Here is a 71,857-nt window from a genome sequence, read left to right on the forward strand (position 1 = left end):
GCCAGTGGCAGAGATGAATGTCTTTCCCTGACTTGTTAGCCCTAAGCCGTGCACACCGCAGTCATTCAAACATTCTAGTATTATCTTCTTTAGTAAATCTTTCGATAGGTTATACAACAGGTTAATGCAACACAGGAGGAATGCACCTTGTGAGGGGACTGGAGGTAATACGTCAGGGCATGGTTACCAGTGTCCTGTTGACCGGGGCCATAGGTCGAGGGGCTAAGCTTCAGGGCCTGGGACGGGCGGTACATGTCTTTCTGCCTTGTAAGAAGTTGTTATGGATGTTCCGCTGTGTGTTGTCAAAGTGTTGGGTGTCCTGATTGCACAGGGCCATAAGTCTGAGATGGTTCGGTGGGTTGTAAGGTTTACGAGGGGGCGCGTGTGTTCAGGCAGAGGTTTACTGCCGTGCTGTAAATAATGCAGGTGGCGGGTGGTGGCCTTGGGTGCTACAGAGGGGGTTTCAAGTCTTTGAAGCGGCTCCAGTCTGGTTGGGGGAGGTAACGCAGCGCGGCGCGGTCTCTGCTCTCATGCCTTGGCAGCCTTCGCAGGGTGGGAGGGGGAATGGCCTTGTACGTATTTCACAAAGGTATCTCTCTCGTGTGTTGCCGATTTAGGTAAAAACATCACAAACATTTGAACACTCTATAATACTTATTCAAAACAATACAAAACATGCATTTAACCTTTGCTGGATGTGTCTCGATTATACCCAGTCTGAGCACCTTATTCATACATTATGTTTTAACAAGTACAGTATTTAGTTATATGCATATATATTTTGCAGTAAGTGAGGTAGAGTTAGGATTGGTGGAGAACATAGAAAGTAACCCGCCACTTGTTCGTGACGGTGGTGGCACATGTGGGGCCTAGACATGCACACATGACATGCGCCTTTCCGTGCATCCTTCACATGGGCCCTCTGTATGGTTACATTCGTTTTCTTGTGTCCTCTAGCAGCATTAGTTCAGTTATGGCGCGAGCCCATGGGGTGTAAGTTTCCCAGTAATACACGTAACAAACAGATTCCTGGTGCGTTCCTTTATCATTAGCACCCAACTGCAATGGTATAGGCTCACCATCGCTTATATCATGGAAGCATGATTTCTTGTAATTATACATTCTACAGGCTTTTGTAATATAAGGGATTTTGTGGAAGAAAAGCATCCTTTGCAAGTAGTCTCAACATTAATATACAAAGATTGTCTGTCATCTAATGACTATTTTACTGTTCTTTTCATTGCCTAGGCCTGCTGGCCGGGTCATGCTGGGAGCAATGATACACTGCGGGAGGTGAACTGTTACAATGTTAGTGTATTACACTAGCTCATGTCCGTCTTGTTCGTGGGAACGTGCTCGCAGCGGATCTGCCAGGGTGCTGCGGCAACAAGGATGACTGAAACCCTCCAAGGGTGGGGGCCACGCTACAGTGCGCTGAGCTCACACCATCTTTACCAGACAAAATGGTTTCTAGGCCTAGCTAAATTTTAATACGTGTGGGCAATTAATACGTGCGGGCAATGTCTCCAGTGGGTGAGCCCTCCACCACCTGGGCCCGGGTGGCATGAGGGGACGCCCAAGAGAGCCATAGTCCTCACCTGGGGAGAAAGTGCAGGCGAGGGGGGTCGTCTTGGACCAGTCCTCCCCTACAATGGGCCAATGAGAAGCTGGCAGGCTTAGCCGGCCCTCCTTCGAAGGCCCAATCGTGGCCCTGGACAAAATGCTCCTCTCTTCACTATCCCGCGCATCTGCAAGGCTGCAGTCCCTGAAATGGCACTACGCCCTCTCCCTACCACAGGAGGTTGCAGGTACAGCTCCAACACGGCTTGACGATAAGGTAAGACCCTCCCTGGGCCCTTTCAGGCACACGCACATTGTCGCTGCCATGGCATTGAATTGCTTCCCTGCCCTGAAGATCGTGGCACTCTACAGCTCTGTTGTGGACTGTGGATGTTACTGCTTGCTAGGCTGCATTTTCGACGGCTACTGCCATTCTGCAATATATTCGAAATGCGAGCTGCCATACCAAGATGGTGGCCCGCACACTGTTGTTGTGTGCTTGGTGCAGTTGATGCTCTGCCCCCATTGGCTTTGACTCCTTTGTAATGGGCCAATGAGAAGCTGGCAGGCTTGGCCAGCCCTCCTCCGAAGGCCCGATCCTGGTCCCGGACAAAATGCTCCTCTCTTCACTATCCCGCACATCGGCAAGGCAGCAGTCACTGGAATGGCACTACGCCCTCTCCCTACCACGGGAGGTTGCCAGGTGCAGCTCCATCACGGCTTGATGATAAGGTAAGACCCTCCCTGGGCCCTCTTCAGGCACACGCACATCGTCGCTGCCATGACATTGAATTGCTTCCCTGCCCTGAAGATCGTGGCACTCTACAGCTCTGTTGTGGACTATGGATGTTACTGCTTACTAGACTGCATTTTTCAACGGCTACTGCCCTTCTGCAATATATTCGAATTGCTATACCAAGATGGCAGCCCGCACACTGTGTGGTTGTGTGCTTGGTGCAGTTGATGCTCTGCCACCATTGGCTCTGGCTCATTTGTAATGGGCCAATGAGAAGCTGTCAGGCTTGGCTGGCCCGATCCTGGCCCCGGACAAAATGCTCCTCTCTTCACTATCCCGAGCATCGGGAAGGCAGCAGTCCCTGGAATGGCACTGCTCCCTCTGCATACCACGGCTTGGCGATAAGGTAAACCCCTCCCTGGGTCCTTTCAGGCACACACACATCGTCCCTGCCCTGAAGATCGTGGCACTCTACAGCTCTGTTGTGGACTATGGATGTTACTGCTTGGTAGGCTGCATTTTCGACGGCTAATGCCCTTCTGCAATATATTCGAACCGCGAGCTGCCATACCAAGATGGCGGACCGCACACGGTGTTGTTGAGTGCTTGGTGCAGTTGAGGCTCTGCCCCCATTGGCTCTAGCTCCTTTGTAATGGGCCAATGAGAAGGCGGCAGGCTTGGCCGGCCCTCCTCCAAAGGCCAGATCCTGGCCCTGGACAAAATGCTTGTCTCTTTACTATCCCACGCATCGGCAAGGCAGCAGTCACTGGAATGGAACTGTGCCCTCTCCCTACCACGGGAGGTGGCCAGTTGCAGCTCCATCACGTCTTGACGATAAGGTAAGACCCTCCCTGGGCCCTTTCATGCACGTGCCCGTCGGCGGTACCATGACTTTGAATTGCTTCCCTGCCCTGAAGATCGTGGCACTCTACAGCTCTGTTGTGGACTGTGGATGTTACTGTTTGCTTGGCTGCATTTTCGACAGCTACTTCCCTTATGCAATATATTCAAACTGCGAGCTGCCATACCAAGATGGCGGCCTGCACACTGTGTTGTTGTGTGCTTGGTGCAGTTGATGCTCTGCCCCCATTGGCTCTGGCTCCTTTGTAATGGGCCAATGTGAAGCCGGCAGGCTTGGTCGGCCCGATCCTGGCCCTGGACAAAATGCTCCTCTCATCACTATCCCGAGAATTGGGAAGGCAGCAGTTCCTGGAATGGCACTGTGCCCTCTGCATATCACGGGAAGTTGCCAGGTGCAGCTCCAACACTGCTTGACAATAAGGTAAGACCCTCCGTGGGCCCTTTCAGGCACACGCACATCGTTGCTGCCGTGAAATTAAATTGCTTCCCTGCCCTGAAGATCGTGGCTCTCTACAGCTCTTTTGTGGACTGTGGATGTTACTGCTTGCTAGGCTGCATTTTCAATGGCTACCACCCTTCTGCAATATATTCGAACTTTGAGCTGCGATAGTAAGATGGTGGCCCGCACACTGTGTTGTTGTGTGCTTGGTGCAGTTGATGCTCTGCCCCCATTGGCTTTAGCTCCTTTGTAATGGGCCAGTGAGAAGCCGGCAGGCTTGGCCAGCCCTCCTCCAAAGGCCCGATCCTGGCCCTGTACAAAATGCTTGTCTCTTAACTATCCCACGCATCGGCAAGACAGCAGTCACTGGAATGGAACTGTGCCCTCTCCCTACCACGAGAGGTGGCCAGTTGCAACTCCAACACGGCTTGATGATAAGGTAAGACCCTCTCTGGGCCCTTTCATGCACGTGCACGTCAGCGGTACCATGACTTTAAATTGCTTCCCTGCCCTGAAGATCGTGGCACTCTACAGCTCTGTTGTGGACTATGGCTGTTACTGCTTGGTAGGCTGCATTTTCGACGGCTAATGCCCTTCTGCAATATATTCGAACTGCGAGCTGCCATACCAAGATGGCGGACCGCACACTGTGTTCTTGTGTGCTTGGTGCTTTTGATGCTCTGTCCCCATTGACTCTGGCTCATTTGTAATTGGCCAGTGAGAAGCTAGCAGGCTTGGCTGGCCCTCCTCCAAAGGCCTGATCCTGACCCTTGACAAAATGCTCCTCTCTTCACTATCCCGCGCATCGGCAAGGGAGCAGTCTCTGGAATGGCACTGCGCCCTCTCACTACCACGGGAGGTGGCCAGGTGCAGCTCCAACACGGCTTGACGATAAGGGAAGACCCTCCCTGGGCCCTTTCATGCACGTGCACGTCAGCGGTACCATGACTTTAAATTGCTTCCCTGCCCTGAAGATCGTGGCACTCTACAGCTCTGTTGTGGACTATGGCTGTTACTGCTTGGTAGGCTGCATTTTCGACGGCTAATGCCCTTCTGCAATATATTCGAACCGCGAGCTGCCATACCAAGATGGCGGACCGCATACTGTGTTGTTGTGTGCTTGGTGCAATTGATGCTCTGCCCCCATTGGTTTTGGCTCCTTTGTAATGGGCCAATGAGAAGCCGGCAGGCTTGGCCAGCCCTCCTCCAAAGGCCCGATCCTGGCCCTGTACAAAATGCTTGTCTCTTAACTATCCCACACATCGGCAAGGCAGCAGTCACTGGAATGGAACTGTGCCCTCTCCCTACCACGAGAGGTGGCCAGTTGCAACTCCAACACGGCTTGATGATAAGGTAAGACCCTCCCTGGGCCCTTTCATGCACGTGCACTGTGTTGTGTGCTTGGTGCAGTTGATGCTCTGCCCCCATTGGCTCTAGCTCCTTTGTAATGGGCCAATGAGAAGCCGGCAGGCTTGTCCGGCCCTCCTCCAAAGGCCCGATCCTGGCCCTGGACAAAATGCTTGTCTCTTAACTATCCCATGCATCGGAAAGGCAGCAGTCACTGGAATGGAACTGTGCCCTCTCCCTACCACGGGAGGTGGGCAGTTGCAGCTCCAACACGGCTTGACGATAAGGTAAGACCCTCCCTGGGCCCTTTCATGCTCGTGCATGTCGCCGCTACCATGACTTTGAATTGCTTCCCTGCCCTGAAGATCCTGGCACTCTACAGCTCTGTTGTGGACAATGGATGTTACTGCTTGGTAGGCTGCATTCTCGACGGCTAATGCCCTTTTGCAATATATTCGAACTGCGAGCTGCCATACCAAGATGGCAGCCCGCACACTGTGTGGTTGTGTGCTTGGTGCAGTTGATGCTCTGCCACCATTGGCTCTGGCTCATTTGTAATGGGCCAATGAGAAGCTGTCAGGCTTGGCTGGCCCGATCCTGGCCCCGGACAAAATGCTCCTCTCTTCACTATCCCGAGCATCGGGAAGGCAGCAGTCCCTGGAATGGCACTGCTCCCTCTGCATACCACGGCTTGGCGATAAGGTAAACCCCTCCCTGGGTCCTTTCAGGCACACACACATCGTCCCTGCCCTGAAGATCGTGGCACTCTACAGCTCTGTTGTGGACTATGGATGTTACTGCTTGGTAGGCTGCATTTTCGACGGCTAATGCCCTTCTGCAATATATTCGAACCGCGAGCTGCCATACCAAGATGGCGGACCGCACACGGTGTTGTTGAGTGCTTGGTGCAGTTGAGGCTCTGCCCCCATTGGCTCTAGCTCCTTTGTAATGGGCCAATGAGAAGGCGGCAGGCTTGGCCGGCCCTCCTCCAAAGGCCAGATCCTGGCCCTGGACAAAATGCTTGTCTCTTTACTATCCCACGCATCGGCAAGGCAGCAGTCACTGGAATGGAACTGTGCCCTCTCCCTACCACGGGAGGTGGCCAGTTGCAGCTCCATCACGTCTTGACGATAAGGTAAGACCCTCCCTGGGCCCTTTCATGCACGTGCCCGTCGGCGGTACCATGACTTTGAATTGCTTCCCTGCCCTGAAGATCGTGGCACTCTACAGCTCTGTTGTGGACTGTGGATGTTACTGTTTGCTTGGCTGCATTTTCGACAGCTACTTCCCTTATGCAATATATTCAAACTGCGAGCTGCCATACCAAGATGGCGGCCTGCACACTGTGTTGTTGTGTGCTTGGTGCAGTTGATGCTCTGCCCCCATTGGCTCTGGCTCCTTTGTAATGGGCCAATGTGAAGCCGGCAGGCTTGGTCGGCCCGATCCTGGCCCTGGACAAAATGCTCCTCTCATCACTATCCCGAGAATTGGGAAGGCAGCAGTTCCTGGAATGGCACTGTGCCCTCTGCATATCACGGGAAGTTGCCAGGTGCAGCTCCAACACTGCTTGACAATAAGGTAAGACCCTCCGTGGGCCCTTTCAGGCACACGCACATCGTTGCTGCCGTGAAATTAAATTGCTTCCCTGCCCTGAAGATCGTGGCTCTCTACAGCTCTTTTGTGGACTGTGGATGTTACTGCTTGCTAGGCTGCATTTTCAATGGCTACCACCCTTCTGCAATATATTCGAACTTTGAGCTGCGATAGTAAGATGGTGGCCCGCACACTGTGTTGTTGTGTGCTTGGTGCAGTTGATGCTCTGCCCCCATTGGCTTTAGCTCCTTTGTAATGGGCCAGTGAGAAGCCGGCAGGCTTGGCCAGCCCTCCTCCAAAGGCCCGATCCTGGCCCTGTACAAAATGCTTGTCTCTTAACTATCCCACGCATCGGCAAGACAGCAGTCACTGGAATGGAACTGTGCCCTCTCCCTACCACGAGAGGTGGCCAGTTGCAACTCCAACACGGCTTGATGATAAGGTAAGACCCTCTCTGGGCCCTTTCATGCACGTGCACGTCAGCGGTACCATGACTTTAAATTGCTTCCCTGCCCTGAAGATCGTGGCACTCTACAGCTCTGTTGTGGACTATGGCTGTTACTGCTTGGTAGGCTGCATTTTCGACGGCTAATGCCCTTCTGCAATATATTCGAACTGCGAGCTGCCATACCAAGATGGCGGACCGCACACTGTGTTCTTGTGTGCTTGGTGCTTTTGATGCTCTGTCCCCATTGACTCTGGCTCATTTGTAATTGGCCAGTGAGAAGCTAGCAGGCTTGGCTGGCCCTCCTCCAAAGGCCTGATCCTGACCCTTGACAAAATGCTCCTCTCTTCACTATCCCGCGCATCGGCAAGGGAGCAGTCTCTGGAATGGCACTGCGCCCTCTCACTACCACGGGAGTTGGCCAGGTGCAGCTCCAACACGGCTTGACGATAAGGGAAGACCCTCCCTGGGCCCTTTCATGCACGTGCACGTCAGCGGTACCATGACTTTAAATTGCTTCCCTGCCCTGAAGATCGTGGCACTCTACAGCTCTGTTGTGGACTATGGCTGTTACTGCTTGGTAGGCTGCATTTTCGACGGCTAATGCCCTTCTGCAATATATTCGAACCGCGAGCTGCCATACCAAGATGGCGGACCGCATACTGTGTTGTTGTGTGCTTGGTGCAATTGATGCTCTGCCCCCATTGGTTTTGGCTCCTTTGTAATGGGCCAATGAGAAGCCGGCAGGCTTGGCCAGCCCTCCTCCAAAGGCCCGATCCTGGCCCTGTACAAAATGCTTGTCTCTTAACTATCCCACACATCGGCAAGGCAGCAGTCACTGGAATGGAACTGTGCCCTCTCCCTACCACGAGAGGTGGCCAGTTGCAACTCCAACACGGCTTGATGATAAGGTAAGACCCTCCCTGGGCCCTTTCATGCACGTGCACTGTGTTGTGTGCTTGGTGCAGTTGATGCTCTGCCCCCATTGGCTCTAGCTCCTTTGTAATGGGCCAATGAGAAGCCGGCAGGCTTGTCCGGCCCTCCTCCAAAGGCCCGATCCTGGCCCTGGACAAAATGCTTGTCTCTTAACTATCCCATGCATCGGAAAGGCAGCAGTCACTGGAATGGAACTGTGCCCTCTCCCTACCACGGGAGGTGGGCAGTTGCAGCTCCAACACGGCTTGACGATAAGGTAAGACCCTCCCTGGGCCCTTTCATGCTCGTGCATGTCGCCGCTACCATGACTTTGAATTGCTTCCCTGCCCTGAAGATCCTGGCACTCTACAGCTCTGTTGTGGACAATGGATGTTACTGCTTGGTAGGCTGCATTCTCGACGGCTAATGCCCTTTTGCAATATATTCGAACTGCGAGCTGCCATACCAAGATGGCTGCCCGCACACTGTGTTGTTGTGTGCTTGGTGCAGTTGATGCTCTGCCACCATTGGCTCTGGCTCATTTGTAATGGGCCATTGAGAAGCTGTCAGGCTTGGCTGGCCCGATCCTGGCCCCGGACAAAATGCTCCTCTGTTCACTATCCCGAGCATCGGGAAGGCAGCAGTCCCTGGAATGGCACTGCTCCCTCTGCATACCACGGCTTGGCGATAAGGTAAACCCCTCCCTGGGTCCTTTCAGGCACACACACATCGTCCCTGCCCTGAAGATCGTGGCACTCTACAGCTCTGTTGTGGACTATGGATGTTACTGCTTGGTAGGCTGCATTTTCGACGGCTAATGCCCTTCTGCAATATATTCGAACCGCGAGCTGCCATACCAAGATGGCGGACCGCACACGGTGTTGTTGAGTGCTTGGTGCAGTTGAGGCTCTGCCCCCATTGGCTCTAGCTCCTTTGTAATGGGCCAATGAGAAGGCGGCAGGCTTGGCCGGCCCTCCTCCAAAGGCCAGATCCTTGCCCTGGACAAAATGCTTGTCTCTTTACTATCCCACTCATCGGCAAGGCAGCAGTCACTGGAATGGAACTGTGCCCTCTCCCTACCACGGGAGGTGGCCAGTTGCAGCTCCATCACGTCTTGACGATAAGGTAAGACCCTCCCTGGGCCCTTTCATGCACGTGCCCGTCGGCGGTACCATGACTTTGAATTGCTTCCCTGCCCTGAAGATCGTGGCACTCTACAGCTCTGTTGTGGACTGTGGATGTTACTGCTTGCTTGGCTGCATTTTCGACAGCTACTTCCCTTATGCAATATATTCAAACTGCGAGCTGCCATACCAAGATGGCGGCCCGCACACTGTGTTGTGTGCTTGGTGCAGTTGATGCTCTGCCCCCATTGGCTTTAGCTCCTTTGCAATGGGCCAATGAGAAGCCGGCAGACTTGTCCGACCCTCCTCCAAAGGCCCGATCCTGGCCCTGGACAAAATGCTTGTCTCTAACTATCCCATGCATCGGCAAGGCAGCAGTCACTGGAATGGAACTGTGCCCTCTCCCTACCACGGGAGGTGGGCAGTTGCAGCTCCAACACGGCTTGACGATAAGGTAAGACCGTCCCTGGGCCCTTTCATGCACGTGCACGTCGGCGCTACCATGACTTTGAATTGCTTCCCTGCCCTGAAGATCGTGGCACTCTACAGCTCTGTTGTGGACTATGGATGTTACTGCTTGGTAGACTGCATTTTCGACGGGTAATGCCCTTCTGCAATATATTCGAACTGCGAGCTGCCATACAAAGATGGAGCCCCACGTTTTGTGCTTGGTGCAGTTGATGCTCTGCCACCATTGGCTCTAGCTCCTTTGTAATGGGCCAATGAGACGCCGGCAGGTTTGGCGGGCCCTCCTCCAAAGGCCCGATCCTGGCTCTGGACAAAATGGTTGTCTCTTAACTATACCGAGCATCGGCAAGGAATGGAATAGAATGGGACTGCACCCTCTCCCTACCACGGGAGCTGGCCAGGTGCAGCTCCAAAACGGCTTGACGATAAGGTAAGACCCTCCCTGGGCCCTTTGAGGCATGCGCACGTCGGCGCTGCCATGACTTTGAATTGCTTAGCTGCCCTGAAGATCATGGCACTCTACAGCTCTGTTGTGGACTATGTATGTTACTGCTTGCTAGGCTGCATTTACGACGGCTACTGCCCTTTTGCAATATATTCGAACTGCGAGCTGCCATACCAAGATGGCGGCCCACACACTGTGTTGTTGTGTGCGTGGTGCAGTTGATGCTCTGCCCCCATTCGCTCTAGCTCCTTTGTAATGGGCCAATGTGAAGCCGGCAGGCTTGGTCGGCCCGATCCTGGCCCTGGACAAAATGCTCCTCTCATCACTATCCCGAGCATTGGGAAGGCAGCAGTTCCTGGAATGGCACTGCGCCCTCTGCATATCACGGGAAGTTGCCAGGTGCAGCTCCAACACTGCTTGACAATAAGGTAAGACCCTCCGTGGGCCCTTTCAGGCACACGCACATCGTTGCTGCCGTGAAATTAAATTGCTTCCCTGCCCTGAAGATCGTGGCTCTCTACAGCTCTTTTGTGGACTGTGGATGTTACTGCTTGCTAGGCTGCATTTTCAATGGCTACCACCCTTCTGCAATATATTGGAACTTTGAGCTGCGCTAGTAAGATGGTGGCCCGCACACTGTGTTGTTGTGTTGCTTGGTGCAGTTGATGCTCTGCCCCCATTGGCTTTAGCTCCTTTGTAATGGGCCAATGAGAAGCCGGCAGGCTTGGTCAGCCCTCCTCCAAAGGCCCGATCCAGGCCCTGTACAAAATGCTTGTCTCTTAACTATCCCACACATCGGCAAGGCAGCAGTCACTGGAATGGAACTGTGCCCTCTCCCTACCACGAGAGGTGGCCAGTTGCAACTCCAACACGGCTTGATGATAAGGTAAGACCGTCCCTGGGCCCTTTCATGCACGTGCACGTCGGCGCTACCATGACTTTGAATTGCTTCCCTGCCCTGAAGATCGTGGCACTCTACAGCTCTGTTGTGGACTATGGATGTTACTGCTTGGTAGACTGCATTTTCGACGGGTAATGCCCTTCTGCAATATATTCGAACTGCGAGCTGCCATACAAAGATGGAGCCCCACGTTTTGTGCTTGGTGCAGTTGATGCTCTGCCACCATTGGCTCTAGCTCCTTTGTAATGGGCCAATGAGACGCCGGCAGGTTTGGTGGGCCCTCCTCCAAAGGCCCGATCCTGGCTCTGGACAAAATGGTTGTCTCTTAACTATACCGAGCATCGGCAAGGAATGGAATAGAATGGGATTGCACCCTCTCCCTACCACGGGAGCTGGCCAGGTGCAGCTCCAAAACGGCTTGACGATAAGGTAAGACCCTCCCTGGGCCCTTTGAGGCATGCGCACGTCGGCGCTGCCATGACTTTGAATTGCTTAGCTGCCCTGAAGATCATGGCACTCTACAGCTCTGTTGTGGACTATGTATGTTACTGCTTGCTAGGCTGCATTTACGACGGCTACTGCCCTTCTGCAATATATTCGAACTGCGAGCTGCCATACCAAGATGGCGGCCCACACACTGTGTTGTTGTGTGCGTGGTGCAGTTGATGCTCTGCCCCCATTCGCTCTAGCTCCTTTGTAATGGGCCAATGTGAAGCCGGCAGGCTTGGTCGGCCCGATCCTGGCCCTGGACAAAATGCTCCTCTCATCACTATCCCGAGCATTGGGAAGGCAGCAGTTCCTGGAATGGCACTGCGCCCTCTGCATATCACGGGAAGTTGCCAGGTGCAGCTCCAACACTGCTTGACAATAAGGTAAGACCCTCCGTGGGCCCTTTCAGGCACACGCACATCGTTGCTGCCGTGAAATTAAATTGCTTCCCTGCCCTGAAGATCGTGGCTCTCTACAGCTCTTTTGTGGACTGTGGATGTTACTGCTTGCTAGGCTGCATTTTCAATGGCTACCACCCTTCTGCAATATATTGGAACTTTGAGCTGTGCTAGTAAGATGGTGGCCCGCACACTGTGTTGTTGTGTTGCTTGGTGCAGTTGATGCTCTGCCCCCATTGGCTTTAGCTCCTTTGTAATGGGCCAATGAGAAGCCGGCAGGCTTGGTCAGCCCTCCTCCAAAGGCCCGATCCTGGCCCTGTACAAAATGCTTGTCTCTTAACTATCCCACACATCGGCAAGGCAGCAGTCACTGGAATGGAACTGTGCCCTCTCCCTTCCACGAGAGGTGGCCAGTTGCAACTCCAACACGGCTTGATGATAAGGTAAGACCCTCCCTGAGCCCTTTCATGCACGTGCACTGTGTTGTGTGCTTGGTGCAGTTGATGCTCTGCCCCCATTGGCTCTAGCTCCTTTGTAATGGGCCAATGAGAAGCCGGCAGGCTTGTCCGGCCCTCCGCCAAAGGCCAGATCTTGGCCCTGGACAAAATGCTTGTCTTTTAACTATCCCACGCATCGGCAAGGCAGCAGTCACTGGAATGGAACTGTGCCCTCTCCCTACCACGGGAGGTGGCCAGTTGCAGCTCCAACACGGCTTGACGATAATGTAAGACCCTCCCTGGGCCCTTTCATGCACGTGCACGTCAGCGGTACCATGACTTTGAATTGCTTCCCTGCCCTGAAGATCGTGGCACTCTACAGCTCTGTTGTGGACTATGGCTGTTACTGCTTGGTAGGCTGCATTTTCGACGGCTAATGCCCTTCTGCAATATATTCGAACTGCGAGCTGCCATACCAAGATGGCGGACCGCACACTGTGTTCTTGTGTGCTTGGTGCAGTTGATGCTCTGTCCCCATTGACTCTGGCTCATTTGTAATTTGCCAGTGAGAAGCTAGCAGGCTTGGCTGGCCCTCCTCCAAAGGCCCGATCCTTGACAAAATGCTCCTCTCTTCACTATCCCGCGCATCGGCAAGGGAGCAGTCTCTGGAATGGCACTGCGCCCTCTCACTACCAGGGGAGGTGGCCAGGTGCAGCTCCAACACTGCTTGACGATAAGGGAAGACCCTCCCTGGGCCCCTTCAGGCACGTGCACGTTAGCGCTGCCATGACTTTGAATTGCTTCCCTGCCCTTAAAATCACGGCCCTCTACAGGTCTGTCGTGGACAATGGATGTTACTGCTTGGTAGGCTGCATTTTTGACGGCTAATGCACTTCTGCAATATTTTCGAACCGCGAGCTGCCATACCAAGATGGCGGACCGCACACTGTGTTGTTGTGTGCTTGGTGCAGTTGATGCTCTGCCCCCATTGGTTTTGGCTCCTTTGTAATGGGCCAATGAGAAGCCGGCAGGCTTGGCCACCCCTCCTCCAAAGGCCCGATCCTGGCCCTGTACAAAATGCTTGTCTCTTAACTATCCCACACATCGGCAAGGCAGCAGTCACTGGAATGGAACTGTGCCCTCTCCCTACCACGAGAGGTGGCCAGTTGCAACTCCAACACGGCTTGATGATAAGGTAAGACCCTCCCTGGGCCCTTTCATGCACGTGCACTGTGTTGTGTGCTTGGTGCAGTTGATGCTCTGCCCCCATTGGCTCTAGCTCCTTTGTAATGGGCCAATGAGAAGCCGGCAGGCTTGTCCGGCCCTCCTCCAAAGGCCCGATCCTGGCCCTGGACAAAATGCTTGTCTCTTAACTATCCCATGCATCGGAAAGGCAGCAGTCACTGGAATGGAACTGTGCCCTCTCCCTGCCACGGGAGGTGGCCAGTTGCAGCTCCAACACGGCTTGACGATAAGGTAAGACCCTCCCTGGGCCCTTTCATGCACGTGCACATCGGCGGTATCATGGCTTTGAATTGCTTCCCTGCCCTGAAGATCGTGGCACTCTACAGCTCTGTTGTGGACTATAGATGTTACTGCTTGGTAGGCTGCATTTTCGATGGCTAATGCCCTTCTGCAATATATTCGAACTGCGAGCTGCGATACCAAGATGGCGCACCGCACACTGTGTTCTTGTGTGCTTGGTGCAGTTGATGCTCTGTCCCCATTGGCTCTGGCTCCTTTGTAATGGGCCAATGAAAAGCCGGCGGGTTTGGCCGGCCCTTCTCCGAAGGTCCGATCCTGGTCCCAGACAAAATGCTCCTCTCTTCACCATCCCGCGCATCGGCAAGACAGCAGTCCCTGGAATGGCACTGCGCTCTCTCCCTACCACGGGAGGTTGCCAGGTGCAGCTCCAGCAAGGCTTAAGGATAAGGGAAGACCCTCCTCGGGCCCTTTCAGGCACACGCACATCGTTGCTGCCATAACATTGAATTGATTCCCTGCCCTGAAGATCATTGCACACTACAGCTTTGTTGTGGACTATGGATGTTAGTGCTTGCTAGGCTGCATTTTCGAGGGCTATTGCCCTTCTGCAGTATATTCGAATTGCAAGCTGCTATACCAATATGGCGGCTCGCAAACTGTGTTGGTGTGTGCTTGGTGCAGTTGATGCTCTGCCCCCATTGGCTCTGGCTCCTTTGTAATGGGCCAATGAGAAGCTGGCAGGCTTAGCCGGCCCTCCTTCGAAGGCCCAATCGTGGCCCTGGACAAAATGCTCCTCTCTTCACTATCCCGCGCATCTGCAAGGCAGCAGTCACTGGAATGGAACTGTGCCCTCTCCCTACCACGGGAGGTGGGCAGTTGCAGCTCCAACACGGCTTGACGATAAGGTAAGACCCTCCCTGGGCCCTTTCATGCACGTGCATGTCGCCGCTACCATGACTTTCAATTGCTTCCCTGCCCTGAAGATCCTGGCACTCTACAGCTCTGTTGTGGACAATGGATGTTACTGCTTGGTAGGCTGCATTTTCGACGGCTAATGCCCTTTTGCAATATATTCGAACTGCGAGCTGCCATACCAAGATGGCTGCCCGCACACTGTGTTGTTGTGTGCTTGGTGCAGTTGATGCTCTGCCCCCATTGGCTTTAGCTCCTTTGTAATGGGCCAATGAGAAGCCGGCAGGCTTGGGCAGCCCTCCTCCAAAGGCCAGATCCTGGCCCTGGACAAAATGCTTGTCTCTTAACTATATCCCACGCATCGGCAAGGCAGCAGTCACTGGAATGGAACTGTGCCCTCTCCCTACCACGGGAGGTGGCCAGTTGCAGCTCCAACACGGCTTGACGATAATGTAAGACTCTCCCCGGGCCCTTTCATGCACGTGCACGTCAGCGGTACCTTGACTTTGAATTGCTTCCCTGCCCTGAAGATCGTGGCACTCTACAGCTCTGTTGTGGACTATGGATGTTACTGCTTACTAGGCTGCATTTTTCGACGGCCACTGCCCTTCTGCAATATTTTCGAACCGCGAGCTGCCATACCAAGATGGCGGACCGCACACTGTGTTGTTGTGTGCTTGGTGCAGTTGATGCTCTACTACCATTGGCTCTGGCTCCTTTGTAATGGGCCAATGAGAAGCCGTCAGGCTTGGCCGGCCCGATCCTGGCCCGGCCAAAATGCTCCTCTCTTCACTATCCCAATCATCGGGAAGGCAGCAGTCACTGGAATGGCACTGCTCCCTCTGCATACCACAGCTTGGCGATAAGGTAAAACCCTCCCTGGGTTCTTTCAGGCACACACACATCGTCCTTGCCCTGAAGATCGTGGCACTCTACAGCTCTGTTGTGGACTATGGATGTTACTGCTTGGTAGGCTGAATTTTCGACGGCTAACGACCTTCTGCAATATATTCGAATTGCTATACCAAGATGGCGGCCCGCACACTGTGTTGTTGTGTGCTTGGTGCAGTTGATGCTCTGCCCCCATTGGCTCTGGCTCCTTTGTAATGGGTCAATGAGAAGCCGGCAGGCTTGGTCGGCCTGGCCCTGGACAAAATGCTCCTCTCTTCAGTATCCCAGCATCGGGAAGGCAGCAGTCCCTCGAATGGCAATGCGCCCTCTGCATACCACGGGAAGTTGCCAGGTGCAGCTCCAACATGGCTTGGCGATACGGTAAGATCCTGCCTGGGCCCTTTCAGGCACACACACATCGTCGCTGCCGTGACATTGAATTTCTTCCCTGTCCTGAAGATCGTGGCACTCTACAGCTCTGTTGTGGACTTTGGATGTTACTGCTTGCTAGGCTGCATTTTCGACGGCTAATGCCCTTCTGCAATATATTCGAACCGCGAGCTGCCATACCAAGATGGCGGACCGCACACTGTGTTGTTGAGTGCTTGGTGCAGTTGATGCTCTGCCCCCATTGGCTCTAGCTCCTTTGTTATGGGCCAATGAGAAGGCGGCAGGCTTGGCCGGCCCTCCTCCAAAGGCCAGATCCTGGCCCTGGACAAAATGCTTGTCTCTTTACTATCCCACGCATCGGCAAGGCAGCAGTCACTGGAATGGAACTGTGCCCTCTCCCTACCACGGGAGGTGGCCAGTTGCAGCTCCATCACGTCTTGACGATAAGGTAAGACCCTCCCCGGGCCCTTTCATGCACCTGCACGTCGGCGGTACCATGACTTTGAATTGCTTCCCTGCCCTGAAGATCGTGGCACTCTACAGCTCTGTTGTGGACTATGGATGTTACTGCTTGGTAGACTGCATTTTCGACGGCTAATGCCCTTCTGCAATATATTCGAACTGCGAGCTGCCATACCAAGATGGCTGCCCGCACACTGTGTTGTGTGCTTGGTGCAGTTGATGCTCTGCCCCCATTGGCTTTAGCTCCTTTGCAATGGGCCAATGAGAAGCCGGCAGACTTGTCCGACCCTCCTCCAAAGGCCCGATCCTGGCCCTGGACAAAATGCTTGTCTCTAACTATCCCATGCATCGGCAAGGCAGCAGTCACTGGAATGGAACTGTGCCCTCTCCCTACCACGGGAGGTGGGCAGTTGCAGCTCCAACACGGCTTGACGATAAGGTAAGACCGTCGCTGGGCCCTTTCATGCACGTGCACGTCGGCGCTTCCATGACTTTGAATTGCTTCCCTGCCCTGAAGATCGTGGCACTCTACAGCTCTGTTGTGGACTATGGATGTTACTGCTTGGTAGACTGCATTTTCGACGGGTAATGCCCTTCTGCAATATATTCGAACTGCAAGCTGCCATACAAAGATGGAGCCCCACGTTTTGTGCTTGGTGCAGTTGATGCTCTGCCACCATTCGCTCTAGCTCCTTTGTAATGGGCCAATGAGAAGCCGGCAGGCTTGGCCAGCCCTCCTCCAAAGGCCCGATTCTGGCCTTGGACAGAATGCTCCTCTCTTCACTATCCCTTTCATCGGCAAGGCTGAAGTCCCTGGAATGGCACTACGCCCTCTCCCTACCACGAGAGGTGGCCAGTTGCAGCTCCAAAACGGCTTGACGATAAGGTAAGATCCTCCCTGGGCCCTTTGAGGCATGCGCACGTCGGCACTGCCATGACTTTGAGTTGCTTAGCTGCCCTGAAGATCGTGGCACTCTACAGCTCTGTTGTGGACTATGTATGTTACTGCTTGCTAGGCTGCATTTACGACGGCTACTGCCCTTCTGCAATATATTCGAACTGCGAGCTGCCATACCAAGATGGCGGCCCACACACTGTGTTGTTGTGTGCGTGGTGCAGTTGATGCTCTGCCCCCATTCGCTCTAGCTCCTTTGTAATGGGCCAATGAGAAGCCGGCAGGCTTGGCCAGCCCTCCTCCAAAGGCCCGATTCTGGCCTTGGACAGAATGCTCCTCTCTTCACTATCCCTTTCATCGGCAAGGCTGAAGTCCCTGGAATGGCACTACACCCTCTCCCTACCACAGGAGGTTGCCAGGTTCAGCTCCAACACGGCTTGACAATAAGGTAAGACCCTCCGTGGGCCCTTTCAGGCACACGCACATCGTTGCTGCCATGGCATTGAATTGCTTCCCTGGCCTGAAGATCGTGGCACTCTATAGCTCTGTTGTGGACTGTGGATGTTACTGCTTGCTTGGCTGCATTTTCGACAGCTACTTCCCTTATGCAATATATTCAAACTGCGAGCTGCCATACCAAGATGGCGGCCCGCACACTGTGTTGTTGTGTGCTTGGTGCAGTTGATGCTCTTCCCCCATTGGCTCTGGCTCCTTTGTAATGGGCCAATGAGAAGCCGGCAGGCTTGGTCGGCCCGATCCTGGCCCTGGACAAATCTCCTCTCATCACTATCCCGAGCATTGGGAAGGCAGCAGTCCCTGGAATGGCACTGCGCCCTCTGCATACCACGGGAAGTTGCCAGGTGCAGCTCCAACACGGCTTGACAATAAGGTAAGACCCTCCGTGGGCCCTTTCAGGCACACGCACATCGTTGCTGCCATGGCATTGAATTGCTTCCCTGGCCTGAAGATCGTGGCACTCTATAGCTCTGTTGTGGACTGTGGATGTTACTGCTTGCTTGGCTGCATTTTCGACAGCTACTTCCCTTATGCAATATATTCAAACTGCGAGCTGCCATACCAAGATGGCGGCCCGCACACTGTGTTGTCGTGTGCTTGGTGCAGTTGATGCTCTTCCCCCATTGGCTCTGGCTCCTTTGTAATGGGCCAATGAGAAGCCGGCAGGCTTGGTCGGCCCGATCCTGGCCCTGGACAAATCTCCTCTCATCACTATCCCGAGCATTGGGAAGGCAGCAGTCCCTGGAATGGCACTGCGCCCTCTGCATACCACGGGAAGTTGCCAGGTGCAGCTCCAACACGGCTTGACAATAAGGTAAGACCCTCCGTGGGCCCTTTCAGGCACACGCACATCGTCGCTGCCGTGAAATTAAATTGCTTCCCTGCCCTGAAGATCGTGGCCCTCTACAGCTCTGTTGTGGACTGTGGATGTTACTGCTTGCTAGGCTGCATTTTCAATGGCTACCGCCCTTCTGCAATATATTCGAACTTTGAGCTGCGATAGCAAGATGGTGGCCCGCACACTGTGTTGTTGTGTGCTTGGTGCAGTTGATTCTCTGCCCCCATTGGCTTTAGCTCCTTTGTAATGGGCCAATGAGAAGCCGGCAGGCTTGGCCAGCCCTCCTCCAAAGGCCCGATCCTGGCCCTGTACAAAATTCTTGTCTCTTAACTATCCCACGCATCGGCAAGGCAGCAGTCACTGGAATGGAACTGCCCTCTCCCTACCACGAGAGGTGGCCAGTTGCAACTCCAACACGGCTTGATGATAAGGTAAGACCCTCCCTGGGCCCTTTCATGCACGTGCACTGTGTTGTGTGCTTGGTGCAGTTGATGCTCTGCCCCCATTGGCTTTAGCTCCTTTGTAATGGGCCAATGAGAAGCCGGCAGTCTTGTCCGGCCCTCCTCCAAAGGCCCGATCCTGGGCCTGGACAAAATGCTTGTCTCTTAACTATCCCATGCATCGGCAAGGCAGCAGTCTCTGGAATGGCACTGCGCCCTCTCCCTACCACGGGAGGTGGCCAGGTGCAGCTCCAACACGGCTTGACGATAAGGGAAGCCCCTCCCTGGGCCCCTTCAGGCATGCGCACGTCAGCGCTGCCATGACTTTGAATTGCTTCCCTGTCCTTAAGATCACGGCACTCTACAGCTCTGTTGTAGTCTATGGATGTTACTGCTTGCTAGGCTACATTTTCGAGGGCTACTGCCCTTCTGCAATATATTCGAACTGCACGTGGCTATACCAAGATGGCGGCCTGCAAACTGTGTTGTTGCTGCTCTGCACCCATTGGCTCTGGCTCCTTTGTAATGGGCCAATGAGAAGCCGGCAGGCTTGGCCGGCCCTCCTCCAAAGGCCAGTTCCTGGCCCTGGACAAAATGCTTCTCTTAACTATCCCACGCATCGGCAAGGCAGCAGTCACTGGAATGGAGCTGTGCCCTCTCCCTACCACGGGAGGTGGCCAGTTGCAGCTCCAACACGGCTTGACGATAAGGTAAAACCCTCCCTGGGCCCTTTCATGCACGTGCACATCGGCGGTATCATGGCTTTGAATTGCTTCCCTGCCCTGAAGATCGTGGCACTCTACAGCTCTGTTGTGCACTATAGATGTTACTGCTTGGTAGGCTGCATTTTCGATGGCTAATGCCCTTCTGCAATATATTCGAACTGCGAGCTGCGATACCAAGATGGCGCACCGCACACTGTGTTCTTGTGTGCTTGGTGCAGTTGATGCTCTGTCCCCATTGGCTCTGGCTCCTTTGTAATGGGCCAATGAAAAGCCGGCGGGTTTGGCCGGCCCTTCTCTGAAGGTCCGATCCTGGTCCCAGACAAAATGCTCCTCTCTTCACCATCCCGCGCATCGGCAAGACAGCAGTCTCTGGAATGGCACTGTGCCCTCTCCCTACCACGGGAGGTGGTCAGGTGCAGCTCCAACAAGGCTTGACGATAAGGGAAGCCCCTCCCTGGGCCCCTTCAGGCATGCGCACGTCAGCGCTGCCATGACTTTGAATTGCTTCCCTGTCCTTAAGATCACGGCACTCTACAGCTCTGTTGTAGTCTATGGATGTTACTGCTTGCTAGGCTACATTTTCGAGGGCTACTGCCCTTCTGCAATATATTCGAACTGCAAGTGGCTATACCAAGATGGCGGCCTGCAAACTGTGTTGTTGCTGCTCTGCCCCCATTGGCTCTGGCTCCTTTGTAATGGGCCAATGAGAAGCCGGCAGGCTTGGCCGGCCCTCCTCCAAAGGCCAGTTCCTGGCCCTGGACAAAATGCTTCTCTTAACTATCCCACGCATCGGCAAGGCAGCAGTCACTGGAATGGAACTGTGCCCTCTCCCTACCACGGGAGGTGGCCAGTTGCAGCTCCAACACGGCTTGACGATAAGGTAAGACCCTCCCTGGGCCCTTTCATGCACGTGCACATCGGCGGTATCATGGCTTTGAATTGCTTCCCTGCCCTGAAGATCGTGGCACTCTACAGCTCTGTTGTGGACTATAGATGTTACTGCTTGGTAGGCTGCATTTTCGATGGCTAATGCCCTTCTGCAATATATTTGAACTGCGAGCTGCGATACCAAGATGGCGCACCGCACACTGTGTTCTTGTGTGCTTGGTGCAGTTGATGCTCTGTCCCCATTGGCTCTGGCTCCTTTGTAATGGGCCAATGAAAAGCCGGCGGGTTTGGCCGGCCCTTCTCCGAAGGTCCGATCCTGGTTCCAGACAAAATGCTCCTCTCTTCACCATCCCGCGCATCGGCAAGACAGCAGTCCCTGGAATGGCACTGCGCTCTCTCCCTAACACGGGAGGTTGCCAGGTGCAGCTCCAGCAAGGCTTAAGGATAAGGGAAGAACCTCCCTGGGCCCTTTCAGGCACACGCACATCGTTGCTGCCATAACATTGAATTGATTCCCTTCCCTGAAGATCATTGCACACTACAGCTCTGTTGTGGACTATGGATGTTACTGCTTGCTAGGCTGCATTTTCGAGGGCTATTGCCCTTCTGCAGTATATTCGAATTGCAAGCTGCTATACCAATATGGCGGCCCGCAAACTGTGTTGGTGTGTGCTTGGTGCAGTTGATGCTCTGCCCCCATTGGCTCTGGCTCCTTTGTAATGGGCCAATGAGAAGCTGGCAGGCTTAGCCGGCCCTCCTTCGAAGGCCCAATCGTGGCCCTGGACAAAATGCTCCTCTCTTCACTATCCCGCGCATCTGCAAGGCTGCAGTCCCTGGAATGGTACTACGCCCTCTCCCTACCACAGGAGGTTGCAGGTACAGCTCCAACACGGCTTGACGATAAGGTAAGACCCTCCCTGGGCCCTTTCAGGCACACGCACATTGTCGCTGCCATGGCATTGAATTGCTTCCCTGCCCTGAAGATCGTGGCACTCTACAGCTCTGTTGTGGACTGTGGATGTTACTGCTTGCTAGGCTGCATTTTCGACGGCTACTGCCATTCTGCAATATATTCGTAATGCGAGCTGCCATACCAAGATGGTGGCCCGCACACTGTTGTTGTGTGCTTGGTGCAGTTGATGCTCTGCCCCCATTGGCTTTGGCTCCTTTGTAATGGGCCAATGAGAAGCTGGCAGGCTCGGCCAGCCCTCCTCCGAAGGCCCGATCCTGGTCCCAGACAAAATGCTCCTCTCTTCACTATCCCGCACATCGGCAAGGCAGCAGTCACTGGAATGGCACTACGCCCTCTCCCTACCACGGGAGGTTGCCAGGTGCAGCTCCATCACGGCTTGATGATAAGGTAAGACCCTCCCTGGGCCCTCTTCAGGCACACGCACATCGTCGCTGCCATGACATTGAATTGCTTCCCTGCCCTGAAGATCGTGGCACTCTACAGCTCTGTTGTGGACTATGGATGTTACTGCTTACTAGACTGCATTTTTCGACGGCTACTGCCCTTCTGCAATATATTCGAATTGCTATACCAAGATGGCAGCCCGCACACTGTGTGGTTGTGTGCTTGGTGCAGTTGATGCTCTGCCACCATTGGCTCTGGCTCATTTGTAATGGGCCAATGAGAAGCTGTCAGGCTTGGCTGGCCCGATCCTGGCCCCGGACAAAATGCTCCTCTTCACTATCCCGAGCATCGGGAAGACAGCAGTCCCTGGAATGGCACTGCTCCCTCTGCATACCACAGCTTGGCGATAAGGTAAACCCCTCCCTGGGTCCTTTCAGGCACACACACATCGTCCCTGCCCTGAAGATCGTGGCACTCTACAGCTCTGTTGTGGACTGTGGATGTTACTGTTTGCTTGGCTGCATTTTCGACAGCTACTTCCCTTATGCAATATATTCAAACTGCGAGCTGCCATACCAAGATGGCGGCCTGCACACTGTGTTGTTGTGTGCTTGGTGCAGTTGATGCTCTGCCCCCATTGGCTCTGGCTCCTTTGTAATGGGCCAATGAGAAGCCGGCGGGTTTGGCCGGCCCTTCTCCGAAGGTCCGATCCTGGTCCCAGACAAAATGCTCCTCATCACTATCCCGAGCATTGGGAAGGCAGCAGTTCCTGGAATGGCACTGCGCCCTCTGCATATCACGGGAAGTTGCCAGGTGCAGCTCCAACACTGCTTGACAATAAGGTAAGACCCTCCGTGGGCCCTTTCAGGCACACGCACATCGTTGCTGCCGTGAAATTAAATTGCTTCCCTGCCCTGAAGATCGTGGCTCTCTACAACTCTTTTGTGGACTGTGGATGTTACTGCTTGCTAGGCTGCATTTTCAATGGCTACCACCCTTCTGCAATATATTCGAACTTTGAGCTGCGCTAGTAAGATGGTGGCCCGCACACTGTGTTGTTGTGTGCTTGGTGCAGTTGATGCTCTGCCCCCATTGGCTTTAGCTCCTTTGTAATGGGCCAATGAGAAGCCGGCAGGCTTGGTCAGCCCTCCTCCAAAGGCCCGATCCTGGCCCTGTACAAAATGCTTGTCTCTTAACTATCCCACACATCGGCAAGGCAGCAGTCACTGGAATGGAACTGTGCCCTCTCCCTACCACGAGAGGTGGCCAGTTGCAACTCCAACACGGCTTGATGATAATGTAAGACCCTCCCTGGGCCCTTTCATGCACGTGCACTGTGTTGTGTACTTGGTGCAGTTGATGCTTTGCCCCCATTGGCTCTAGCTCCTTTGTAATGGGCCAATGAGAAGCCGGCAGGCTTGTCCGGCCCTCCTCCAAAGGCCAGATCCTGGCCCTGGACAAAATGCTTGTCTTTTAACTATCCCACGCATCGGCAAGGCAGCAGTCACTGGAATGGAACTGTGCCCTCTCCCTACCACGGGAGGTGGCCAGTTGCAGCTCCAACACGGCTTGACGATAATGTAAGACCCTCCCTGGGCCCTTTCATGCACGTGCACGTCAGCGGTACCATGACTTTGAATTGCTTCCCTGCCCTGAAGATCGTGGCACTCTACAGCTCTGTTGTGGACTATGGCTGTTACTGCTTGGTAGGCTGCATTTTCGACGGCTAATGCCCTTCTGCAATATATTCGAACTGCGAGCTGCCATACCAAGATGGCGGACCGCACACTGTGTTCTTGTGTGCTTGGTGCAGTTGATGCTCTGTCCCCATTGACTCTGGCTCATTTGTAATTTGCCAGTGAGAAGCTAGCAGGCTTGGCTGGCCCTCCTCCAAAGGCCCGATCCTGACCCTTGACAAAATGCTCCTCTCTTCACTATCCCGCGCATCGGCAAGGGAGCAGTCTCTGGAATGGCACTGCGCCCTCTCACTACCACGGGAGGTGGCCAGGTGCAGCTCCAACACTGCTTGACGATAAGGGAAGACCCTCCCTGGGCCCCTTCAGGCACGTGCACGTTAGCGCTGCCATGACTTTGAATTGCTTCCCTGCCCTTAAAATCACGGCCCTCTACAGGTCTGTCGTGGACAATGGATGTTACTGCTTGGTAGGCTGCATTTTCGACGGCTAATGCACTTCTGCAATATTTTCGAACCGCGAGCTGCCATACCAAGATGGCGGACCGCACACTGTGTTGTTGTGTGCTTGGTGCAGTTGATGCTCTGCCCCCATTGGTTTTGGCTCCTTTGTAATGGGCCAATGAGAAGCCGGCAGGCTTGGCCAGCCCTCCTCCAAAGGCCCGATCCTGGCCCTGTACAAAATGCTTGTCTCTTAACTATCCCACACATCGGCAAGGCAGCAGTCACTGGAATGGAACTGTGCCCTCTCCCTACCACGAGAGGTGGCCAGTTGCAACTCCAACACGGCTTGATGATAAGGTAAGACCCTCCCTGGGCCCTTTCATGCACGTGCACTGTGTTGTGTGCTTGGTGCAGATGATGCTCTGCCCCCATTGGCTCTAGCTCCTTTGTAATGGGCCAATGAGAAGCCGGCAGGCTTGTCCGGCCCTCCTCCAAAGGCCCGATCCTGGCCCTGGACAAAATGCTTGTCTCTTAACTATCCCATGCATCGGAAAGGCAGCAGTCACTGGAATGGAACTGTGCCCTCTCCCTACCACGGGAGGTGGCCAGTTGCAGCTCCAACACGGCTTGACGATAAGGTAAGACCCTCCCTGGGCCCTTTCATGCACGTGCACATCGGCGGTATCATGGCTTTGAATTGCTTCCCTGCCCTGAAGATCGTGGCACTCTACAGCTCTGTTGTGGACTATAGATGTTACTGCTTGGTAGGCTGCATTTTCGATGGCTAATGCCCTTCTGCAATATATTCGAACTGCGAGCTGCGATACCAAGATGGCGCACCGCACACTGTGTTCTTGTGTGCTTGGTGCAGTTGATGCTCTGTCCCCATTGGCTCTGGCTCCTTTGTAATGGGCCAATGAAAAGCCGGCGGGTTTGGCCGGCCCTTCTCCGAAGGTCCGATCCTGGTCCCAGACAAAATGCTCCTCTGTTCACCATCCCGCGCATCGGCAAGACAGCAGTCCCTGGAATGGCACTGCGCTCTCTCCCTACCACGGGAGGTTGCCAGGTGCAGCTCCAGCAAGGCTTAAGGATAAGGGAAGACCCTCCCTGGGCCCTTTCAGGCACACGCACATCGTTGCTGGCATAACATTGAATTGATTCCCTGCCCTGAAGATCATTGCACACTACAGCTTTGTTGTGGACTATGGATGTTAGTGCTTGCTAGGCTGCATTTTCGAGGGCTATTGCCCTTCTGCAGTATATTCGAATTGCAAGCTGCTATACCAATATGGCGGCGCGCAAACTGTGTTGGTGTGTGCTTGGTGCAGTTGATGCTCTGCCCCCATTGGCTCTGGCTCCTTTGTAATGGGCCAATGAGAAGCTGGCAGGTTTAGCCGGCCCTCCTTCGAAGGCCCAATCGTGGCCCTGGACAAAATGCTCCTCTCTTCACTATCCCGCGCATCTGCAAGGCAGCAGTCACTGGAATGGAACTGTGCCCTCTCCCTACCACGGGAGGTGGGCAGTTGCAGCTCCAACACGGCTTGACGATAAGGTAAGACCCTCCCTGGGCCCTTTCATGCACGTGCATGTCGCCGCTACCATGACTTTGAATTGCTTCCCTGCCCTGAAGATCCTGGCACTCTACAGCTCTGTTGTGGACAATGGATGTTACTGCTTGGTAGGCTGCATTTTCGACGGCTAATGCCCTTTTGCAATATATTCGAACTGCGAGCTGCCATACCAAGATGGCTGCCCGCACACTGTGTTGTTGTGTGCTTGGTGCAGTTGATGCTCTGCCCCCATTGGCTTTAGCTCCTTTGTAATGGGCCAATGAGAAGCCGGCAGGCTTGGCCAGCCCTCCTCCAAAGGCCCGATTCTGGCCTTGGACAGAATGCTCCTCTCTTCACTATCCCTTTCATCGGCAAGGCTGAAGTCCCTGGAATGGCACTACGCCCTCTCCCTACCACGAGAGGTGGCCAGTTGCAGCTCCAAAACGGCTTGACGATAAGGTAAGATCCTCCCTGGGTCCTTTGAGGCATGCGCACGTCGGCACTGCCATGACTTTGAATTGCTTAGCTGCCCTGAAGATCGTGGCACTCTACAGCTCTGTTGTGGACTATGTATGTTACTGCTTGCTAGGCTGCATTTACGACGGCTACTGCCCTTCTGCAATATATTCGAACTGCGAGCTGCCATACCAAGATGGCGGCCCACACACTGTGTTGTTGTGTGCGTGGTGCAGTTGATGCTCTGCCCCCATTCGCTCTAGCTCCTTTGTAATGGGCCAATGAGAAGCCGGCAGGCTTGGCCAGCCCTCCTCCAAAGGCCCGATTCTGGCCTTGGACAGAATGCTCCTCTCTTCACTATCCCTTTCATCGGCAAGGCTGAAGTCCCTGGAATGGCACTACACCCTCTCCCTACCACAGGAGGTTGCCAGGTTCAGCTCCAACACGGCTTGACAATAAGGTAAGACCCTCCGTGGGCCCTTTCAGGCACACGCACATCGTTGCTGCCATGGCATTGAATTGCTTCCCTGGCCTGAAGATCGTGGCCCTCTACAGCTCTGTTGTGGACTGTGGATGTTACTGCTTGCTAGGCTGCATTTTCAATGGCTACCGCCCTTCTGCAATATATTCGAACTTTGAGCTGCGATAGCAAGATGGTGGCCCGCACACTGTGTTGTTGTGTGCTTGGTGCAGTTGATTCTCTGCCCCCATTGGCTTTAGCTCCTTTGTAATGGGCCAATGAGAAGCCGGCAGGCTTGGCCAGCCCTCCTCCAAAGGCCCGATCCTGGCCCTGTACAAAATTCTTGTCTCTTAACTATCCCACGCATCGGCAAGGCAGCAGTCACTGGAATGGAACTGCCCTCTCCCTACCACGAGAGGTGGCCAGTTGCAACTCCAACACGGCTTGATGATAAGGTAAGACCCTCCCTGGGCCCTTTCATGCACGTGCACTGTGTTGTGTGCTTGGTGCAGTTGATGCTCTGCCCCCATTGGCTCTGGCTCCTTTGTAATGGGCCAATGAGAAGCTGGCAGGCTTAGCCGGCCCTCCTTCGAAGGCCCAATCGTGGCCCTGGACAAAATGCTCCTCTCTTCACTATCCCGCGCATCTGCAAGGCTGCAGTCCCTGGAATGGCACTACGCCCTCTCCCTACCACAGGAGGTTGCAGGTACAGCTCCAACACGGCTTGACTATAAGGTAAGACCCTCCCTGGGCCCTTTCAGGCACACGCACATTGTCGCTGCCATGGCATTGAATTGCTTCTCCGCCCTGAAGATCGTGGCACTCTACAGCTCTGTTGTGGACTGTGGATGTTACTGCTTGCTAGGCTGCATTTTCGACGGCTACTGCCATTCTGCAATATATTCGAAATGCGAGCTGCCATACCAAGATGGTGGCCCGCACACTGTTGTTGTGTGCTTGGTGCAGTTGATGCTCTGCCCCCATTGGCTTTGGCTCCTTTGTAATGGGCCAATGAGAAGCTGGCAGGCTTGGCCAGCCCTCCTCCGAAGGCCCGATCCTGGTCCCGGACAAAATGCTCCTCTCTTCACTATCCCGCACATCGGCAAGGCAGCAGTCACTGGAATGGCACTACGCCCTCTCCCTACCACGGGAGGTTGCCAGGTGCAGCTCCATCACGGCTTGATGATAAGGTAAGACCCTCCCTGGGACCTCTTCAGGCACACGCACATCGTCGCTGCCATGACATTGAATTGCTTCCCTGCCCTGAAGATCGTGGCACTCTACAGCTCTGTTGTGGACTATGGATGTTACTGCTTACTAGACTGCATTTTTCAACGGCTACTGCCCTTCTGCAATATATTCTAATTGCTATACCAAGATGGCAGCCCGCACACTGTGTGGTTGTGTGCTTGGTGCAGTTGATGCTCTGCCACCATTGGCTCTGGCTCATTTGTAATGGGCCAATGAGAAGCTGTCAGGCTTGGCTGGCCCGATCCTGGCCCCGGACAAAATGCTCCTCTCTTCACTATCCCGAGCATCGGGAAGGCAGCAGTCCCTGGAATGGCACTGCTCCCTCTGCATACCACGGCTTGGCGATAAGGTAAACCCCTCCCTGGGTCCTTTCAGGCACACACACATCGTCCCTGCCCTGAAGATCGTGGCACTCTACAGCTCTGTTGTGGACTATGGATGTTACTGCTTGGTAGGCTGCATTTTCGACGGCTAATGCCCTTCTGCAATATATTCGAACCGCGAGCTGCCATACCAAGATGGCGGACCGCACACTGTGTTGTTGAGTGCTTGGTGCAGTTGATGCTCTGCCCCCATTGGCTCTAGCTCCTTTGTAATGGGCCAATGAGAAGGCGGCAGGCTTGGCCGGCCCTCCTCCAAAGGCCAGATCCTGGCCCTGGACAAAATGCTTGTCTCTTTACTATCCCACGCATCGGCAAGGCAGCAGTCACTGGAATGGAACTGTGCCCTCTCCCTACCACGGGAGGTGGCCAGTTGCAGCTCCATCACGTCTTGACGATAATGTAAGACCCTCCCTGGGCCCTTTCATGCACGTGCCCGTCGGCGGTACCATGACTTTGAATTGCTTCCCTGCCCTGAAGATCGTGGCACTCTACAGCTCTGTTGTGGACTGTGGATGTTACTGCTTGCTTGGCTGCATTTTCGACAGCTACTTCCCTTATGCAATATGTTCAAACTGCGAGCTGCCATACCAAGATGGCGGCCTGCACACTGTGTTTTTGTGTGCTTGGTGCAGTTGATGCTCTGCCCCCATTGGCTCTGGCTCCTTTGTAATGGGCCAATGTGAAGCCGGCAGGCTTGGTCGGCCCGATCCTGGCCCTGGACAAAATGCTCCTCCCATCACTATCCCGAGCATTGGGAAGGCAGCAGTTCCTGGAATGGCACTGCGCCCTCTGCATATCACGGGAAGTTGCCAGGTGCAGCTCCAACACTGCTTGACAATAAGGTAAGACCCTCCGTGGGCCCTTTCAGGCACACGCACATCGTTGCTGCCGTGAAATTAAATTGCTTCCCTGCCCTGAAGATCGTGGCTCTCTACAGCTCTTTTTTGGACTGTGGATGTTACTGCTTGCTAGGCTGCATTTTCAATGGCTACCACCCTTCTGCAATATATTCGAACTTTGAGCTGCGATAGCAAGATGGTGGCCCGCACACTGTGTTGTTGTGTGCTTGGTGCAGTTGAGGCTCTGCCCCCATTGGCTCTAGCTCCTTTGTAATGGGCCAATGAGAAGGCGGCAGGCTTGGCCGGCCCTCCTCCAAAGGCCAGATCCTGGCCCTGGACAAAATGCTTGTCTCTTTACTATCCCACGCATCGGCAAGGCAGCAGTCACTGGAATGGAACTGTGCCCTCTCCCTACCACGGGAGGTGGCCAGTTGCAGCTCCATCACGTCTTGACGATAATGTAAGACCCTCCCTGGGCCCTTTCATGCACGTGCCCGTCGGCGGTACCATGACTTTGAATTGCTTCCCTGCCCTGAAGATCGTGGCACTCTACAGCTCTGTTGTGGACTGTGGATGTTACTGCTTGCTTGGCTGCATTTTCGACAGCTACTTCCCTTATGCAATATGTTCAAACTGCGAGCTGCCATACCAAGATGGCGGCCTGCACACTGTGTTTTTGTGTGCTTGGTGCAGTTGATGCTCTGCCCCCATTGGCTCTGGCTCCTTTGTAATGGGCCAATGTGAAGCCGGCAGGCTTGGTCGGCCCGATCCTGGCCCTGGACAAAATGCTCCTCCCATCACTATCCCGAGCATTGGGAAGGCAGCAGTTCCTGGAATGGCACTGCGCCCTCTGCATATCACGGGAAGTTGCCAGGTGCAGCTCCAACACTGCTTGACAATAAGGTAAGACCCTCCGTGGGCCCTTTCAGGCACACGCACATCGTTGCTGCCGTGAAATTAAATTGCTTCCCTGCCCTGAAGATCGTGGCTCTCTACAGCTCTTTTTTGGACTGTGGATGTTACTGCTTGCTAGGCTGCATTTTCAATGGCTACCACCCTTCTGCAATATATTCGAACTTTGAGCTGCGATAGCAAGATGGTGGCCCGCACACTGTGTTGTTGTGTGCTTGGTGCAGTTGATGCTCTGCCCCCATTGGCTTTAGCTCCTTTGTAATGGGCCAATGAGAAGCCGGCAGGCTTGGCCAGCCCTCCTCCAAAGGCCCGATCCTGGCCCTGTACAAAATGCTTGTCTCTTAACTATCCCACGCATCGGCAAGACAGCAGTCACTGGAATGGAACTGTGCCCTCTCCCTACCACGAGAGGTGGCCAGTTGCAACTCCAACACGGCTTGATGATAAGGTAAGACCCTCCCTGGGCCCTTTCATGCACGTGCACTGTGTTGTGTGCTTGGTGCAGTTGATCCTCTGCCCCCATTGGCTCTAGCTCCTTTGTAATGGGCCAATGAGAAGCCGGCAGGCTTGTCCGGCCCTCCTCCAAAGGCCAGATCCTGGCCCTGGACAAAATGCTTGTCTTTTAACTATCCCACGCATCGGCAAGGCAGCAGTCACTGGAATGGAACTGTGCCCTCTCCCTACCACGGGAGGTGGCCAGTTGCAGCTCCAACACGGCTTGACGATAATGTAAGACCCTCCCTGGGCCCTTTCATGCACGTGCACGTCAGCGGTACCATGACTTTGAATTGCTTCCCTGCCCTGAAGATCGTGGCACTCTACAGCTCTGTTGTGGACTATGGCTGTTACTGCTTGGTAGGCTGCATTTTCGACGGCTAATGCCCTTCTGCAATATATTCGAACTGCGAGCTGCCATACCAAGATGGCGGACCGCACACTGTGTTCTTGTGTGCTTGGTGCAGTTGATGCTCTGTCCCCATTGACTCTGGCTCATTTGTAATTGGCCAGTGAGAAGCTAGCAGGCTTGGCTGGCCCTCCTCCAAAGGCCCGATCCTGACCCTTGACAAAATGCTCTTCTCTTCACTATCCCGCGCATCGGCAAGGGAGCAGTCTCTGGAATGGCACTGCGCCCTCTCACTACCACGGGAGGCGGCCAGGTGCAGCTCCAACACGGCTTGACGATAAGGGAAGACCCTCCCTGGGCCCCTTCAGGCACGTGCACGTTAGCGCTGCCATGACTTTGAATTGCTTCCCTGCCCTTAAAATCACGGCCCTCTACAGGTCTGTCGTGGACAATGGATGTTACTGCTTGGTAGGCTGCATTTTCGACGGCTAATGCACTTCTGCAATTTTTTCGAACCGCGAGCTGCCATACCAAGATGGCGGACCGCACACTGTGTTGTTGTGTGCTTGGTGCAGTTGATGCTCTGCCCTTATTGGTTTTGGCTCCTTTGTAATGGGCCAATGAGAAGCCGGCAGGCTTGGCCAGCCCTCCTCCAAAGGCCCGATCCTGGCCCTGTACAAAATGCTTGTCTCTTAACTATCCCACACATCGGCAAGGCAGCAGTCACTGGAATGGAACTGTGCCCTCTCCCTACCACGAGAGGTGGCCAGTTGCAACTCCAACACGGCTTGATGATAAGGTAAGACCCTCCCTGGGCCCTTTCATGCACGTGCACTGTGTTGTGTGCTTGGTGCAGTTGATGCTCTGCCCCCATTGGCTCTAGCTCCTTTGTAATGGGCCAATGAGAAGCCGGCAGGCTTGTCCGGTCCTCCTCCAAAGGCCCGATCCTGGCCCTGGACAAAATGCTTGTCTCTTAACTATCCCATGCATCGGAAAGGCAGCAGTCACTGGAATGGAACTGTGCCCTCTCCCTACCACGGGAGGTGGGCAGTTGCAGCTCCAACACGGCTTGACGATAAGGTAAGACCCTCCCTGGGCCCTTTCATGCTCGTGCATGTCGCCGCTACCATGACTTTGAATTGCTTCCCTGCCCTGAAGATCCTGGCACTCTACAGCTCTGTTGTGGACAATGGATGTTACTGCTTGGTAGGCTGCATTTTCGACGGCTAATGCCCTTTTGCAATATATTCGAACTGCGAGCTGCCATACCAAGATGGCTGCCCGCACACTGTGTTGTTGTGTGCTTGGTGCAGTTGATGCTCTGCCACCATTGGCTCTGGCTCATTTGTAATGGGCCAATGAGAAGCTGTCAGGCTTGGCTGGCCCGATCCTGGCCCCGGACAAAATGCTCCTCTCTTCACTATCCCGAGCATCGGGAAGGCAGCAGTCCCTGGAATGGCACTGCTCCCTCTGCATACCACGGCTTGGCGATAAGGTAAACCCCTCCCTGGGTCCTTTCAGGCACACACACATCGTCCCTGCCCTGAAGATCGTGGCACTCTACAGCTCTGTTGTGGACTATGGATGTTACTGCTTGGTAGGCTGCATTTTCGACGGCTAATGCCCTTCTGCAATATATTCGAACCGCGAGCTGCCATACCAAGATGGCGGACCGCACACTGTGTTGTTGTGTGCTTGGTGCAGTTGATGCTCTGCCCCCATTGGCTTTAGCTCCTTTGTAATGGGCCAATGAGAAGCCGGCAGGCTTGGCCAGCCCTCCTCCAAAGGCCAGATCCTGGCCCTGGACAAAATGCTTGTCTCTTAACTATCCCACGCATCGGCAAGGCAGCAGTCACTGGAATGGAACTGTGCCCTCTCCCTACCACGGGAGGTGGCCAGTTGCAGCTCCAACACGGCTTGACGATAATGTAAGACTCTCCCCGGGCCCTTTCATGCACGTGCACGTCAGCGGTACCATGACTTTGAATTGCTTCCCTGCCCTGAAGATCGTGGCACTCTACAGCTCTGTTGTGGACTATGGATGTTACTGCTTACTAGGCTGCATTTTTCGACGGCCACTGCCCTTCTGCAATATTTTCGAACCGCGAGCTGCCATACCAAGATGGCGGACCGCACACTGTGTTGTTGTGTGCTTGGTGCAGTTGATGCTCTACTACCATTGGCTCTGGCTCCTTTGTAATGGGCCAATGAGAAGCCGTCAGGCTTGGCCGGCCCGATCCTGGCCCGGCCAAAATGCTCCTCTCTTCACTATCCCAAGCATCGGGAAAGCAGCAGTCACTGGAATGGCACTGCTCCCTCTGCATACCACGGCTTGGCGATAAGGTAAAACCCTCCCTGGGTTCTTTCCGGCACACACACATCGTCCCTGCCCTGAAGATCGTGGCACTCTACAGCTCTGTTGTGGACTATGCACACTGTGTTGTTGTGTGCTTGGTGCAGTTGATGCTCTGCCCCCATTGGCTCTGGCTCCTTTGTAATGGGTCAATGAGAAGCCGGCAGGCTTGATCGGCCTGGCCCTGGACAAAATGCTCCTCTCTTCAGTATCCCAGCATCGGGAAGGCAGCAGTCCCTAGAATGGCACTGCGCCCTCTGCATACCACGGGAAGTTGCCAGGTGCAGCTCCAACATGGCTTGGCGATAAGGTAAGATCCTGCCTGGGCCCTTTCAGGCACACACACATCGTCGCTGCCGTGACATTGAATTTCTTCCCTGCCCTGAAGATCGTGGCACTCTACAGCTCTGTTGTGGACTTTGGATGTTACTGCTTGCTAGGCTGCATTTTCGACGGCTAATGCCCTTCTGCAATATATTCGAACCGCGAGCTGCCATACCAAGATGGTGGACCGCACACTGTGTTGTTGAGTGCTTGGTGCAGTTGATGCTCTGCCCCCATTGGCTCTAGCTCCTTTGTTATGGGCCAATGACAAGGCGGCAGGCTTGGCCGGCCCTCCTCCAAAGGCCAGATCCTGGCCCTGGACAAAATGCTTGTGTCTTTACTATTCCACGCATCGGCAAGGCAGCAGTCACTGCAATGGAACTGTGCCCTCTCCCTACCACGGGAGGTGGCCAGTTGCAGCTCCATCACGTCTTGACGATAAGGTAAGACCCTCCCCGGGCCCTTTCATGCACGTGCACGTCGGCGGTACCATGACTTTGAATTGCTTCCCTGCCCTGAAGATCGTGGCACTCTACAGCTCTGTTGTGGACTATGGATGTTACTGCTTGGTAGACTGCATTTTCGACGGCTAATGCCCTTCTGCAATATATTCGAACTGCGAGCTGCCATACCAAGATGGCTGCCCGCACACTGTGTTGTGTGCTTGGTGCAGTTGATGCTCTGCCCCCATTGGCTTTAGCTCCTTTGCAATGGGCCAATGAGAAGCCGGCAGACTTGTCCGACCCTCCTCCAAAGGCCCGATCCTGGCCCTGGACAAAATGCTTATCTCTAACTATCCCATGCATCGGCAAGGCAGCAGTCACTGGAATGGAACTGTGCCCTTTCCCTACCACGGGAGGTGGGCAGTTGCAGCTCCAACACGGCTTGACGATAAGGTAAGACCGTCTCTGGGCCCTTTCATGCACGTGCATGTCGGCGCTACCATGACTTTGAATTGCTTCCCTGCCCTGAAGATCGTGGCACTCTACAGCTCTGTTGTGGACTATGGATGTTACTGCTTGGTAGACTGCATTTTCGACGGGTAATGCCCTTATGCAATATATTCGAACTGCGAGCTGCCATACAAAGATGGAGCCCTACGTTCTCCAGCATGGGGTCTGGCATGGATTCACATGCTCATGAATATTCCCCGTCGTCAGGCTGGGAATCCTCGGTAAAGAAAAAACCAGTATCAGTTTCGTTTCTGATCTGTCTTTCGTAGTAATAACCAATCACTGGTCTCTGCGTCATACTGACCACAGCCAATGACTGCCCTCTACCTAAGCACCGCCTCTGGCAGCCATCTTCAGATTTTTACCGCACGTTCATGTGTTGGGATCCTCGTGCTATTGCTCTCGAGCGTTAGTGCTATTTTTCACGTTTTTCTCAAAAACTTCGGGTTTTTTTTCCGTCAAAAGAGCCTCAAGCTCCACCGACTCTCCATCCGATCAACGGGGACCCGTGTCGGATTCGTCTGCGCCCCTCAAGGGTGAAGATTTCGTCGAGCTACGTTTTTGGAGGACTCCAGAAGCTTCTCAGGCCCGGACATGGCCCAGGAGAAGGGAAGCTCGACGCCCGGAAAGCTGTTCAGGGTCTGCCCTGGATGCCAGCTGCAGAACGTCTTTAAGGAGGACGAACACTCCTTTTGTCTCTACTGCTTACATGAGGACAAGACGCACGTGGAGAAGGACTGTGCGTTTTGCGGCAATATGTCGGAGCGGACCATGAAGGACCGCCATCAACGCCTCGCCAACTGGCTGGAAGGGAAGAGCCCGTCAGGCGAGAAGAAGAGGAAGAAATCCGAGCGGTCTTCTAAAACCTTTGAGGACGCCCCGGCGACGGGGGTCCAACACAAGGCCAAGCACCGCGAGTCCGCTGGCACCGGGAGCGCCGAACGGTCGGGCTCTACGGGCGCCAGGCAGGGCGCACCCTCCCCGGCACCTTCAGCCACGAGCCAACGCTCTGGGTCGGGTAAGAGGAAGGGCGAGCACCCGGCGAAGCTCCTGGAGAGGCCCCGGTCGAGCTCGAAGGCCCCATCGGAGGGGGAGCGAGGCAGTGTCCCCCCCTCAAGGATAAGGCGGTGAGCGCACCTATGGTGGTGAAGGCCTTAATCCATCCGGCCAAGCCCTCTATCGATACTGTCGCGGCGGCCCTGGCTCAGCCTGTGGAGGCTACACCAGTGGTGGCGATCTCGGGGCTCAGAGTCTCCCTGCCACCTCGGAGGGAGTCCTCTTTTGTGCCCATCGATAGGACCCCCATGAAATCCCCGGCGGGGAAGAAAAAGGGGGGGCAGGGCGTCGTCGTAGATTCGGCTTCAACCTCGGAGGAAGAGCTGATCGAGGTCTTAAGCCACGGCCTTGGCGTGGATGAAGACCGGCCCGTCGGGATGGATCCCGACGCAGGTGACGACGACATCGTCGAGGGTGCCGACGGGGCCCCTGATCGCCCGTCGGATTCCCCTCTGCCAGCGCCGCGAGACAACTCGGCGGCCATTTTGTTGGCTATACAGTCCTTATGCTCAGAGATAAGGACGAGACTACCGTTGCCGACGGAGGAACCTCTCCCGTCGGGGGATCCTGAACCGGGACCTTCGGGTGTTCCCCCGCCCAAGAAAAGAAGGATTCACCCTCCACCTCCTTTTCAGCCGTCGCGCCCCGTCCAGCCCTCCTCCCCGTCCACCCGAGGGGATGATACGGGGACTGACACGGCAGCGACGGGTACGGACGACGAGGATCTACCGTCGTCACCTCCCACCAGGGCTTCTCCGCCCGACGAGATTGGATCGTTCCACTCCATGATCGCCAGGGCATCCGAGCTTTTCCAACTCTGCCCTGAGGAGAAGAAAAAGGAAGAGAAGAGACCGGTACGAGAAGAAGTACCGGGTCCCGGACGCGGCCCCCCTGTGCCTCCGGGCGCAGCCTACCCCGGACTCCGTCGTCTCCGCGGCGGCCAGGAAGAAAGCGGGGGGGGGTGCGGCCTCCACATCGACTTCCCCACCGGACGGCGAGGGAAAGAAATTGGACGCTATGGGACCCAGGGTCATCTCGTCTGCAGCGATGACGATTAAAGCAGCCAACGCCTTGGCTATCGTGGCCCGCTACGACAGGGAGCTATGGTACAAACTGGCTCCCCTGCTGGACTTCCTACCGGACGACAAGAGGGCGGATGCCCTGGAGATCCTACAGGAAGGTGAGGTGGCGTCGGACCACGCCATCACTATTGCGACGGACATTGCCGACACTGGGTTTCACCAGTTGGGCAACGGCGTGTGCCTTAGGCGGCGTGGATGGCTCAAGGCTACGGACTTCCGTCAGGACGTACAGACCAGAGTTCTGGACATGCCGTTCGATGGGAACAACCTGTTTGGGAAAACAGTGGACGATTCCCTTCAGGCCATTAAAGCGGACACTGAGACGGCCCGGGCCCTTGGGGTTCTGCAGCAACGACGGACGCCCTTTCGGAGCAGCGGAGGCAAGGGCGCCTCCAAAGGTTCCGGCAGCGGTTTCTCCACCTACCGTCAAGCGGCCCGCTCGTCGTCTCAGGAGGCCTACAGAGGACGAGGCAAGTCTGGCGGACCCCGCCGTCGTCGCCAAGGAGGTCAAGGCGGCAAAGCCTCGTCGAAACACACGTCCCTCAGCTTCTCCTGGAGGTAAAGGCGATGCTCAGGAAGGGCGCCATCGAACTCGTCCCAAAGAGGCTTCGGGGCTCCGGAGTTTACTCGAGATACTTCCTCGTGAAGAAGAAGACGGGAGGATGGCGCCCCATCCTAGACCTGCGACGTCTGAACAAGTTCATCAAGGCGCAGAAGTTCCGGATGGTCACCCTCCAGCACGTCCTGGGTCAGCTGGAGGAAGGAGACTTCCTGTCGTCGTTGGATTTGGAGGATGCCTACTTCCATATTCCCATCCTAAAGGGGCACTGAAAATTCCTCAGGTTTGTGGTCCAAGGGCGTCACTACCAGTTCAAAGCCCTCCCCTTCGGACTACGGTCGGCACCCAGGGTATTCACCAAGTGCCTTGCACTGGTGGCGGCGCAGCTGCGCCGCGAGGGGATCCACGTCTACCCCTACCTGGACGACTGGCTCATCCGAGCCAAGACGAAGGAGCTCGCCGTGGAGCACACGGCAAGGACCGTCCAACTTCTCACGGACCTGGGATTCTCCGTGAACTACGCCAAGTCCCACCTGGTACCCGTGCAAAACGCACTGTTTCTGGGAGCGAAGCTCGACACAGTGTCCCTTCTGGGCTCCCCGTCGGAGGAAAGGACCAGGTCCATCCTGGGCAAGGTACAGCGGATGTTGGTTTCCGACGCGGCCAAGGTGAGGTCCATCAAGTCCCTCCTCGGAATGATGTCTTCTTGCATCTACCTCATTCCCATGTGCAGGCTCCGGATGCGCCCGTTGCAGGAGTTCCTGGACGCGCGCTGGATCCAAACGACGGGCGGCTTCGAGGAGAGGATCACACTCGACGAGAGTTTCCGCCGAGCGGTCCGGTGGTGGGGCACCCGCGCGCATCTGATGGCGGGCATGGACTTCCAGACCCCAGACCACCAGGAGACAGTGACCACGGATGCCTCCCTGGAAGGGTGGGGAGCGCACACCGAAAATCTGCACGCGAGAGGCCTTTGGCTCCCGACGGAGAAGTCCCTCCATATCAACGTCCTGGAGCTCCGTGCAGTGTTCTGGGCCCTCAGGTCCTTCCTTCCGTCCCTCAAGGGCAAGGTGGTGAGGATCTTCACCGACAACACCACCACCATGTTTTACATCAGGAAACAGGGCGGAACCAGGTCCCCAGCACTGTCCAAGGAGGCGCAGGACCTGTGGCATTGGGCCGTCGCCCAAAGGATGTTTCTGGTGCCGTTTCATCTGGCAGGGATAAAAAAGACCATCGCCGACTCACTCAGCAGGGAGCTGCGCTCGTGCCACGAGTGGGAACTACGGCAGGATCTAGTGGATCGCCTCTTCCGACGGTGGGGCACACCCCAGATCGACCTGTTCGCGACGGCGACGAACTCCAAGTGCCGGAGGTTCGCCAGCAGGTTTCCCCAGGCGAGGAGCATGGGCGATGCTTTCTCGTTCCCCTGGGAGGGCCTGTTCCTCTACGCGTTCCCTCCTTTGCCACTGCTAATCCGGCTCGTCAACCAGCTCAAGAGGTCACGGTGCAGGATGATCCTCGTCGCACCTGCGTGGCCGAGGCAGATATGGTTCCCGGACCTTCTGGACTTGTCAGCGTCCCCGCCAATCAAGCTGCCGGTGGACGCGGATCTACTCTCCAGGGAAGGAGGCGCCATCCTCCACCACAACCCGAAATCGCGGAACTTGCAGGCCTGGCTCCTGCAGCGCTAGAGTTTGGAGGATACGACATACCGGCCGACTGCAGAGAGGTTCTTGCAAAGGCCAGGGCGTCCTCGACTCTTAAATGCTACGGACACAAATGGAAGAGGTTCTCTGTCTGGTGCCACGCACAGAAGATTAACCCTCTACGGATTACGGCTCCCCAGGTACTGCAGTACCTGCTGACGCTGGCCAAAGCTGGACTGGCACACGCGTCCATCAAGATTCATCTTGCTGCGATCTCCCGATACACCAGAACCACGGGCCGGACGTCCTTGTGGTCTCATCGTCTGGTGAAAGAGTTCATGAAGGGACTGTTCCGATCGTTCCCGCCGGTGAAGGCTCCGGCCCCGGCGTGGGAGCTCAACGTGGTGCTGACCAAGCTCATGGGACCTCCGTTCGAGCCTCTGCACTCGGCCCCGTTGAAGTTTCTGTCGTGGAAAACAGCGTTTCTTGTGGCCATCACCTCCGCACGACGGGTGGGAGAGATCCAGGCCCTTTCCTGCAAGGCCCCGTACTTGACTTTTCACGACACGAGGGTAGTGCTCAGGACGCACCCCTCCTTCATGCCCAAGGTACCGTCGGACTTCCATCTCAACGAACCCTTGGTGTTGCCTGTGTTCTTCCTGTCGCCTTCGTCGCCGGCTGAGAGGACTTTGCACTCGCTGGATGTGGCTAGAGCGCTGAAGTTCTACGTGGACCGCACGAAGTGTTTTCGGAAGACGTCACAACTCTTTGTGAACTTTGGACCTGTCAATCAGGGGAAGGCTCTCTCGAAGGCTTCCATTTCCAGATGGCTCTCCGGCTGTATCATGTACTGTCATCGGTTGGCAAACCGACCGCTGCCTGGCCGTCCGAGAGCCCATTCCACCAGAGCGATCGCAGCTACCACGGCGTTCCTTTCTGGTGTGCTCCTGCTGGACATATGCAGGGCTGCTACGTGGAGGTCGACGCACACCTTCACGAAATTCTACTGCGTCGATCGGGATTCCAGGGAGGAGTCCAGGGTCGGCCAAGCAGTGCTGCGCAACCTGTTCGCCTGAGGTGACCCTGGTGAGGAGGTAAGATGCTTAATGTTGAGTTTGATGTAATGCTTAATGTTGAGCCTTTGCCACCTCCCGTGGTTGTGCATGTGTGTACTGCTATGTATTCTTTATTCATGAGCATGTGAATCCATGCCAGACCCCATGCTGGAGAAGGAACAAGTTACTTACCTGTAACTGTTGTTCTCCAGCATGGGTCTGGCATGGATTCACATGCGAACCCTCCTGCCTACCCCTCTGCGGCTCTTCACTTGGTCATACTGCCACTTCACGTGCTTCCAAATCTGAAGATGGCTGCCAGAGGTGGTGCTTAGGTAGAGGGCAGTCATTGGCTGTGGTCAGTATGACGCAGAGACCAGTGATTGGTTATTACTACGAAAGACAGATCAGAAACGAAACTGATACTGGTTTTTTCTTTACCGAGGATTCCCAGCCTGACGACGGGGAATATTCATGAGCATGTGAATCCATGCCAGACCCATGCTGGAGAACAACAGTTACAGGTAAGTAACTTGTTCCTTTTGTGCTTGGTGCAGTTGATGCTCTGCCACCATTGGCTCTAGCTCCTTTGTAATGGGCCAATGAGACTCCGGCAGGTTTGGCGGGCCCTCCTCCAAAGGCCCGATCCTAGCTCTGGACAAAATGGTTGTCTCTTAACTATACCGAGCATCGGCAAGGAATGGAATAGAATGGGACTGCGCCCTCTCCCTACCACGGGAGCTGGCCAGGTGGAGCTCCAAAACGGCTTGACGATAAGGTAAGACCCTCCCTGGGCCCTTTGAGGCATGCGCACGTCGGCGCTGCCATGACTTTGAATTGCTTAGCTGCCCTGAAGATCGTGGCACTCTACAGCTCTGTTGTGGACTATGTATGTTACTGCTTGCTAGGCTGCATTTACGACGGCTACTGCCCTTCTGCAATATATTCGAACTGCGAGCTGCCATACCAAGATGGCGGCCCACACACTGTGTTGTTGTGTGCTTGGTGCAGTTGATTCTCTGCCCCCATTGGCTTTAGCTCCTTTGTAATGGGCCAATGAGAAGCCGGCAGGCTTGGCCAGCCCTCCTCCAAAGGCCCGATCCTGGCCCTGTACAAAATGCTTGTCTCTTAACTATCCCACGCATCGGCAAGGCAGCAGTCCTGGAATGGAACTGTGCCCTCTCCCTACCACGAGAGGAGGCCAGTTGCAGCTCCAAAACGTCTTGACGATAAGGTAAGACCCTCCCTGGGCCCTTTGAGGCATGCGCACGTCGGCACTGCCATGACTTTGAATTGCTTAGCTGCCCTGAAGATCGTGGCACTCTACAGCTCTGTTGTGGACTATGTATGTTACTGCTTGCTAGGCTGCATTTACGACGGCTACTGCCCTTCTGCTATATATTCGAACTACGAGCTGCCATACCAAGATGGCGGCCCACACACTGTGTTGTTGTGTGCGTGGTGCAGTTGATGCTCTGCCCCCATTCGCTCTAGCTCCTTTGTATTGGGCCAATGAGAAGCCGGCAGGCTTGGCCAGCCCTCCTCCAAAGGCCCGATTCTGGCCTTGGACAGAATGCTCCTCTCTTCACTATCCCTTTCATCGGCAAGGCTGAAGTCCCTGGAATGGCACTACGCCCTCTCCCTACCACAGGAGGTGCCAGGTTCAGCTCCAACACGGCTTGACAATAAGGTAAGACCCTCCGTGGGCCCTTTCAGGCACACGCACATCGTTGCTGCCATGGCATTGAATTGCTTCCCTGGCCTGAAGATCGTGGCACTCTAGAGCTCTGTTGTGGACTGTGGATGTTACTGCTTGCTTGGCTGCATTTTCGACAGCTACTTCCCTTATGCAATATATTCAAACTGCGAGCTGCCATACCAAGATGGTGGCCCGCACACTGTGTTGTCGTGTGCTTGGTGCAGTTGATGCTCTTCCCCCATTGGCTCTGGCTCCTTTGTAATGGGCCAATGAGAAGCCGGCAGGCTTGGTCGGCCCGATCCTGGCCCTGGACAAATCTCCTCTCATCACTATCCCGAGCATTGGGAAGGCAGCAGTCCCTGGAATGGCACTGCGCCCTCTGCATACCACGGGAAGTTGCCAGGTGCAGCTCCAACACGGCTTGACAATAAGGTAAGACCCTCCGTGGGCCCTTTCAGGCACACGCACATCGTCGCTGCCGTGAAATTACATTGCTTCCCTGCCCTGAAGATCGTGGCCCTCTACAGCTCTGTTGTGGACTGTGGATGTTACTGCTTGCTAGGCTGCATTTTCAATGGCTACCGCCCTTCTGCAATATATTCTAACTTTGAGCTGCGATAGCAAGATGGTGGCCCGCACACTGTGTTGTTGTGTGCTTGGTGCAGTTGATTCTCTGCCCCCATTGGCTTTAGCTCCTTTGTAATGGGCCAATGAGAAGCCGGCAGGCTTGGCCAGCCCTCCTCCAAAGGCCCGATCCTGGCCCTGTACAAAATTCTTGTCTCTTAACTATCCCACGCATCGGCAAGGCAGCAGTCACTGGAATGGAACTGCCCTCTCCCTACCACGAGAGGTGGCCAGTTGCAGCTCCAACACGGCTTGACGATAAGGTAAGACCCTCCCTGGGCCCTTTCATGCACGTGCACTGTGTTGTGTGCTTGGTGCAGTTGATGCTCTGCCCCCATTGGCTCTAGCTCCTTTGTAATGGGCCAATGAGAAACCGGCAGGCTTATCCGGCCCTCCTCCAAAGGCCAGATCCTGGCCCTGGACAAAATGCTTGTCTTTTAACTATCCCACGCATCGGCAAGGCAGCAGTCACTGGAATGGAACTGTGCCCTCTCCCTACCACGGGAGGTGGCCAGTTGCAGCTCCAACACGGCTTGACGATAATGTAAGACCCTCCCTGGGCCCTTTCATGCACGTGCACGTCAGCGGTACTGTTAGGGAGAATTCTCTGTTTAGGCTGAATTTCCCTACCTAGTGAGTCCCCCAGCAGCTTTGCTGGATTTCTGGGGTTTCTTTTTTCTCCTGCCAAGAGTGAGACTCTTTTACCCTCACTCTTGGGCATGTTTGAAGTGTGTTTTCTTGGTTAAACCTTGTGTTGAATGGGCTATGGGGTCTTTTACTCCATAGGGCCTCATGTATTTTTGTGATGTGGGTTACACAGCACCCTCTGTGCAGTAACCCAGGGGTGTCCTAGGGACTCCCCAACATAGACTCCATACCCTGGGACTGACTACTGTCTACCAGGGCATGTAAAGTCACCAAAGACTTTACTAGTCTTAAATCCTGAACAGAACCAGTACAAACCATCATATTGTGGACGTACTGGCTGGGGCAATTCGATTGCCCCAGGGTCTGTTAGTCGAAGGGGCACGTCTCCGTCCCCCCTGATCGAGTTTTGGCTGGTGGCAGTGGAAACTACTTTTTATATTCAACCGCGAATATTTTCCTATGGGATTTCCCATTGTTTTAGGCTAACACATTTAATTATTTATTTACTTTAGCCTCAAACATACCGCCGGTTTATATATTTATTATTATAACTCCGGTTGGGATTTTTTGCCAAAACTTGATTCTAAAATGGCGTTGGCGTTCGCCTCTGTAACTCTGACCCAAAGTGGAGCCCTTTGTTCCACTTTTGGCGGGCTTCTCCACAGAAGCCCTCCAAAGTGGTGCCACTCTGTCTGGGGTACTTAGGAGGGGTGGAGGGGGATTTAGGCACCCTGGACTGAGTTACCTTGGTAACTCAAGTCGCACTCCGTCCTGATTGGCCCAAGTGGTGAGCCGGCCGGCTCACCACTTAGCATGTTTGAGTGACAGCTAGGCTGGGTGAATGGGGGTTTGCTGCATAAAAGCAGGGCTTTGGGGACTGGAACTTCAGAAGTCGCCACAGGACCAAGAATCCGACGAGGGAAGAGCTGAGCCGACCTGCTACGACGACACCACCCGGTGGAGCCCTGCTGAACCGTCTCACCACTTTTCCCAACGACCGAGGAGAACTCTTAACGGAGTGGCTCCTTCCCTTGACTGGTGGGGACAACCAGTTTTCACCTTCTTTCCGCTTCTTCGAGGTATCTCGTGGCCGCCTTGCCCGTGCCAAGCACCCCGGCAACCGGAATACCACACTTTTACCACAACCGCGAAAGTCGGTACAACCCTTTAACCGGAGGACTCCGCGGCTGGTTTCTTCCCGGGCAGTGCAACGACCTTCTTCTTCTGCTCTTCAGCGAGAACTTCTTCTTCCCTGACCGACGTCGAGCCTTGCTGCCACTGCCTGGAACAACTGCCACCGCTGGAGGATTCTTCCCGTTTAAGGTACCGTGTTCCGCCTGGCTTCCCTTGCCACCGACTGTACGGGGTAGTTTTAGCCCCCGGCTTTCGAACCTGGGAGTGCCTGGGACACCCTGGCTAAACTTTCTAAGCCTCTCTAAACTCTTTCTGAACTCTTTTGCAAGACTCTGAATCCCTAATAACTGTGTGATCTTGGGCACATTTTCGCTCTGTCTGCTCTAAGAGTGGGCCCTGCCTAGTGACTTTTGCTCACCTGTGACTTTGTGCTTCCTTGAGCCTACTGAAAGTGTTCTTGACCTTAGAGTGGTGTGTTTATCCTAATTCTGCTCTTTTTCCCTCCCTTCTTTGAACCACTAGAGTGTCATCTAACGTTAAGCACTCACCTTTGTTTGAATTATGTGGTGTTAACCAAGAGTTGTCTAGTTAGGAATAAGGGTTGGGACTGCTTTCCATATAACTGTGTTTGAAGTGTTTTACTATATATTGCTAGAGTGTTTTCAACTTATGTGTTCTTAAAATAAATAACTATATACTTTTGAAACCAAGCTCTGGTCAGTGTTTGCTTGTACTATTGTGTTTGAGTACCTATTGTGTATACTTTGCATACTGCCTAACTCTTCTTGAGGGAAGTCTGACTGCTCAGCCACAGCTACCAGGTAAATCTGGGTGGTGCGGACTGCTACCAAGTGGGTTTACTGCTATACCTGTAGTCTTAAATCTTTTGCAATGTTCCCTAAGGGAACTGCACAGGTTTCTGCCTAACACTGGTGTACAGCGGTGGGATCTGTATTGAGTATACATTTTGGTGTGCTTTAGATACCTTAGTGCAACTAACCACAAAGCTTAGCACTGTAAAAGTAATCCTCTAACATGTCAGTTATAGAAAGCTATAGTCAAGAGTCCCTTGCAGCCAAAACTGCTGATTGTTTAAGAGTGCTCTGTAAACATAAGGATCTCATGACTAAGGGCAAGAAAATGGAGCTGATTGAAAGATTGTTAGCTAACCAAAGTCTGGGTGATGGTTCAGAGGAACCTACCACCCCAGCAAATGTAGATGACAGTATTGAAATTGACATAGAACAAAATGTTGATGGTTTTGAGGAAGAGTCAGAAGAGGAGGGTGAGGCTGTTGTGACTGTCCCCCCTAGGCCTCTGCCTGCTCTACCTGCTGTGCCTACTGGGCCTTTACCAGGTCCCACATTTAGTCCTCAGTACTATGAACTAGAGAAAATGAAACTAGAATTGGAGTATAAAAAACTTAATGCTCAAACTGAAAAGGAACTAAGGCTAAGGGAAATGGAGCTCAAGCATGAGCTAGAAATGAAGAAATTGTCTGTTGAGAATGCTTCTCTCTCTGGCTCCTCTAGAAGTTCCAGTCCTAAAAGACCCCGGATGCCTAAAGAATTGGTTGGTATGTATGAGCCTAAGTTGGATGTGTTGGATTGGTTGTCTCTGTTTGAATATAATCATGGGCTCCAGAACATCACAGGAAATGACTTACTCACCTGGTTGTTCTCTAGGCTTCCCCCTGTTGCAACTGATGTGCTAATGGAGATGGGGGAGGAGGATAAGAAGGACTATGAATGTGTGAAACTAGCTTTGATAGCTAGGTTTGGGAAGACCCCTTCCCAGTATCTTAAGAGGTTTATGAGCCTCAAAAAGCATGATGGTACCCCTTGGGCTACCTGGGTGAGTGAAGGGTTGAAAAACTTAGAGGGATGGATTAAGGGTTACAAGGTGAACACTTATGAAGGTATGAAGAATTTGTTTATGTTGGAGACTATTTATGATGCCTGCTCTCCTGAGCTCAGACAACACTTGGCTGATTCCAAGGAATTAGATTCCCGGAAACTAGCTAAGGCTGCTGACTTGTGGGTTGCCAACCGGGCCACTCACAAGGACTCTGGGGTAACTCAGAAAAAGGATGGGGAGAAACAGCCTAAAAAGGACTCCAAAGAGAATTCTAATACTACAAATTCCAAAGAGGGCCCCAAACAAAACTATAAGGGTAAGCCACAAGGGAAACCAAATCAGGCTAGTGTACCTTCTGGTCCCAGACCAGAAGGAGGTCAGAACAAGCCTCCATTCCAGCGAGCCTTTGGCTCATGCTTTGTTTGTAAGGCTACTGACCATGTGAAAGGAGATCCCAGATGTAAGGGTAAACCTTCAGGGGTCCAGCTTGCCTCCTTAGCCTTCGCTCCAGAAGAGGAAGTACATATGGCAAGTGGAAACTTTCTATTACTGGCTGATGAACCCACTGGAGTCTCAGCTAGTGTTTCTTTAGTCTCTCTGGGGTTGTGGGAACAACAGAACTTAGATGTCTATAACTCTATCCCAGATAATACTAAAGAGTATTATAAGGACAGTGTCCAGGTGAATGGTCAGGAGACTCCTGCCATTAGGGACACTGGAGCCAGCATAACTGTGGTGGATGAATCATTTTTCAAGGCAGAGGATGTTGCTAAGGCACCCAAATGCCTCACCAAGTTAGCTGGTGGGCCTGTGCAGATGTGTCCCCAGTTACCAGTTCTCATCCAATGTAATGATATGGCTGTGAAAATACCTGTCAGTGTACAATGTGAAGTGCCAGGTAGGGTTCTGTTGGGTAATGACCTCAAAGCTCTTGGAGTTTTGTCCCATACCCCCAGACCACCTAGCAAAAGGTTACAGGAGCTCACAAAACCTGCAAGAGAGAAAACCCTGAGAGGGTTATCTCAGGAGATGATGACAGAAATCACTCCTCTCCCACTGGAGCAACTTACTGCAGTAACAACCAGATCAGGAGCAAAGGGGCAACCCAAGACTCCTAGGAAAAAGCCAGCAGCAAGCACTCCAGTGCTTCCAACAAGGACTTCCCCTAGGTTGTCCAAAGTTACACCTGTAACTCCACCTCCAGCTGAGGCTGAGAGGGAGGTACAACCCTGTGTGGTTGAGCTAGACTCTGAGGAAGTCTTACAATCTGTTTCAACACCACACTTTTTGATAAGCCAAGAATGGTACTCACGAATCTTCGGGCTTTATCAGGATGTTTGAAGAGTAGAGAGACGTCCCCCCGGGAGTCCAGAGACCGTGAGTAGTACTCTGTGCACCCAGGGGGCCACCCCCTGGGAAACCCTCGAGGGGAAGAAAACCCAGATCCAGACAGGTCCCGATTGATTGGAACGGAAGTTCGTATGATTAATGAAGACGTAGAAAAATAACTTGCTGTACACTTGACGTCAGGAAGCGGAGCACGAATAATCCAAGGTAAGATGCCGGGGAAACCCTGTTAATACCAGGAGAAGGAGAGCAGACTCTCGAGAGACGAGACTCAGAGGAAGACGAGGAGAAGCACAAAGTGACAGCAGGAGGAGAGGAGCCCGCGGTGCGAGAGGCCGACGGCGGAAGGAAGAAAGAGGCTGAGAGAAGTAAGTGAAACAGAAACGGTGAGTACCGAAGCGGCAGCAGCCGAAGCGGAGTAAAGGATGCCGAGCAGGGCTAGGATTAGCTAGCACGGCAAGCCGTGTGGAAAAAAGAAACAGCGAACTGTCAAGGTTGGCAGCCGCTGAGCGGAGAAAAAGGTGCTGCGAGCAGCTAGTACGGCAAGCCGTGTGGAAAAAAAGAAACAGCGAACTGTCAGGGTTGGCAGCCGCTGAGCGGAGAAAAAGGTGCTGCGAGCAGCTAGTACGGCAAAAGCCGATCGAGGAAACAGAAACAGCGAACGGCCAAGATTGGCAGACGCTATAATGAGAAAGGTGCTGCGAGCAGCTAGCACGGCAAAAGCCGAGTGGTGAAAGGTAGGGAAACACAGCTGGAAAGCAATGCATACACGGGAGCGAGTAGCAACGCAGAGTGTTTTAGTGATTCTGGGTTTAAGTAGGAGTGATCAGGTGGAACTGAGTGCGAAACTAGACCTGCTCCGTTAGGTAGTAGAAACGTGATCCAACAGACGCCATCTTGTATTCCACTGTGTGCGCCGATGATGGTGAATCTTCCAATGTTTCCAAAGAGTTCTAGGGGTTTTCCTAACAGTATGCCCTTCCCGTGGGGTGGAAGGTCCGGGTTTCCACGGTTGAGACCTGTGGAATCGGCGCACCAGTGTAGGTGCATGAACTGCAGACGCTGGTTCCCAAGTCCTGTCAGATGGTCCATAACCTTTCCAATCTATAAGATATTGAAGACTTCCCCGATGGTATCTGGAGTCCGCTATGGCCGATACTTCATATTCTTGTCCTTCAGAGGAGTCAATAGGCAATGGTTTGTTTCTTTCTTGTCTTTGGAACCTGTCTGAAACATTCGCCTTTAGTTGAGAGACGTGGAAAACATTATGTATCCTAGACCAAGAAGGAGGTAACTGCAGGCGATAGGCCACCTTCCCTACTGCCCCGGAAACTGTAAATGGACCAAAATATTTGGGGGACAGTTTATTAGGTATCAGTCTTTTTGGGAGGTATCGAGAGGACAACCATACCAAATCCCCTTGATGGTAAGTAGGTTCTTGGGATCTTCGCTTGTCCGCCTGTTTTTTAGTCTTTTCTTGAGTTTCCTTGAGAGCTGTTCGAGCCAGGGCATGTCCAGACTGAATGTTGGCCACCAATTCTTCTACTGCAGGAGAGTTGGTAATTCTGGGAGGAGTGGTAGGGATTATTACAGGATGATATCCGTAGGTACAATAGAAAGGAGACATTTTGGTAGCAGAATGTTGAGAATTATTGTATGCTATTTCCGCATAGGGTAGGAAGTCGTCCCAGTTGTCTTGGGTAGCAGAAATGAAGCATCTAAGGTATTGTACCAAAGATTGGTTCAACCTCTCTGTCTGACCGTTAGATTGTGGATGATATCCCGAGGTCAGATCTCGTTGTATTCCTAAGGATTGGCATAAATTCTTCCAAAATGTCGGTATATATTGTGGTCCTCTATCGGAGATGATGTTTTTGGGGAGTCCATGCAATCGGAATATTGTCCTTAAGAAACAGGATGTCATCTGAGCTGCTGTTGGAAGTTTTTTCATGGGTATAAAGTGTGCCATCTTGGTCATTGAATCCACCGTCACCATTATAGTGGTATTATTATTTGAAGGTGGTAGATCTACAATGAAATCTGTAGAAATCTTTTCCCAAGGTTGGTCGGGTAGAGCGGGTTGGACCAGTTTTCCTACTGGGAGCCTTCTTGGTGTCTTTTCTTGCAGACATATGACGCACGACGAAACGTAGTCTTTAACGTCTGCAGATAAGGTGGGCCACCAAAAATGACGGCTGATTAGTTCTTGAGTGTTGGCTATTCCTCTGTGACCTGCTACTTTGTGATCGTGGCACATGTGTAATACTTGCTGTCTTAGGTTTCCTGTAGGTACAAACAGACTAGTGCCATAGTAATATAGACCATCTTCTTTCTGGAGCTGGTGGATCTGGATATCACTATCTTTTATGTCTTTTATTTGACTGCGGACATCTTGGAGAAATGAAGAGACTACAAAAACAAAAGTTGTGTGCGGAAATATCTTCTCCTTAATTGTACAGTCTTCTGTTTGTAGACTGCGAGACAAGGCATCAGCCATTTGGTTACAGGTGCCAGGAATGTGAGTAATTTGAAAGTCAAAAGAAGAGAAGAAATATGCCCATCGGGCTTGACGGCTGTTCTGGCATTCGAAATTCTGAAGGACTTTAAGGTTCCTGTGGTCAGTTCTGATAGTTACTGGATGTCTTGCTCCTACTAGAAGATGTCTCCATTCTTGGCATGCCTTCTTAATGGCGAGTAATTCCTTTTCCAGAACCGTGTAGTTTTGCTCTGAGGACGTCAAGGTTTTCGACATATAGGCAATAGGATGCTCTTTGCCGCTAAGAGAAGTCTGTTTCAAGACTGCTCCTATTGCAGAATGAGAAGCATCTGTCTCTAGAAGGAATGGTTTGGTTTGGTCCGGCAATCTAAGGATGGGAGCAGATGAAAATGCAGACTTTAATTCGTCGAAGGCTTGTTGTGTTTCCTTAGTCCACACATATTTCCTTCCTTTCTGTAGAAGTGTAGTCATTGGTTTGATGACTTTGGAGAAGTTGGGTATATATTTCCTGTAGAAATTCGCAAAGCCAACAAACCTTTGGATTTCTTTGACTCCTTGTGGAGCTTTCCAATGCAAAATGGCTTGTACCTTGTGGGGGTCCATGGAAGCCCCTTCTTTGGAAAGAATAAAGCCCAAATAAGGAATCTTTTCTTGATGAAACGAGCATTTCTCTAATTTGGCGAAAAGGTGGTTGTCTTGTAGGCGGTGTAGTACCTCTGAAACATGAGAAATGTGCTCCTGTAGATTGGTAGAAAAGATCAATATATCGTCAAGATATACGATCAGTGAATGAAGTAATAAATCCGAAAACAAGTGGTCTACGAATCTTTGGAATACTGATGGAGCATTAGCCAGGCCGAAAGGCATAACATGATATTCGTAATGCCCAAAAGGGGTGCGGAATGCCGTCTTCCACTCGTCTCCGCTTTTGATCCGAATTAAATGATAAGCGCCTCTCAGGTCCAATTTGGTGAAAATGGAGGCACCCCTTACCGCTTCTAAAATATCCTGAATCAAAGGCAAAGGATATCGATCCTTGTAGGTGACCCTATTCAATCCCCTATAATCAATGCACGGTCTCAGTTCTTTGCAGTCTTTTTTCGGGATGAAAAACAAGGATGCTCCAGCTGGACTTTTTGATTCAGTGATAAGTCCGTTGCGTAGGTTTGTCTGTAGATATTCCTTCAGGGCCTCCTTTTCGGGATTAGATAGGGTGTACATCCTTCCAAATGGGATCTGGGCGTCTGGCAGGAGATCTATACTGCAATCGTCTCTCCGGTGAGGAGGCAGTTCCTTGAATTCCTCATTAGAGAATACTTTACTGTACTTGTGGTAACATTCCGGTAACAATTTCAGATTTAGCACTACTGCATTAGAGTTCTGAGGGATCTCAGGTGCCTGGGAGGTGTGTATTCCAGTTGTACCGTTATGCTGGCATGTGGAGGTACAGTATTCTGATCCCAAAAACATGGTTCCAGCTTTCCAATTGATATAGGGATTGTGTTTAGCCAACCAAGGTATTCCCAGGATTATCGGGTAGTGAGCTGCCTTAATGAGATCAAAGATCACTTCCTCTTCATGGGTAGATATCCTCATTGTGAGGACGGAGGTATTGGCTCGTATGGGTCCAGAGGATAAGGATTCTCCATCCACTCCTTCGACTGGGATTGGTAGTTCTTTAGCCATATGGGGTATCTTGTTCTTGTAAGCCCATTCGGTATCCATAAAAAGACCCGCTGCTCCGCAATCTACAAGAGCTGGAACGTTTTCGAGTGAAACATCATTAAATCGGAGTGTTACTGGTAAAACCACCATTTGAGTAGAATTAGCCACTCCGTTGAGGGAACTCGGAGTTCCATGCCCGTTCATGGTTCCCTTTATGAACGGGTGAAGGCGTTTCCCGAACGCCGGGGAGGGACTAGATTACAGTCCTTCAAAACATGTTTGTCCGAACCACAGTACATACAGAGACCCAGAGAGCGTCTTCTGTTTCTCTCTTCTGAGGTAAGAGGACCTCTAGTGATTCCTATTTGCATGGGTTCTTCCTCATGGGTTCGTGAGGTCTTGGTAAATTCGCTTCGTACATTTGGAGGAGGTCCTTTGGCTTTTCCCTTCTTCCTTTCTAAATTCCTTTCTTGGATTCTATAATCCATCTGTAGAACGAGCGTAATCATCTCTGCAAGGTTATGCGGGCGAGGTACTCGAGACAGTTCGTCCTTCAAGTCTTCGTTTACGTTTCTCCTAAAAATAGTAATGAGAGCGTCATCTGCCCAGGCTGTTTCATGTGCCAGTTGTTTGAACTGAGTGATGTACGCCAGAATTTCCATTGTTCCTTGTTTCAGGTCTAAGAGGTTTTCTTGTGCAGATACCACTATTTCTCTGCGCCCAAACATGGCTTGTATGCTATTGGAGAATCCAGCAAGAGAATCTAAGAGTTGATTGTTAGTGGTCACCAGGGGTGTGGCCCAAGCCAGAGCGCTCCCTGATAGGTTGGATATCATGAAGCTGACCTTGGACCGGTCGTTAGGAAAAAAGGCCGGTTTTAATGTAAATTGTACCGTACAAGAGTCAATGAATTCTTTTAGTTTTTTGGGATTGCCATCATATTTCCCCATAGGGAGGGGACCTGGAGGCAGTTCGATTCTTGAGTGTACTACTTGACGAAGCATGGCGTTTTCATTGCGCAGGGTTTGCATCTCGGTATTGAGATTTTGTACAGCTGCTACCAGCTGCTGTATCTGTTGCTCCATGGCGTTGCTATCTCTTACAATCTGTTTCAACACCACACTTTTTGATAAGCCAAGAATGGTACTCACGAATCTTCGGGCTTTATCAGGATGTTTGAAGAGTAGAGAGACGTCCCCCCGGGAGTCCAGAGACCGTGAGTAGTACTCTGTGCACCCAGGGGGCCACCCCCTGGGAAACCCTCGAGGGGAAGAAAACCCAGATCCAGACAGGTCCCGATTGATTGGAACGGAAGTTCGTATGATTAATGAAGACGTAGAAAAATAACTTGCTGTACACTTGACGTCAGGAAGCGGAGCACGAATAATCCAAGGTAAGATGCCGGGGAAACCCTGTTAATACCAGGAGAAGGAGAGCAGACTCTCGAGAGACGAGACTCAGAGGAAGACGAGGAGAAGCACAAAGTGACAGCAGGAGGAGAGGAGCCGCGGTGCGAGAGGCCGACGGCGGAAGGAAGAAAGAGGCTGAGAGAAGTAAGTGAAACAGAAACGGTGAGTACCGAAGCGGCAGCAGCCGAAGCGGAGTAAAGGATGCCGAGCAGGGCTAGGATTAGCTAGCACGGCAAGCCGTGTGGAAAAAAGAAACAGCGAACTGTCAAGGTTGGCAGCCGCTGAGCGGAGAAAAAGGTGCTGCGAGCAGCTAGTACGGCAAGCCGTGTGGAAAAAAAGAAACAGCGAACTGTCAGGGTTGGCAGCCGCTGAGCGGAGAAAAAGGTGCTGCGAGCAGCTAGTACGGCAAAAGCCGATCGAGGAAACAGAAACAGCGAACGGCCAAGATTGGCAGACGCTATAATGAGAAAGGTGCTGCGAGCAGCTAGCACGGCAAAAGCCGAGTGGTGAAAGGTAGGGAAACACAGCTGGAAAGCAATGCATACACGGGAGCGAGTAGCAACGCAGAGTGTTTTAGTGATTCTGGGTTTAAGTAGGAGTGATCAGGTGGAACTGAGTGCGAAACTAGACCTGCTCCGTTAGGTAGTAGAAACGTGATCCAACAGACGCCATCTTGTATTCCACTGTGTGCGCCGATGATGGTGAATCTTCCAATGTTTCCAAAGAGTTCTAGGGGTTTTCCTAACAGGAAGAGCTAGAAGGAGGCCCAAACCTTATTGGAGATTTGGACCCTGAGGACCATCCTGAGCTGCAGTCTTTACTGGCAGAAGGTGGACCTAGCAGGGCTGCTTTTCGTAAGGGGCAAAGAGAATGTCCAACTCTGGAAGGTCTCCGCCACCAGGCAGCTTCTCAGGCTGATGGGCAAGAGCCTGGGAAGTATAGGTTACACTGGGAAGATGGCCTCTTCTACAGTGAACCAACTGAGTCTGAACCTGGAGACTACAAGCGCCTTGTAGTCCCCCAAGAGAACAGACAACAGTTCTTACAACTAGCCCATGAGATACCTTTGGCTGGTCACTTGAGTTTCAAGAAGACCAAGGAAAGGCTCTCTCTCTACTTTTATTGGCCAAAAATGGGGGCTGAAGTAGATAGATATTGTAAGAGCTGCCATACCTGCCAGACTTCTGGTAAGGTTGGTTCCAAGAATGTGGCACCTTTAGTGCCTCTCCCAGTTGTGGGAGTCCCATTTGAGAGGGTAGGGATTGACATTGTTGGTCCCCTTGATCCCCCAACCTCCTCAGGCAACAGGTTTATACTTGTTGTAGTAGACCATGCTACTAGGTACCCTGAGGCAATTCCTATGAGGACTGTTACGGCTCCGGCTGTGGCTAAGGCCCTCCTTGGTATTTTTACCAGGGTTGGGTTTCCTAAGGAAGTAATCTCTGACAGGGGGTCAAACTTTATGTCCCACTACATGAAGGCCATGTGGAAAACCTGTGGAGTTACTTACAAGTTCTCAACAGCATACCACCCTCAAACAAACGGGTTGGTTGAAAGGTTTAACAGAACCATGAAGAGCATGATAGGTGCTTTAGAGGAACCCCTTAAAAAGAAGTGGGACCTTCTACTGCCATGCCTTCTCTTTGCTTATAGAGAAGTCCCTCAGGAGGGAGTAGGTTATTCTCCCTTTGAGCTTCTCTATGGCCATCCGGTCAGAGGTCCATTGGCCCTGATTAAGGAGGGATTGGAAGGTGCTCCTCCCCTCAAGCCAGTCAGAGTGACTGACTATGTGATAGGTCTCCGGAGGAGAATGTCACACATGATGGCAGAAGCAAGTGACAACTTGAAAGCTGGTCAAGCTCTGGTCAAACATTGGCATGACCAGAAGGCTAACATGGTTGAGTTTACTCAAGACCAGCTAGTTCTAGTTATGCTCCCAACAAGGCAGAGGGCCTTGCAAGACAAATGGATGGGACCCTTCAAGATTGTGGGAAAACTTGGAGAGGTCAACTATCTGGTGGATCTGGGCAGACCCAGGGAAGCTCCTAGAGTCTTCCACACCAACAGACTAAAAGCATACATCTCCAGACCTGACGTAGGAGCCTTGCTTCTAGCTTCAGCTGCAGAGGAAGAAGAGAGTGAATCTCTCCCTGATCTCCTCAGAGGTGTGCCTTTAGACGAAAAAGTTGAAGGAGTCAATCTCTCTTCAGACCTGACACCTGAGCAACAGGAGGAGTGCAAATCTATGTTAAATCAGTTTGCCTCACTGTTCTCACTGTCACCAGGCTTGACCCCTTGGGGCCAGCATGAAATACTCACTGGTGACTGTCTGCCAGTCAAAAGCAGAGGGTACAGAATGTCAGAACACATCAGAACCCACATCAAAGGAGAGGTCAAGAAGATGCTTGATCTCGGGGTAATAGAGCCCTCTACTAGTCCATGGTCTAGCCCAGTTGTGTTAGTACCAAAGGCAGGATCCAAAGACTTGAGATTCTGTGTGGACTATAGAGCTCTAAATGCAGTCACCAAGACTGATGCCCACCCTTTGCCCAGGACAGATGAGTTGGTGGATAAACTTGGTGCAGCCAAGTACCTCAGCACATTTGACCTTACGTCAGGCTATTGGCAAATAGCCCTGACAGACCATGCCAAGGAGAAAACTGCATTTTCAACCCCAGTTGGCTTGTACCAGTTTAAGGTCATGCCTTTTGGATTAAAAAATGCACCTGCCACATTCCAAAGGATGGTGAACCAAGTTCTGGCTGGGATGGAAGATTTCTGCATGGCATACTTGGATGACATTGCAGTTTTCAGCCACTCCTGGGAGGAACATGTGAACCACCTAGGACATGTGTTGCAGGCTCTTGAACAGGCCCATTTGACGATCAAAGCCAGTAAGTGCCAGATTGGTCAAAGTAAAGTGGTCTACCTTGGACATGAGGTAGGAGGTGGAGAAATAAGGCCCTTGCTCAGCAAGATTGAAGCTGTGCAAAATTGGACAACACCAACTACTCAAACCCAAGTGAGAGCCTTCCTAGGCCTCACTGGGTATTACAGGAATTTCATTGAGAACTATGGGACCATAGCTTCTCCACTGAATGTAATCTCCTCTCCTAAATTCCCTAAAAAGGTCAAATGGAATGAGGAGTGCAATCAGGCCTTTGAAAAACTGAAGAGAGCTCTTTGCCAAGCTCCAGTATTAAGAGCTCCTGACTACCACCAAACTTTCATTGTACAAACTGATGCTTCCAATGTAGGTATAGGTGCAGTTCTAAGACAACTGGATGAGAAGGGTAGGGAGCACCCCATTTGCTTCATCAGTAGAAAACTGAAGGATCCTGAGACAAGGTGGGCAACAATCGAAAGAGAATGCTTTGCTATTGTGTGGGCACTGAAGAAGTTTAGGCCATACTTGTATGGTTCTACTTTTGTTATTCAGACTGACCACCAACCCTTGAGATGGTTAATGCAAATGAAAGGGGAAAATCCAAAAATATTGAGATGGTCAATCTGCCTGCAAGGGTTTGATTTCACCATTGAGCACAGGTCAGGGTGTCACCATCAAAATGCTGATGGACTCTCTAGGATGTATATCATCGACTAGAGGTATGAGGTTCATCCAGGAGTGGATTAAATCCTCCTGTCCCTTAGTCTGGGGGGGGGGCGAGTGTTAGGGAGAATTCTCTGTTTAGGCTGAATTTCCCTACCTAGTGAGTCCCCCAGCAGCTTTGCTGGATTTCTAGGGTTTCTTTTTTCTCCTGCCAAGAGTGAGACTCTTTTACCCTCACTCTTGGGCATGTTTGAAGTGTGTTTTCTTGGTTAAACCTTGTGTTGAATGGGCTATGGGGTCTTTTACTCCATAGGGCCTCATGTATTTTTGTGATGTGGGTTACACAGCACCCTCTGTGCAGTAACCCAGGGGTGTCCTAGGGACTCCCCAACATAGACTCCATACCCTGGGACTGACTACTGTCTCCCAGGGCATGTAAAGTCACCAAAGACTTTACTAGTCTTAAATCCTGAACAGAACCAGTACAAACCATCATATTGTGGACGTACTGGCTGGGGCAATTCGATTGCCCCAGGGTCTGTTAGTCGAAGGGGCACGTCTCCGTCCCCCCTGATCGAGTTTTGGCTGGTGGCAGTGGAAACTACTTTTTATATTCAACCGCGAATATTTTCCTATGGGATTTCCCATTGTTTTAGGCTAACACATTTAATTATTTATTTACGGTAGCCTCAAACATACCGCCGGTTTATATATTTATTATTATAACTCCGGTTGGGATTTTTTGCCAAAACTTGATTCTAAAATGGCGTTGGCGTTCGCCTCTGTAACTCTGACCCAAAGTGGAGCCCTTTGTTCCACTTTTGGCGGGCTTCTCCACAGAAGCCCTCCAAAGTGGTGCCACTCTGTCTGGGGTACTTAGGAGGGGTGGAGGGGGATTTAGGCACCCTGGACTGAGTTACCTTGGTAACTCAAGTCGCACTCCGTCCTGATTGGCCCAAGTGGTGAGCCGGCCGGCTCACCACTTAGCATGTTTGAGTGACAGCTAGGCTGGGTGAATGGGGGTTTGCTGCATAAAAGCAGGGCTTTGGGGACTGGAACTTCAGAAGTCGCCACAGGACCAAGAATCCGACGAGGGAAGAGCTGAGCCGACCTGCTACGACGACACCACCCGGTGGAGCCCTGCTGAACCGTCTCACCACTTTTCCCAACGACCGAGGAGAACTCTTAACGGAGTGGCTCCTTCCCTTGACTGGTGGGGACAACCAGTTTTCACCTTCTTTCCGCTTCTTCGAGGTATCTCGTGGCCGCCTTGCCCGTGCCAAGCACCCCGGCAACCGGAATACCACACTTTTACCACAACCGCGAAAGTCGGTACAACCCTTTAACCGGAGGACTCCGCGGCTGGTTTCTTCCCGGGCAGTGCAACGACCTTCTTCTTCTGCTCTTCAGCGAGAACTTCTTCTTCCCTGACCGACGTCGAGCCTTGCTGCCACTGCCTGGAACAACTGCCACCGCTGGAGGATTCTTCCCGTTTAAGGTACCGTGTTCCGCCTGGCTTCCCTTGCCACCGACTGTACGGGGTAGTTTTAGCCCCCGGCTTTCGAACCTGGGAGTGCCTGGGACACCCTGGCTAAACTTTCTAAGCCTCTCTAAACTCTTTCTGAACTCTTTTGCAAGACTCTGAATCCCTAATAACTGTGTGATCTTGGGCACATTTTCGCTCTGTCTGCTCTAAGAGTGGGCCCTGCCTAGTGACTTTTGCTCACCTGTGACTTTGTGCTTCCTTGAGCCTACTGAAAGTGTTCTTGACCTTAGAGTGGTGTGTTTATCCTAATTCTGCTCTTTTTCCCTCCCTTCTTTGAACCACTAGAGTGTCATCTAACGTTAAGCACTCACCTTTGTTTGAATTATGTGGTGTTAACCAAGAGTTGTCTAGTTAGGAATAAGGGTTGGGACTGCTTTCCATATAACTGTGTTTGAAGTGTTTTACTATATATTGCTAGAGTGTTTTCAACTTATGTGTTCTTAAAATAAATAACTATATACTTTTGAAACCAAGCTCTGGTCAGTGTTTGCTTGTACTATTGTGTTTGAGTACCTATTGTGTATACTTTGCATACTGCCTAACTCTTCTTGAGGGAAGTCTGACTGCTCAGCCACAGCTACCAGGTAAATCTGGGTGGTGCGGACTGCTACCAAGTGGGTTTACTGCTATACCTGTAGTCTTAAATCTTTTGCAGTGTTCCCTAAGGGAACTGCACAGGTTTCTGCCTAACACTGGTGTACAGCGGTGGGATCTGTATTGAGTATACATTTTGGTGTGCTTTAGATACCTTAGTGCAACTAACCACAAAGCTTAGCACTGTAAAAGTAATCCTCTAACATGTCAGTTATAGAAAGCTATAGTCAAGAGTCCCTTGCAGCCAAAACTGCTGATTGTTTAAGAGTGCTCTGTAAACATAAGGATCTCATGACTAAGGGCAAGAAAATGGAGCTGATTGAAAGATTGTTAGCTAACCAAAGTCTGGGTGATGGTTCAGAGGAACCTACCACCCCAGCAAATGTAGATGACAGTATTGAAATTGACATAGAACAAAATGTTGATGATTTTGAGGAAGAGTCAGAAGAGGAGGGTGAGGCTGTTGTGACTGTCCCCCCTAGGCCTCTGCCTGCTCTACCTGCTGTGCCTACTGGGCCTTTACCAGGTCCCACATTTAGTCCTCAGTACTATGAACTAGAGAAAATGAAACTAGAATTGGAGTATAAAACACTTAATGCTCAAACTGAAAAGGAACTAAGGCTAAGGGAAATGGAGCTCAAGCATGAGCTAGAAATGAAGAAATTGTCTGTTGAGAATGCTTCTCTCTCTGGCTCCTCTAGAAGTTCCAGTCCTAAAAGACCCCGGATGCCTAAAGAATTGGTTGGTATGTATGAGCCTAAGTTGGATGTGTTGGATTGGTTGTCTCTGTTTGAATATAATCATGGGCTCCAGAACATCACAGGAAATGACTTACTCACCTGGTTGTTCTCTAGGCTTCCCCCTGTTGCAACTGATGTGCTAATGGAGATGGGGGAGGAGGATAAGAAGGACTATGAATGTGTGAAACTAGCTTTGATAGCTAGGTTTGGGAAGACCCCTTCCCAGTATCTTAAGAGGTTTAGGAGCCTCAAAAAGCATGATGGTACCCCTTGGGCTACCTGGGTGAGTGAAGGGTTGAAAAACATAGAGGGATGGATTAAGGGTTACAAGGTGAACACTTATGAAGGTATGAAGAATTTGTTTATGTTGGAGACTATTTATGATGCCTGCTCTCCTGAGCTCAGACAACACTTGGCTGATTCCAAGGAATTAGATTCCCGGAAACTAGCTAAGGCTGCTGACTTGTGGGTTGCCAACCGGGCCACTCACAAGGACTCTGGGGTAACTCAGAAAAAGGATGGGGAGAAACAGCCTAAAAAGGGCTCCAAAGAGAATTCTAATACTACAAATTCCAAAGAGGGCCCCAAACAAAACTATAAGGGTAAGCCACAAGGGAAACCAAATCAGGCTAGTGTACCTTCTGGTCCCAGACCAGAAGGAGGTCAGAACAAGCCTCCATTCCAGCGAGCCTTTGGCTCATGCTTTGTTTGTAAGGCTACTGACCATGTGAAAGGAGATCCCAGATGTAAGGGTAAACCTTCAGGGGTCCAGCTTGCCTCCTTAGCCTTCGCTCCAGAAGAGGAAGTACATATGGCAAGTGGAAACTTTCTATTACTGGCTGATGAACCCACTGGAGTCTCAGCTAGTGTTTCTTTAGTCTCTCTGGGGTTGTGGGAACAACAGAACTTAGATGTCTATAACTCTATCCCAGATAATACTAAAGAGTATTATAAGGACAGTGTCCAGGTGAATGGTCAGGAGACTCCTGCCATTAGGGACACTGGAGCCAGCATAACTGTGGTGGATGAATCATTTTTCAAGGCAGAGGATGTTGCTAAGGCACCCAAATGCCTCACCAAGTTAGCTGGTGGGCCTGTGCAGATGTGTCCCCAGTTACCAGTTCTCATCCAATGTAATGATATGGCTGTGAAAATACCTGTCAGTGTACAATGTGAAGTGCCAGGTAGGGTTCTGTTGGGTAATGACCTCAAAGCTCTTGGAGTTTTGTCCCATACCCCCAGACCACCTAGCAAAAGGTTACAGGAGCTCACAAAACCTGCAAGAGAGAAAACCCTGAGAGGGTTATCTCAGGAGATGATGACAGAAATCACTCCTCTCCCACTGGAGCAACTTACTGCAGTAACAACCAGATCAGGAGCAAAGGGGCAACCCAAGACTCCTAGGAAAAAGCCAGCAGCAAGCACTCCAGTGCTTCCAACAAGGACTTCCCCTAGGTTGTCCAAAGTTACACCTGTAATTCCACCTCCAGCTGAGGCTGAGAGGGAGGTACAACCCTGTGTGGTTGAGCTAGACTCTGAGGAAGAGCTAGAAGGAGGCCCAAACCTTATTGGAGATTTGGACCCTGAGGACCATCCTGAGCTGCAGTCTTTACTGGCAGAAGGTGGACCTAGCAGGGCAGCTTTTCGTAAGGGGCAAAGAGAATGTCCAACTCTGGAAGGTCTCCGCCACCAGGCAGCTTCTCAGGCTGATGGGCAAGAGCCTGGGAAGTATAGGTTACACTGGGAAGATGGCCTCTTCTACAGTGAACCAACTGAGTCTGAACCTGGAGACTACAAGCGCCTTGTAGTCCCCCAAGAGAACAGACAACAGTTCTTACAACTAGCCCATGAGATACCTTTGGCTGGTCACTTGAGTTTCAAGAAGACCAAGGAAAGGCTCTCTCTCTACTTTTATTGGCCAAAAATGGGGGCTGAAGTAGATAGATATTGTAAGAGCTGCCATACCTGCCAGACTTCTGGTAAGGTTGGTTCCAAGAATGTGGCACCTTTAGTGCCTCTCCCAGTTGTGGGAGTCCCATTTGAGAGGGTAGGGATTGACATTGTTGGTCCCCTTGATCCCCCAACCTCCTCAGGCAACAGGTTTATACTTGTTGTAGTAGACCATGCTACTAGGTACCCTGAGGCAATTCCTATGAGGACTGTTACGGCTCCGGCTGTGGCTAAGGCCCTCCTTGGTATTTTTACCAGGGTTGGGTTTCCTAAGGAAGTAATCTCTGACAGGGGGTCAAACTTTATGTCCCACTACATGAAGGCCATGTGGAAAACCTGTGGAGTTACTTACAAGTTCTCAACAGCATACCACCCTCAAACAAACGGGTTGGTTGAAAGGTTTAACAGAACCATGAAGAGCATGATAGGTGCTTTAGAGGAACCCCTTAAAAAGAAGTGGGACCTTCTACTGCCATGCCTTCTCTTTGCTTATAGAGAAGTCCCTCAGGAGGGAGTAGGTTATTCTCCCTTTGAGCTTCTCTATGGCCATCCGGTCACAGGTCCATTGGCCCTGATTAAGGAGGGATTGGAAGGTGCTCCTCCCCTCAAGCCAGTCAGAGTGACTGACTATGTGATAGGTCTCCGGAGGAGAATGTCACACATGATGGCAGAAGCAAGTGACAACTTGAAAGCTGGTCAAGCTCTGGTCAAACATTGGCATGACCAGAAGGCTAACATGGTTGAGTTTACTCAAGACCAGCTAGTTCTAGTTATGCTCCCAACAAGGCAGAGGGCCTTGCAAGACAAATGGATGGGACCCTTCAAGATTGTGGGAAAACCTGGAGAGGTCAACTATCTGGTGGATCTGGGCAGACCCAGGGAAGCTCCTAGAGTCTTCCACACCAACAGACTAAAAGCATACATCTCCAGACCTGACGTAGGAGCCTTGCTTCTAGCTTCAGCTGCAGAGGAAGAAGAGAGTGAATCTCTCCCTGATCTCCTCAGAGGTGTGCCTTTAGACGAAAAAGTTGAAGGAGTCAATCTCTCTTCAGACCTGACACCTGAGCAACAGGAGGAGTGCAAATCTATGTTAAATCAGTTTGCCTCCCTGTTCTCACTGTCACCAGGCTTGACCCCTTGGGGCCAGCATGAAATACTCACTGGTGACTGTCTGCCAGTCAAAAGCAGAGGGTACAGAATGTCAGAACACATCAGAACCCACATCAAAGGAGAGGTCAAGAAGATGCTTGATCTCGGGGTAATAGAGCCCTCTACTAGTCCATGGTCTAGCCCAGTTGTGTTAGTACCAAAGGCAGGATCCAAAGACTTGAGATTCTGTGTGGACTATAGAGCTCTAAATGCAGTCACCAAGACTCATGCCCACCCTTTGCCCAGGACAGATGAGTTGGTGGATAAACTTGGTGCAGCCAAGTACCTCAGCACATTTGACCTTACGTCAGGCTATTGGCAAATAGCCCTGACAGACCATGCCAAGGAGAAAACTGCATTTTCAACCCCAGTTGGCTTGTACCAGTTTAAGGTCATGCCTTTTGGATTAAAAAATGCACCTGCCACATTCCAAAGGATGGTGAACCAAGTTCTGGCTGGGATGGAAGATTTCTGCATGGCATACTTGGATGACATTGCAGTTTTCAGCCACTCCTGGGAGGAACATGTGAACCACCTAGGACATGTGTTGCAGGCTATTGAACAGGCCCATTTGACAATCAAAGCCAGTAAGTGCCAGATTGGTCAAAGTAAAGTGGTCTACCTTGGACATGAGGTAGGAGGTGGAGAAATAAGGCCCTTGCTCAGCAAGATTGAAGCTGTGCAAAATTGGACAACACCAACTACTCAAACCCAAGTGAGAGCCTTCCTAGGCCTCACTGGGTATTACAGGAATTTCATTGAGAACTATGGGACCATAGCTTCTCCACTGAATGTAATCTCCTCTCCTAAATTCCCTAAAAAGGTCAAATGGAATGAGGAGTGCAATCAGGCCTTTGAAAAACTGAAGAGAGCTCTTTGCCAAGCTCCAGTATTAAGAGCTCCTGACTACCACCAAACTTTCATTGTACAAACTGATGCTTCCAATGTAGGTATAGGTGCAGTTCTAAGACAACTGGATGAGAAGGGTAGGGAGCACCCCATTTGCTTCATCAGTAGAAAACTGAAGGATCCTGAGACAAGGTGGGCAACAATCGAAAGAGAATGCTTTGCTATTGTGTGGGCACTGAAGAAGTTTAGGCCATACTTGTATGGTTCTACTTTTGTTATTCAGACTGACCACCAACCCTTGAGATGGTTAATGCAAATGAAAGGGGAAAATCCAAAAATATTGAGATGGTCAATCTGCCTGCAAGGGTTTGATTTCACCATTGAGCACAGGTCAGGGTGTCACCATCAAAATGCTGATGGACTCTCTAGGATGTATATCATCGACTAGAGGTATGAGGTTCATCCAGGAGTGGATTAAATCCTCCTGTCCCTTAGTCTGGGGGGGGGCGAGTGTTAGGGAGAATTCTCTGTTTAGGCTGAATTTCCCTACCTAGTGAGTCCCCCAGCAGCTTTGCTGGATTTCTAGGGTTTCTTTTTTCTCCTGCCAAGAGTGAGACTCTTTTACCCTCACTCTTGGGCATGTTTGAAGTGTGTTTTCTTGGTTAAACCTTGTGTTGAATGGGCTATGGGGTCTTTTACTCCATAGGGCCTCATGTATTTTTGTGATGTGGGTTACACAGCACCCTCTGTGCAGTAACCCAGGGGTGTCCTAGGGACTCCCCAACATAGACTCCATACCCTGGGACTGACTACTGTCTCCCAGGGCATGTAAAGTCACCAAAGACTTTACTAGTCTTAAATCCTGAACAGAACCAGTACAAACCATCATATTGTGGACGTACTGGCTGGGGCAATTCGATTGCCCCAGGGTCTGTTAGTCGAAGGGGCACGTCTCCGTCCCCCCTGATCGAGTTTTGGCTGGTGGCAGTGGAAACTACTTTTTATATTCAACCGCGAATATTTTCCTATGGGATTTCCCATTGTTTTAGGCTAACACATTTAATTATTTATTTACGGTAGCCTCAAACATACCGCCGGTTTATATATTTATTATTATAACTCCGGTTGGGATTTTTTGCCAAAACTTGATTCTAAAATGGCGTTGGCGTTCGCCTCTGTAACTCTGACCCAAAGTGGAGCCCTTTGTTCCACTTTTGGCGGGCTTCTCCACAGAAGCCCTCCAAAGTGGTGCCACTCTGTCTGGGGTACTTAGGAGGGGCGGAGGGGGATTTAGGCACCCTGGACTGAGTTACCTTGGTAACTCAAGTCGCACTCCGTCCTGATTGGCCCAAGTGGTGAGCCGGCCGGCTCACCACTTAGCATGTTTGAGTGACAGCTAGGCTGGGTGAATGGGGGTTTGCTGCATAAAAGCAGGGCTTTGGGGACTGGAACTTCAGAAGTCGCCACAGGACCAAGAATCCGACGAGGGAAGAGCTGAGCCGACCTGCTACGACGACACCACCCGGTGGAGCCCTGCTGAACCGTCTCACCACTTTTCCCAACTACCGAGGAGAACTCTTAACGGAGTGGCTCCTTCCCTTGACTGGTGGGGACAACCAGTTTTCACCTTCTTTCCGCTTCTTCGAGGTATCTCGTGGCCGCCTTGCCCGTGCCAAGCACCCCGGCAACCGGAATACCACACTTTTACCACAACCGCGAAAGTCGGTACAACCCTTTAACCGGAGGACTCCGCGGCTGGTTTCTTCCCGGGCAGTGCAACGACCTTCTTCTTCTGCTCTTCAGCGAGAACTTCTTCTTCCCTGACCGACGTCGAGCCTTGCTGCCACTGCCTGGAACAACTGCCACCGCTGGAGGATTCTTCCCGTTTAAGGTACCGTGTTCCGCCTGGCTTCCCTTGCCACCGACTGTACGGGGTAGTTTTAGCCCCCGGCTTTCGAACCTGGGAGTGCCTGGGACACCCTGGCTAAACTTTCTAAGCCTCTCTAAACTCTTTCTGAACTCTTTTGCAAGACTCTGAATCCCTAATAACTGTGTGATCTTGGGCACATTTTCGCTCTGTCTGCTCTAAGAGTGGGCCCTGCCTAGTGACTTTTGCTCACCTGTGACTTTGTGCTTCCTTGAGCCTACTGAAAGTGTTCTTGACCTTAGAGTGGTGTGTTTATCCTAATTCTGCTCTTTTTCCCTCCCTTCTTTGAACCACTAGAGTGTCATCTAACGTTAAGCACTCACCTTTGTTTGAATTATGTGGTGTTAACCAAGAGTTGTCTAGTTAGGAATAAGGGTTGGGACTGCTTTCCATATAACTGTGTTTGAAGTGTTTTACTATATATTGCTAGAGTGTTTTCAACTTATGTGTTCTTAAAATAAATAACTATATACTTTTGAAACCAAGCTCTGGTCAGTGTTTGCTTGTACTATTGTGTTTGAGTACCTATTGTGTATACTTTGCATACTGCCTAACTCTTCTTGAGGGAAGTCTGACTGCTCAGCCACAGCTACCAGGTAAATCTGGGTGGTGCGGACTGCTACCAAGTGGGTTTACTGCTATACCTGTAGTCTTAAATCTTTTGCAGTGTTCCCTAAGGGAACTGCACAGGTTTCTGCCTAACAGGTACCATGACTTTGAATTGCTTCCCTGCCCTGAAGATCGTGGCACTCTACAGCTCTGTTGTGGACTATGGCTGTTACTGCTTGGTAGGCTGCATTTTCGACGGCTAATGCCCTTCTGCAATATATTCGAACTGCGAGCTGCCATACCAAGATGGCGGACCGCACACTGTGTTCTTGTGTGCTTGGTGCAGTTGATGCTCTGTCCCCATTGACTCTGGCTCATTTGTAATTGGCCCGTGAGAAGCTAGCAGGCTTGGCTGGCCCTCCTCCAAAGGCCCGATCCTGACCCTTGACAAAATGCTCCTCTCTTCACTATCCCGCGCATCGGCAAGGGAGCAGTCTCTGGAATGGCACTGCGCCCTCTCACTACCACGGGAGGTGGCCAGGTGCAGCTCCAACACGGCTTGACGATAAGGGAAGACCCTCCCTGGGCCCCTTTAGGCACGTGCACGTTAGCGCTGCCATGACTTTGAATTGCTTCCCTGCCCTTAAAATCACGGCCCTCTACAGGTCTGTCGTGGACAATGGATGTTACTGCTTGGTAGGCTGCATTTTCGACGGCTAATGCACTTCTGCAATATTTTCGAACCGCGAGCTGCCATACCAAGATGGCGGACTGCACACTGTGTTGTTGTGTGCTTGGTGCAGTTGATGCTCTGCCCCCATTGGTTTTGGCTCCTTTGTAATGGGCCAATGAGAAGCCGGCAGGCTTGGCCAGCCCTCCTCCAAAGGCCCGATCCTGGCCCTGTTCAAAATGCTTGTCTCTTAACTATCCCACACATCGGCAAGGCAGCAGTCACTGGAATGGAACTGTGCCCTCTCCCTACCACGAGAGGTGGCCAGTTGCAACTCCAACACGGCTTGATGATAAGGTAAGACCCTCCCTGGGCCCTTTCATGCACGTGCACTGTGTTGTGTGCTTGGTGCAGATGATGCTCTGCCCCCATTGGCTCTAGCTCCTTTGTAATGGGCCAATGAGAAGCCGGCAGGCTTGTCCGGCCCTCCTCCAAAGGCCAGATCCTGGCCCTGGACAAAATGCTTGTCTCTTAACTATCCCATGCATCGGAAAGGCAGCAGTCACTGGAATGGAACTGTGCCCTCTCCCTACCACGGGAGGTGGGCAGTTGCAGCTCCAACACGGCTTGACGATAAGGTAAGACCCTCCCTGGGCCCTTTCATGCACGTGCATGTCGCCGCTACCATGACTTTGAATTGCTTCCCTGCCCTGAAGATCCTGGCACTCTACAGCTCTGTTGTGGACAATGGATGTTACTGCTTACTAGGCTGCATTTTTCGACGGCCACTGCCCTTCTGCAATATTTTCGAACCGCGAGCTGCCATACCAAGATGGCGGACCGCACACTGTGTTGTTGTGTGCTTGGTGCAGTTGATGCTCTACTACCATTGGCTCTGGCTCCTTTGTAATGGGCCAATGAGAAGCCGTCAGGCTTGGCCGGCCCGATCCTGGCCCGGCCAAAATGCTCCTCTCTTCACTATCCCAAGCATCGGGAAGGCAGCAGTCACTGGAATGGCACTGCTCCCTCTGCATACCACGGCTTGGCGATAAGGTAAAACCCTCCCTGGGTTCTTTCCGGCACACACACATCGTCCCTGCCCTGAAGATCGTGGCACTCTACAGCTCTGTTGTGGACTATGCACACTGTGTTGTTGTGTGCTTGGTGCAGTTGATGCTCTGCCCCCATTGGCTCTGGCTCCTTTGTAATGGGTCAATGAGAAGCCGGCAGGCTTGGTCGGCCTGGCCCTGGACAAAATGCTCCTCTCTTCAGTATCCCAGCATCGGGAAGGCAGCAGTCCCTAGAATGGCACTGTGCCCTCTGCATACCACGGGAAGTTGCCAGGTGCAGCTCCAACATGGCTTGGCGATAAGGTAAGATCCTGCCTGGGCCCTTTCAGGCACGCACACATCGTCGCTGCCGTGACATTGAATTTCTTCCCTGCCCTGAAGATCGTGGCACTCTACAGCTCTGTTGTGGACTTTGGATGTTACTGCTTGCTAGGCTGCATTTTCGACGGCTAATGCCCTTCTGCAATATATTCGAACCGCGAGCTGCCATACCAAGATGGCGGACCGCACACTGTGTTGTTGAGTGCTTGGTGCAGTTGATGCTCTGCCCCCATTGGCTCTAGCTCCTTTGTTATGGGCCAATGACAAGGCGGCAGGCTTGGCCGGCCCTCCTCCAAAGGCCAGATCCTGGACCTGGACAAAATGCTTGTCTCTTTACTATCCCACGCATCGGCAAGGCAGCAGTCACTGGAATGGAACTGTGCCCTCTCCCTACCACGGGAGGTGGCCAGTTGCAGCTCCATCACGTCTTGACGATAAGGTAAGACCCTCCCCGGGCCCTTTCATGCACGTGCACGTCGGCGGTACCATGACTTTGAATTGCTTCCCTGCCCTGAAGATCGTGGCACTCTACAGCTCTGTTGTGGACTATGGATGTTACTGCTTGGTAGACTGCATTTTCGACAGCTAATGCCCTTCTGCAATATATTCGAAATGCGAGCTACCATACCAAGATGGCTGTCCGCACACTGTGTTGTGTGCTTGGTGCAGTTGATGCTCTGCCCCCATTGGCTTTAGCTCCTTTGCAATGGGCCAATGAGAAGCCGGCAGACTTATCCGACCCTCCTCCAAAGGCCCGATCCTGGCCCTGGACAAAATGCTTGTCTCTAACTATCCCATGCATCGGCAAGGCAGCAGTCACTGGAATGGAACTGTGCCCTCTCCCTACCACGGGAGGTGGGCAGTTGCAGCTCCAACACGGCTTGACGATAAGGTAAGACCATCCCTGGGCCCTTTCATGCACGTGCACGTCGGCGCTACCATGACTTTGAATTGCTTCCCTGCCCTGAAGATCGTGGCACTCTACAGCTCTGTTGTGGACTATGGATGTTACTGCTTGGTAGACTGCATTTTCGACGGGTAATGCCCTTCTGCAATATATTCGAACTGCGAGCTGCCATACAAAGATGGAGCCCCACGTTCTCCAGCATGGGGTCTGGCATGGATTCACATGCTCATGAATATTCCCCGTAGTCAGGCTGGGAATCCTCGGTAAAGAAAAAACCAGTATCAGTTTCGTTTCTGATCTGTCTTTCGTAGTAATAACCAATCACTGGTCTCTGCGTCATACTGACCACAGCCAATGACTGCCCTCTACCTAAGCACCGCCTCTGGCAGCCATCTTCAGATTTTTACCGCACGTTCATGTGTTGGGATCCTCGTGCTATTGAAATCGATCGTTGAAATCGATCGTTAGTGCTATTTTTTCACGTTTTTCTCAAAAACTTTGGGTTTTTTTTCGGTCAAAAGAGCCTCAAGCTCCACCGACTCTCCATCCGATCAACGGGGACCCGTGTCGGATTCGTCTGCGCCCCTCAAGGGTGAAGATTTCGTCGAGCTACGTTTTTGGAGGACTCCAGAAGCTTCTCAGGCCCGGACATGGCCCAGGAGAAGGGAAGCTCGACGCCCGGAAAGCTGTTCAGGGTCTGCCCTGGATGCCAGCTGCAGAACGTCTTTAAGGAGGACAAACACTCTTTTTGTCTCTACTGCTTACATGAGGACAAGACGCACGTGGAGAAGGACTGTGCGTTTTGCGGCAATATGTCGGAGCGGACCATGAAGGACCGCCATCAACGCCTCGCCAACTGGCTGGAAGGGAAGAGCCCGTCAGGCGAGAAGAAGAGGAAGAAATCCGAGCGGTCTTCTAAGACCTTTGAGGACGCCCCGGCGACAGGGGTCCAACACAAGGCCAAGCACCGCGAGTCCGCTGGCACCGGGAGCGCCGAACGGTCGGGCTCTACGGGCGCCAGGCAGGGCGCACCCTCCCCGGCACCTTCAGCCACGAGCCAACGCTCTGGGTCGGGTAAGAGGAAGGGCGAGCACCCGGCGAAGCTCCTGGAGAGGCCCCGGTAGAGCTCGAAGGCCCCATCGGAGGGGGAGCGAGGCAGTGTCCCCCCCCTCAAGGATAAGGCGGTGAGCGCACCTAAGGTGGTGAAGGCCTTAATCCATCCGGCCAAGCCCTCTATCGATACTGTCGCGGCGGCCCTGGCTCAGCCTGTGGAGGCTACACCAGTGGTGGTGATCTCGGGGCTCAGAGTCTCCCTGCCACCTTGGAGGGAGTCCTCTTTTGTGCCCATCGATAGGACCCCCGTGAAATCCCTGGCGGGGAAGAAAAAGGGGGGGCAGGGCGTCGTCGTAGATTCGGCTTCAACCTCGGAGGAAGAGCTGATCGAGGTCTTAAGCCATGGCCTTGGCGTGGATGAAGACCGGCCCGTCGGGATGGATCCGTCGAGGGTGCCGACGGGGCCCCTGATCGCCCGTCGGATTCCCCTCTGCCAGCGCCGCGAGACAACTCGGCGGCCATTTTGTTGGCTATACAGTCCTTATGCTCAGAGATAAGGACGAGACTACCGTTGCCGACGGAGGATCCTCTCCCGTCGGGGGATCCTGAACCGGGACCTTCGGGTGTTCCCCCGCCCAAGAAAAGAAGGATTCACCCTCCACCTCCTTTTCAGCCGTCGCGCCCCGTCCAGCCCTCCTCCCCGTCCACCCGAGGGGATGATACGGGGACTGACACGGCAGCTACGGGTACGGACGACGAGGTATACGACGAGGATCTACCGTCGTCACCTCCCACCAGGGCTTCTCCGCCCGACGAGATTGGATCGTTCCACTCCATGATCGCCAGGGCATCCGAGCTTTTCCAACTCTGCCCTGAGGAGAAGAAAAAGGAAGGATTCCTTTATCAACGGCGCGAGGCCAAGAGGAAGACGGTCCTCGCGGTGCCTCTACTGGACGACATTTGGGATGAGGGCCTCGCCCTCCTCAAGAACCCTTCCACGACGCCAGCTAGAAGAGACCGGTACGAGAAGAAGTACCGGGTCCCGGACGCGGCCCCCCTGTGCCTCCGGGCGCAGCCTACCCCGGACTCCGTCGTCTCCGCGGCGGCCAGGAAGAAAGCGCGGGGGGGGGTGCGGCCTCCACATCGACTTCCCCACCGGACGGCGAGGGAAAGAAATTGGACGCTATGGGACGCAGGGTCATCTCGTCTGCAGCGACGACGATTAAAGCGGCCAACGCCTTGGCTATCGTGGCCCGCTACGACAGGGAGCTATGGTACAAACTGGCTCCCCTGCTGGACTTCCTACCGGACGATAAGAGGGCGGATGCCCTGGAGATCCTACAGGAAGGTGAGGTGGCGTCGGACCACGCCATCACTATTGCGACGGACATCGCCGACACTGGGTTTCACCAGTTGGGCAAAGGCGTGTGCCTTAGGCGGCGTGGATGGCTCAAGGCTATGGACTTCCGTCAGGACGTACAGACCAGAGTCCTGGACATGCCGTTCGATGGGAACAACCTGTTTGGGAAAACAGAGGACGATTCCCTTCAGGCCATTAAAGCGGACACTGAGACGGCCCGGGCCCTTGGGGTTCTGCAGCAACGACGGACGCCCTTTCGGAGCAGCGGAGGCAAGGGCGCCTCCAAAGGTTCCGGCGGCGGTTTCTCCACCTACCGTCAAGCGGCCCGCTCGTCGTCTCAGGAGGCCTACAGAGGACGAGGCAAGTCTGGCGGACCCCGCCGTCGTCGCCAAGGAGGTCAAGGCGGCAAAGCCTCGTCGAAACACACGTCCCTCAGCTTCTCCTGGAGGTAAAGGCGATGCTCAGGAAGGGCGCCATCGAACTCGTCCCAAAGAGGCTTCGGGGCTCCGGAGTTTACTCGAGATACTTCCTCGTGAAGAAGAAGACGGGAGGATGGCGCCCCATCCTAGACCTGCGACGTCTGAACAAGTTCATCAAGGCGCAGAAGTTCCGGATGGTCACCCTCCAGCACGTCCTGGGTCAGCTGGAGGAAGGAGACTTCCTGTCGTCGTTGGATTTGGAGGATGCCTACTTCCATATTCCCATCCTAAAGGGGCACTGAAAATTCCTCAGGTTTGTGGTCCAAGGGCGTCACTACCAGTTCAAAGCCCTCCCCTTCGGACTACGGTCGGCACCCAGGGTATTCACCAAGTGCCTTGCACCGGTGGCGGCGCAGCTGCGCCGCGAGGGGATCCACGTCTACCCCTACCTGGACGACTGGCTCATCCGAGCCAAGACGAAGGAGCTCGCCGTGGACCACACG

Source organism: Ambystoma mexicanum, chromosome 6q (genome assembly GCF_040938575.1).
Source record: "Ambystoma mexicanum isolate Mex_15411 chromosome 6q, UKY_AmexF1_1, whole genome shotgun sequence".
Classification (NCBI taxonomy): Eukaryota; Metazoa; Chordata; class Amphibia; order Caudata; family Ambystomatidae; genus Ambystoma; species Ambystoma mexicanum.